Here is a 66,349-nt window from a genome sequence, read left to right on the forward strand (position 1 = left end):
TCTGCTTCTGCTTCTGCTTCTGCTTCTGCTTCTGCTTCTGCTTCTGCTTCTGCTTTCTCTTCTTCACACCTCCTTCACTCACAGAGCAGCCGCTAACGCGCGCAGATCAAATACACCGAGCTCCCCGACTTTGACGAGGTCTTCGCCGCCGGCACCGCCGCCGGCCTCGTCCCCATCCGCTCCATCACGCGCCGCATCGCCCCCTCGACCCCGGGCTCCCTGTCCGCCGCCCGCGCCGGCGCCCCGCGCCTCAGCGCCGCGGCCCCCGGCGAGGAGACGGTCACCTTCATCCCCGACGCCCAGGCCGACGCCGGCCCCGTGTGCCTGCAGCTGCTGGGCGCGCTCAAGGGCATCCAGTCCGGCAAGGCCGAGGACGCCTTTGGCTGGCGCTTCGCTGTTGCCGAGGCGGACGGGGCCAAGGTGCTGGTCGAGGCGAATGGCGCGTAGACGGGAGGGATGATTGGTATTTAAAGTGAAAGAAAGTAAAATTTGAGACAGCGTGCTAGACAAGCTTTTGTTGGAAATTCTATCTCTTGTTGATGTACCAGTTCTCCCATGTGCTTGTGGCATACGCTTGCAAACTCGAGTGTGAATCAATAGCCTGTCCCACGTCATGATCCCCGGGTTGCACGAGGGAATGCATACTTCGCGATCATGGCTCGCTTGAGAGTTCCACTCGTCCGACAGCCATGTCAAGGATGTGATACTCACTTGCGATTCCACCTGACAGCTACCCAGGGCTGGGCCGCTGCTCGTATTCACCAGTCCCTCGTACCATGGAATGCTCGGAAAGCGTCCCAAGATGCTCGATGCGAAGTCATATATGGATGTCAGTTTCTGGAGAAACCATAGCACCACCATCAAATCTCTGGCCCAAGTGTGGCAGCTACATGCAAGAGCAGCAAGTGCTCACAGCTACCTATTCGCCTGGCCCCCAGACGTGTCATTCGACCCAATCCGACCAGCAGATTCCCACCGTCAGAGACCGTTTCGAGCCCTGATCCCACGCCGCACTCTGACTTCAAAGCTCAATCAAATCCATACCCATCAAAACGCCAAGCTCCGGGACCTCCTCGACGCGCCGAGCCCACGCAGATTCTTGCAGCAGCAGTTGATGTTTTTTCTCTAGAAGAATGCGCAGGTCGTCGAGACACTCACCAAACAGCATGTCGCGGTACCACGATCTCGACGCAAGGCGGGCAAAGACGCATGCAACATCATCGGACGAACACTGTTGTCCCTGCGGTGGCGCGGGATAAGCAGACAGCCAGGCCGTAAGCCTCTCGTTGAGGAAAGCGCCCATTCCTCTTTCATATGCTTGAAGCAGTGTATCATTGAGCCAGTGGCCCAATTTGATGCAGGTTAAGCAGTCTTGCAACGTAAACCTCGGTGTAAGAGTGACGCTGGGACCGGCTTCGTCGGCGTCAGTCCGCAAGAAGGAACGGCGTCAGGGAAGTTGACTCACATTCTTGATACATAGATCTGAACATGTGATGGAGGTGTTTGATGCCAAGAGGAGCCCAGGTGTTCGGGATAACCACCACAATCGTCACCGGGGCGGTGTTGAAGCGACACAAGCCTCGAGCGTATTTGCGCTCCAACTGAAGGCACCGCACTGTTAGTTTCAGAAACAAGATGAGCAACGAGGAACCGCAAACGTACGTCCTGCTTTCCGTGGAATTTAACGGCATAGCATCTCGGGTATACGACTTCCCTGTGTAACCGCCACACGTGTAGAACACCTTTGACCAGAAAGCCGACGATCAGATCATACGGCTGGCCCTTGAAATTAAAGTTTCTACTAGGAGTCAGTGTCAAGTCATCCAAAATGTAAGGAACAGACAACTGGAGCCGCGGCTGATAGGCTCGACTGATGGCAAAGGCTGACGATACGATACACAGGAAGGAGAACGTACTCCAGAGGTGCCATGGCCATTTTGGGCCCTCCTTGTGTGCCCTGTGCAACTCGTCTCTCGATAAGATCGTGGTCGGTCTGATCGGGCCACTTGATATCGGCTGGCGTATCGTTGATGTGGCCGATGGAGGACCCGTTTGGCTGATCTCCCACTCCCGAGATGCTCGAAGGAAGGGTGGAGCCTGCGGAGGCATCCGAACCAGAGACGGCCGACATTGACTCAGATAAGATTTTCTCCGAGCCAAGGCAAGGAGAGTATAGCGAAGTTTCGGCCTGGTGCTGGTATAGGGCACCTGGGCTGTAGTTCGCAGTATCTCTGTCGTATTTGCGGCAAGTGAAAGTTAAAAAAGAAAGAACTCATATTTGAGGCCGAAAGGCTTTATGAATCATTACTCGTTCAGCATCGTCAGATGTGAGAGTGCCTGCCTTTGGCGCGTTGGACTTTGTGCCTGCCCGAGCTATCCTTCTGGCACCAGGTCCTTCCTCGTCGTCATTGTTGTCGTCCGCGTTGTCGCCCTCGCCTTCATCGCCGTCCGGCGGCTTTCTCGTGAGTACGGTGTAGTTCTTCAGGATGTCATTCTTCTGAGGCTTTCCAGAGTGGCCCCATTCATGCCATGGAACAAGAACAAAGCATGTTTTGAACTGGCATGGCACCAGATGGAATGGTTCAAGATATGTGAAAAGGGTAGTATCGAAATCTTGTCTGATAATCCAAGGTAAAGGGAGGAAAGAGCTTTCTTCTATTTGAATATGGACTCATGTTACAGTGCAGCATCCAGTGCATGAGGTGAAGAGTGTTTGATACTTCCTCGCCCCTTATTCCAGGTTTGGTTGAGGTGCTCTTGCCTCTGAGGCCTTCGGCAAGCACTGACAGTCCTCTTCATCCAGTGATGCCTGCATCAGTCCCATCATGAGATGCACGATTGTATCCGATTGTGTTTGATTGCAAGCAACAAGGCCACCTCCATGCCATGCATTGGTTAACAATCCACAAACTGGGTGCTATTTGAGCTAACATGCTGGCTGGCTGGCTGGCTGGCTGGCTACCTGTCAGAAGTACCGGGAGAGGCTGTGCACAGTGGCTTGGCAGGCTCCGTGGCTGATGATGTCTGCCTACGTCACATCCCGAATGTGAGTGGGGACCTCGAGCTGCAGCTCCGTCTTGTCTCTCATCTTGGTCACGCTTGGCTGCACCGCGTCACCTGCCACCATCAGCGCACCTACGAGTACCTACCACTGATCTCTACCTCGCGATACACCTCTCCGTCGAAAGCTCGACCTCGCCCTCTCTGCTGTTTGGCCGCAGAGAAATGCGCCGACGTCATAATGGACGACCTATTTGATTATGCGACCAAAAAGAAGACCAACGAAACTTGCAATGGTGCCGACTACCTCCGACCGCGAAACGTAGACATCACTGTCCAGTTGGGATTGTCGCTTGTGCTTGGCATTTCAGCGTTTACCACCTTTTGTGTGCGTCGAACCCTCGTCACTGTCACCTTTGCTTGCTGACCGTGTCTCCCAGATCTTGCGACCCCGATGGTCTTCCCTATATGCGGCGCGCAAACGACGCCTCGACCCTACCATCGGACTCCCTGCGTTGCCCGACACCTTCTTTGGATGGATTCCAGGGCTGTTCAGGGTCACCGAGGAGCAAGTTCTGGCCTCGGCAGGCCTTGATGCCTTTGTCGTAGGTGGCACTCCTCGGCAGTCGTGTGAGGGGTCCCTGTGCTGACTGATCTAGTTCCTGTCCTTCTTCAAGATGTCTATTCGCCTGCTTTCGATCATGGCCTTCTTTGCCTATGCCGTCCTCCTTCCGGTGAACCGACACTTTATGAGCGATTCCGGCCACCACGGCAAACACCCCAGCACTACCGTGCTTCATACCGTCTACGGCCAGGCCAACCTTGACGGCGCCTTCGAACCATCCCACGGTGTTGGCACCGTTGCAAAGAACAACGGCAAGGCCCATCTTTGGGCATGGCTCGTCTTCACCTATTTTTTCACGGCTCTCACCATTTACATTGTGAACAAGGAGACGTTCCGTGTCATTCGTGTGCGTCAGGAATACTTGGGAACGCAGTCTACCATCACCGACCGCACGTTCAGGTTGACCGGGCTTCCTTCCAACCTCAAGGACGAGCAGAAGATCAAGGAACTGATCGAGGGCCTGGAGATTGGCCAAGTCGAGACCGTCAGCCTGTGTCGCAACTGGAAGGAGCTGGACGGCCTTGTTGCGCAGCGCGAGGCCATGCTGCGCAAACTTGAGGAGGCGTGGAGTGTCTACCTGGGGAAGCAGTCTGCTCTGCCAAAGTCAATCCAACGCCTCAGGTCGAACCGGATTGAAGACGAGGAGAACCAGGGATCTGGCAGTGGCGACAGCGACGAACAGGAAGATGCGGGCGAGAATGGACGGCTTCTTAGCCACGAGGACATTCGGCCCGAACTGATCGAGAGACAGCGACCCTCGTTAACGCTGCGGTACGGCCTCTTGGGTCTCCGCACCCGCAAGACGGATGCGATTGATTACTACGAAGAGAAGCTCCGACGTCTCGACGACAGGATTATTGCCTCGCGCAAAAAGACCCCGGCTGCTGCGTCAACGGCGTTTGTCACCATGGACTCGATTGCGGCGTGTCAGATGGCGATCCAGGCCCGTATCGACCCCCGACCCGGCCAACTGCTCACAAAACCTGCGCCGTCCCCGTCAGATGTCATCTGGGCGAATACGTATACGCCTAGGGGCGTCCGCCGGCTTCGCTCCTGGGTCATTACGATTTTTGTTACACTGCTGTCTCTCGTCTGGATCGGTTCCGTTGCGTCCCTCGCGGGACTCTTGACCATCTGCAACCTCAAGAAATGGTTCCCGAACGTTGTGGCAACGCTGGATGACCTACCTGTGCTCCGGGCCCTGATAGAGACAGGTTTGCCGACACTCCTCGTCTCGTTGCTCAACGTGGCTGTCCCGTACCTGTACGACTTCTTGTCGTATCAACAAGGCATGATCTCCAAGGGCGACGTCGAGTTGTCCATCATTTCCAAGAACTTCTTCTTTTCCTTCTTCAACATTTTCATCGTGTTCGCCATTTCGAGCACCGCCATCAATATCTTCCAGGTTGTGGGAAGGGTTCAAGACGGCCTTCGCGACACGGGAGCCTTTGCGCGCTTCATTGCCGGACAGATCAACGACCTCAGCTTTTTCTACACCAACTTCATCATGCTGCAGGGTCTTGGCTTGTTCCCATTCCGCTTGCTGGAGGTCGGCAGTGTCTTGCTGTACCCGATCTACCGCATGGGCGCCAAGACGCCACGCGACTTCGCCCAGATCATGTCGCCGCCTGTTTTTAGCTACGGCTTCTACCTCCCGACGGCATTGCTCGTTTTCATCCTGTGCCTTGTGTACAGCGTCATTCAATATGGCTACCTGGTTCTGACGGTTGGACTCGTCTACTTCACATTTGGCTACTTCACCTACAAGTATCAGCTTTTGTACGCCATGGACCAGCCCCAGCATGCGACCGGTGGTGCGTGGCGCATCATCTGCAACCGCGTGGTGCTGGGTTTGTTCGTCTTCCAGGTCGTCATGATCAGCGAGATGGCCCTCGAGTCGGCCTTTATCCAGTCGGTGCTGACGTTCCCTCTCATTTTCTTGACCATTTGGTACAATTATTACTTCAGCCGGCGCTTCGTCCCACTGACGTATTTCATCGCCCTTCGCTCGATCGTGCCGGAAGCTGGCACCGGCGAGGAGGCTGTGGCTGACGACGAGGACTTTGACGGACCTAGACCGTCGCATGGCCTGTTGAGGCGCGGTAGCACAATTGATGAGGACAAGGAAAAGGGGATGAAATTTGTGAACCCGAGCCTCACCTATCGGTATGTTATGACTGTTCTTGCCTTCGTGGTCCCTAGCTAACGTGGTGCAGTCTGGAAAACCCCTGGATTTACCAGGACCCTCCCCCGACACAGCCATCCGAGGCGGAAAGCCAAGAGCAGCTGGTCGACATCCAGGCCTCCCCTGACCAAGGCCTCAATCACACCGGCACGTCAGAGAGCTCCCTGAGTCTGGGGGACGCGCATATCTGGAGGGATAACAGCGAGAACCGGGCGTGATATGATGATGCGATGGAAGTAATGCGCGGTTTGGTTATACTGTTTGGTGCCCTGGCACCTTGCGAAGCACAGCTTGGCGTTCGGATCGATTTGGGAGCGCGTCGAAGCTTGGTTCAGACAAGTCCACTAGTTTCTTTATACACGTTATGCGCGAACCTCATTCCGTTGTGATGATGATTCTCAACACAGCAAAGCCATTACGGTACTTGACTTCGTTGCCGTTGGCCACTGGCGTATGGACAGGGCTCTGTTTGTGATGATGTCTCGACATTGCTTGGGTATCCTAACTCTATGTGACCTCACTCCAACGAACAGTACTGATCTAAGGGTTGGTCTAAGGGTTGCTCACGTAGCTCCGCGCCCTCCTCAGATCGTCATCCTGCTCCTCCGTGCGCAGCGGGTCATCCTGCGCAGCACGCCGCTTCCCGGCCCCGTCGTCGGCCCCCGTCTCCTCGTCGTCGCCCGAATACGCAAAGCGGCTGCGCGCCCGGATGCGGGCGCCGTACCGCCAGAACAGGAACGGGATGCCGCAGCACAGCAGGCCGATGGCGGCCAGCAGGGTCGAGGCCCACTGGTCGCCGAGGCGGCCGTACATCTGCTCGGTGAAGAGGACGACGGCGGCGCCCCAGAAGGAGCGGATGCACGTCTTGGCGGCGAGCGCCGACGCCGCCTGGTGCTGGTAGCTGTCGACGAGGTAGTTGTTGGCGGCGTTGTAGAGGAAGATGAAGCCGAAGCCGACGGGGAAGCCGCCGAGCGCCGGGCCGATCCAGTGCACGCCGGGGTAGCTCGTCCACGCGAAGAGGAGCAGCCCCGCCGGGATGCACCAGCAGCTCGCCATCATGGGCACGAGGCGCGCCTCGGCGGGCGGCCGGCCGTGGTGCCGCGCCGCCAGCCGGAGGTAGTGCCTGTTGACGGCGGGCGCGCAGGCCGCCGAGCAGAGGACGCCGATGGCTATGGGGAGGAACATGAGCCCTGTCGAGCCGGCCGACCAGCCCTTGCCCTTCTGGTAGACGATGGGGTAGGCGACGAAGAACATGTAGAGCAGCCCGTAGAGGACCGACATGTAGACGCTGATGAGGAAGACGATGAGCTCGCCGAAGAGGAGCTGGAACGGCCGCACGAGGAAGACGCCGAGACGCGCTGTCAGCGGCCGGGGGTCAATGTCCTGTTCCGTCACGTGCGTCGGGTCTGACGTCTCGGCGCGGAGCTTGGCGGCGCGGCGCGCCAGGATGGTCGGCGTGTACGTCTCGGGGACGGTGAAGGTGATGAGGACCCAGACGACAAAGGCGAGGATCAGCTGGAGCCAGTAGAGCCAGCGCCAGCCGAGTGCATCGGAGAGGAAGCCGCCAGCGAGGGGGCCGACTGTTTTTCCCTTTGTCAGTGCGTGATTGTATCACGAGGCAGACCAAAACGTACTGGCAGGGCCGATGAATGGGGCCGCAGAAAAGGCAGCCATGGGCACGCCGCGCTCCTCATTGCTCCAGAGATCGGCAAGAGTGCCGCCGACGAGCGTCATGGGTGCCGAAAAGGCAATGCCGTCAATGGCACGACAAACAATGAGGGTGCCGATGTTGTTCGCAACGGCGCAAGGAATAATGAAAATAACAGCCAAGAGCAAGGTCGAGCCACTACAGCAGTCAGTTAACAAAAAGCCCAAAGGAAAAAGGCAATTTGTAACGTACTATATGATCCTACGGCCGAAAACCTCGGAAAGGGGTGCAAAAGCCATGGGCCCAATGCCAAAGCCGACGACAAACACCGAGACGGTCACCAGCGCCACCTCCTGGCTGACGTCAAATTCTCGCGCGACGCCCGCAATGTCGGCCGTGATGATACTCGAGCATAAAGCGACGACAAAGCACGTCAAGGCCACGACAAGCGTGCAGTACCAACGGAACACCTTGCTCCAGTTGCGGGGGTTCTCCGGATCATTGGGTCGGAAGGTGACGAGTTTGTACTGTTCCTGGACGGCGGTGCCGCCACTGCTGCTGCTGCTGCTGGCGGGGACGGGGGGCCCGGGGATTTCGCCCCTGGGATCCGTTGTCGTGTACTCGGCGAGGTTGGCGTTGGAGGTGAGAGTGCGGTAGGGCAGGGCGATGTCGAGGTCGGGATCGCGTTGCTCCTTCGTAGGTGGGTGGGCGGGAGAAGAGCCCGATGTCTCTGGGGGAACGGACTTTTCCATGATGAGGAACAATGGTCAACGAGCAAAGACAAGGTAAAAGGCAGCGGAGCGGGGAGAGGAAGCAAAGCGAAGCGTGTCACTTCAATGCTTCTAGAAACAAGCCAGGCGCAGAGCCTCTTTATACTTGGGCCGCGGCCGCCTTCACATCGGCAAGGTTCGGCCACAGCATCGCGACAAGGCCCACATGTCCTAGACGGCCGTCACGGAGGAAGCACGGCGATATGAATGAGATAGGAAGACAGGGTCTCATAATACCCACGTCAAAGCGGTAGTTCAGGGCCATCATTATGGTGTTGGCCAATGGTGACGGTCAGGGGGCCATGTGTTTGGGCGCCTTACTCCCAAAGTGGAGGCCGTCATGGAAATGAACGGGAATAAAGTACCTAAATACAGGGATGGTCGATGTTGCTGTGGGCGCGATCAGGGGATATCTCGGCATGTCGTCGTTTTTCAATAGTAACATAGTTGTGACGATTCTCTTCAAAAGGATGACCCAGACCCCTGAGGTCGCCTTAAAAGGCAGACTTGTGCAAACATAATCAAAGCGATCAAATGCCTTCTCAGTAACTTGGAACATGCTCTCTCGGTATCCGTAGTTTCGCCAAAGGACGGCCCCTCCCGGACGCCGGTTTCTCACCGGGAATTATGGGGCACCGGTCCTTACGCCCGGATCGCAAATTTTCTGAAATGGAGGGATCTCGGCGTTTGCTGGAGATTAGATCAAAATCAGGGCAATGTGTGTGCCAGAAAGACAACATGGCCCACCTGCTCCATCTGTCCTGAGCCGATGTCGCAAGTTCACGTCAAGCATGATGTCATTTGGGGCCTGGACCGCACGGCGTGCTTCGAGAAGAGACCTTGTTCATGAAGTCAATACACATCATGTTGTAATATCCTTTTCCAGGTCATTCGGCTTTTGGGGCAACAGCATCCATCGAGACAATCTCAGACAGTGCGCACCGGCAGCGAATCCCTCCTCGCCAACGGCTTCACCAGCCCCCTCTCGTCCTCCTTGACACCCTCGCGCGGCTGCACGAGCGCATTCTTGCACACACGCCCCGCCACGAGGTCCTCGAGGTTCCGCACCGTGCATTCGGAAATCTCCGTCAGGGCCTCCTCGGTGAAGAAGGCCTGGTGGCCGCAGATGACGACGTTCGGGAACGTCATGAGGCGCATCAGCTCGTCGTCGTCGATAATGTCGCCGCTGTGGTCATCGTAGAAGAGCGCACCCTCACCCTCGTACACGTCGAGCGCTAGGCCACCGAGCTTGTGCTCCTTGAGCGCCGTGATGACGGATTTCGTCTTGACGAGGCCGCCACGCGAGGTATTGATGAGCAGGGCGCCCTTCTTCATGAGGCCCAGCGTGTCGTCGTTGATAATGTGGCGCGTCTGCTCGGTAAGGGGGCAATGCAGGCTGACGACATCGCACAGCGGCAACAGCTCGTGCAGATCGACGTATTTGCCATACTGCTCGAAGGCCTCGGAAGGGTACGGGTCGTGGGCGATGACCTTGCAGCCGAAGCCCTTCATGATGCGCGCAAAGGCGACGCCAATGCGACCGGTGCCAATGAGGCCGACCGTCTTGCCGTGCAAGGTGCGACCGCACAGGCCGTTGAGGGCAAAGTTGTTCTCGCGGACGCGGTTGTAGGCGCGGTGCGTGTTGCGATTGAGAGTCTGCAGCAACGCGACGGCGAACTCGGCGACGGCCTCGGGGGAGTACGAGGGGACGTTGGCGACGGCGATGCCCAGCTTTTCGGCGTGCGGCAGGTCGACATTGTTGAAGCCAGCACAGCGTAGGAGAATGACGCGGATGCCAGCATCGTGGAGGTCGTCCAGCACAGAGGCCGGCAGGTGGTCATTGACGAAGACGCACACAGCCGTGTAGGGGTCGGCGCCAGCGTGAGGCGTCAGCAGGGAGGTTGTCTTTGGGGTCAAGGAGACATCGTGGAAGACAATGTCGAGCCCTGGGGGTTTGGCGGCCGTCAGGTACTTCTCGTCGTACGGCTTGGCGGAGAAGACGGCGATCTTCATGGTGAGTACGTGGTCGGCGGGCAGGTTTTGTTTCAATGTCAAGAGGAGCCTGGCGTTACGCAGAGCACCTGGAGAGTCGCGAGAAGGACAGCTGGGCAAGGCAAGATGACGTTACGATTAAGGCTGATGATGGAGGGGAAAAGCTGGTCGAGGTATTTAACAAGCTGCAAGCGGCCATGCTGAACACACAAAGGTACGTAGATGTATGCGCAACGGCGGTTCCTGGCGCACCGCCCTCAGCAGAGTTCTCTAGCTTTGTCTGACCAAGGCCAGAGGGGACACAAGGGCCACGCCAGATAAGCGTGGAGCTGCAGCACCTCACTGCAGAGGAGAGGTGACAGAACAGTTGAGGCAGCGGCGGCCGTGACGGAGACAATAAGTGGCTGACCGAACGCGACACGGGGCAAGAGCAATTGTGCTTGACGGAAGAAGGTGTAATGGACGGCGGGGGCGGGGTAGCAAGGCAAGGAAGGGTAGCTAGGAAGTACCATCTAGGAACGTGCCTGCCACCACCAGCCAGTCAGCCAAGCCAGCTCGGAAGCACCGCCCGCCATAGCGCCTGCCTAGCACCCAATCCGTCGCCATGTCAGCATGGCCTGACTCTGCCGCCAAGCACCAATGCCATGGCCGCCGTCACTCATCTTTTCACGTTACCTGCAGCCCTCTCGGATCACCAAGACGCCTAGAACGAAACAGAGTCATGATCGGAGCCAGGGCAAACGAGACACGGCCGGCCTGTCAATCTGCACCTCGGGTCGATCATCCTAGTCTTGATCAAGGGTCCCCTGGAGGGCTTTATTTTCGCCTCGAGCCGACTCCTCTACTCCCGCCGGTACACCCCGCGGATGGCGTAGTCCTTCTTCGGCCCTTGCACCGCATACCCGATCGACCACTCTCTCAGGTGCACCGCCGCGAACGCAAACTCGTACGCGACGTTGTAGAAGTCGTCGATGCACAGATGGCCCGCCTTGGCCCTCCAGGGCGCCCTCTCGTCTGATTCCTCCGTCGCCAGCTTCGTCTCAAACTCGACCTCGTGGAATAGATAGTCTGCCCTCTTGTCGTCGTCTGTCCGCACGAACCACACGCTGATCGTGTCGTGCTTCTCGTCGTACCGCCAGATGTACCGACGCCGCGCCTGGAACACGAGCCCGTTGCTCGCCTTGAACTCGCCCTCCTCGATGTAGAGGTACTCCTGACCGGGGTCGCCTGGGTCCGTCGCCGATGGCGCGACGCTGTCGCTCGACGATGCGCACTGCAAGCCGTCCGCCGTGGCGTCGCGGAGCAGGAACCGTGCCGTGCCGCTGAAGTGGCCGCTGGGGTGTGATGGGAGTTTGCTGTCAAGGGAGCGCTCCAGCTTCCACGTCCCGAGAAGGCTGCGGAACACGGCGTGCGCGACGAATCGGCTGCTCGTCAAGGCTGCTGTAGCGACGTCGTTGGAATACTGCAGCACTTTGGCGTTCTCTGCTTTGGCCTGCGCATCGGCCAGCGGTGAAAGGTATCGCGACGATGTGAGAATGTCCATGGGAAGGCTGTTGTGCGGCAGCGTCGGCGTCGGCGGCTCTACAGGTGGTGATATGGTCATGTCCAAAGCTGCCGCCATCTCCTGCATAATGAAGGCGTAATCACCAAACGGAAACTGCGAGCATCGTGAATCTTCTCGCAGAGCCAAAATGCGCTTTTCGCATGCCTCGCTCTGCACAGCAGCCGCCAGGCCCGCTGGGGGCTTTGCAAGGTTCTCTGGTGTCCATAGGGCGGCGAGGAAGCGTGCTTGCATCTCCATGACACCCCAGTAGGGTGAACGGTAGAACCCGACGAAGCCCAACGTCGGCAGATCGCGGTGTTGCGTGCCGTGGAACCCCAGTGCCAACGGCAGATCGCGGTGCTCAGGGCTGTGGTGGAGGGTCCTGAGGACCGAGTCGGGGAGGAAAGAGACGCAAGGCGAAGGATCAAAGCCAGTGGCAAGAACAACGGCCGCCACGTCCTCGATCTTCTCGCCTGACGGAGTGACTATGGCTGTGTTGCTCTCCATTGCTTCCAGTTTGCCCTTCGAGGCCGTGATGAGGCCGGACCGGACGAACTCTGTGTAGAATTCGCTCATGGCGAGGTAGGGTGGCTCCGAGGTCAGGTCACCCTTGACAGCGATGGACTCGGAGAATTGGGACTGATCCTGGCCCACGATATTCTGGAAGATACCGTGCACCGTCTTGGCCGTCTCGGGAGCGATGTGGCCCTGCGTGTTCGTCAGGGGCTTGGGCCTGTTGTTGAGGTTATAAGAGCCGAGATCGACCGGCAAAAAAGGGGGAGCCGACAGCTTGGGCTGGACAGGTCAGTCGCCTGGGGCTGCAAAGCGGTCTCGGGGCGAACAAACCTTGGGTGTCGTGTACAGGGGAAACACCCACGCAGGATGCTGAATCAAGTGATGGATCGTGTACCCCTCAGCACCAGCAAGCTCGCTTGTCGTCCCTGGCGCATTGACCGCAGACGAAAGATGACTCGCAATCGTGCCCGCAACCTCGACACCCGACATCTGGCCTCCCACGACCAGAATCTTGCCCCCCTTGGCCCCCTTTCCAAGCAATCCCTTGAGGCCCCGATACCGACTGCTGTGCACAACCGGCACCGTCGCCCCATCCGTGATGCCCCTCGGGAGAACAGGCTCGCCAAAGAACCCAGTAGCGACAACAAGCCGATCGAAAAGCCCAACCTCCTCCCTGCCCGACCCATCCCTCGCCGTGACCCTCCACCCGCCGCCTCCGCCATTATGCCCCTCGAGCGCCTCCGTCCGCGTGACCCTCCACCCAAGACGGACCTCGGCCCCCGGATACCGCGCGAGATACCGCTCGAGATACCGCCCGACCATCCACGCGCGCGGAAACTGCCCGTCGGCGTCCTCCCAGCCGAAATCGCTAAAGTGCATCGTGTGCCGGCTCTGGTTGGTCGTCATGAGGGGGTGCACCGTGCCGCCGTCATCGCGCGGCGACGTGGGCCACAGGCCGCCGACGCGCTTCTGGGCGTCGAACACGGTCACGTTGAAGGCGCCCTGCGGCGCGTTGTAGAGGAGCGTCTTGGCGGCCACGAGGCCGGAGGGGCCGGCGCCTTTGGGCGGTTAGTTTGGCGTGCCGAGTGGGAGTGGGGGGGGGGGGGGGCGGGGCGGAGGAAATGCTGAAAAGCAAGGTGCGGGAGGTCCGGCGACGTACCTATTATGCAGACGTTTTTCGCCATGGTGGGTTTATGAAATGCAGTGTTGGCTGACACCCGTACGATTTGCTGTAGTGAGACGATGAGGGAGAGATCCTCGTGCGTCGGGTTGAAGGTCGTCAGTGGATGCGTCAGGTTCGGTGCAGAGCGCGGGCGTCACCCCGTCCGACATGTCAGTCCGACAGCTCCTCTTCTCAGTCTCGGTACGCCCCAGCTGCAAGTGTTATCGTCCCCCACGTTTTGTGAACACGCTGGAGCCTCGACGGAACTCAGGTTGGCGCAGGCTTTGGTTGTCTGATGCGTCGTGCGCCGTATTCATACATGCGCCAGTCTCATGGGTAGAGGTCAATGGCGCTAACACGTCCCGCTCGGCCTGTGACTGCCGATGATTAGCCGTCAAGGCCTATGTGAGCAGGTGCCATACTAGGGGGGATCCGAAGTCCAACTTGACTTTCTTTGATACTTCAACGGCAGATAAAATGTTCATGAATCACTTTTTGACTGACCGCGTCCAATTTGAGGAGGTACCACATGACAAAATATCCCAGATCAAAGCATCAGCACAATGACAACATCGAGGCTTCAGCAATACTTCACACGGGCGCGAGCTCCAATACACTGTCCCGTGGCTACTTTATCAGGCACAGATTTTGATACTGTACAGATTCTACTTGGAAAGCTCATGTTGCAAACACCATGTCTTCAAGCCAGACTTTTTCTTGGCAAATAGACTTCTTCTTACGCAACGCCTGCCACCGCTGATGCGAAATGAGTCGAAACGAACACCCCAACAACGCGAACTAAAATACAACCAGCTAAAACGAGCCTCGCATGGCCCGAACATTTCCATGACCCCTCTTCGCAGGCGGCGCCAGCTCGTACTCACTGACCTGGCCGCTGCGTGGCCGCTTACCACGCTCAAGACGTGATGGGTCGAAATGGTGGTCACGGTGACCTCGAAAAATGTTCAGCCTCGCACTTCTCCCCCGGCTGTCGTCCCGGCTATCAAGCCGCCTGACCGACCTCCGATGCATCAGGCGGCGATACTCCTCCTTGACAGTGGTCCAGCTCGTCATGAAGTAAATGACAGCGTTCCAAACCCCCTGCAAGGGCAGCACAATCGCCGTGGCAACATTAAGGCCAAAGCTGACTTGGCCAGGGTTTACCAAGTCATTGACGCGGTTGATGGAGCTTGGCGTCCATGTGACAAGGATCGATATGGCAAAGATGAAACTTGTTCGCAGGTAGGCAAGCTTGACGGGATCCAGCCCTTGCAACTTGGCGTTGAACTTTTGCATGCCGCCCTTCACGTACCCCAACAAAGACCTTCGCGGTGGGGGTGGGGGTGGGTTCGAACTGATCATCGTCTCGAAACGCGTGTGGCTGATGACGGGACTCGGCACACGTTCATGACTTGAATGCCATGACTGCGCGTGTCCGGCGCTGTGGATCTGCGGCGAGTCTGTCAATGCCGCCGGTGGCACAGTTGGCATTTCGATTGTCCGATCTGGCCTCGGGGACCCGGTCGTGATTTGAACTTCAGTGACAGCGGTGACCTGCCAGTCCTCTGAACGTCCAGTGAGATTCTGCGTCAAAGTCAACCTCTGGGCTTGGGAAACAGCACGATCGCTTCTCCTGACCTTCTCTGCTGAATCTCTGTTATCCTCTGACATTGATACTTCATTCGCATCTTTTATGTGACTGAACGTAAGGTTTCGCAGCTGGTTGCGTTGGTGGAAGACGTGGTAGCCGACGGCAAAGTAAATCAGGATGGAGCAGAGGATGCAGATCCAAATCGGCAGATAGTAAGTGTAGATGCGCAGTTCACTCCAGTCGCTATTGATCCAGCACCAAAGCTATGCCTCTCGTTAGCGCTTTATGAAAGCCAACGTCGAAGACCCGTGCTGAAACGTCAGAGACCACACATACTGTCGCATTGCCATACATCATCTGCCCATTCGGGCGCGCAAGCAGAAGCACAATAGCGGGTATGAACGGCCCACCAAAGCAAATGACGCAGTACACCCAGAGATACTGTCGGAAAGAGGCTGGGCTGGCGCCGAAGAAAAAGACGAGATAGACGTTCACTGCCATGGCCAAGGACCACCAGGGGTCGGATTGCATAAACCTATTCGTATCGTTAGCCGCGTTGCGCCCGTACGTCCCGGCGGGGAAAGACAAACATCTCCAGCATGAAGGCCTGAGCCTGGCACAACGCGGAAGCCTCTCCTATGAGGATACCATCGTAGCCAATGAGGCACGCAATGCTGGCGCCGATGTTGGCGACCGAAGCAAAGACTATGAACAGATTGGGAATGGTCCTCAGTCGCTTGAATAGGTAGTACGAGACAAAGATGAGAGTGATGCCAATCGAAGAGAGTGAAGCTCCGGTGCGTTCGAGGGCGATAATGGTGGTCACTTGAGTGCCGCTCAAAGGCATCTTTTCCGGGCCTGAGTACTGTCTTGGCACAAGCTGATCGGACGGAAGAGACGACGGGTGACCGACGAGGAGCGTCGGAGGAGCACGAGCTGCCCGCCCTAACAGGGTCAGTGTCAGCAGAGGTCTGTATCGATTAGCACACATGTTTGGCGGCGTTTTTGTGATGTGAGGTGGCGTCCAACGACGAGAACTGGAGGGGAAGAGACGGAGAGGGCGAGGCATACTTTTGGGGGACGCGCAGCCGCTGCGGGAGCTGAAATGCGAGTCGGGATAGAAAGGCCTTCAGAGATAGGATTGGATCTTCTGGGCCCGAAACAACGGGCGGGGACGTCGTTTGGACTAGGGGAGAGACGTTGTACAGACAATCCCAGGTCGGACAAACGATGGAGAGTTGCCGTCGACTCGGGGATGGCGACACGAGCGCTGCGAAGGACAGAGATGGTCGGGAAGCGGCACAATAGGAGCCAGACGGGGTCGCAGAGCCAGGCGGAAGGGAGCCGAAGCAGCGAGGGTTGTTGACTGGTGTGACTGATGGTGATATGGCCCGACGAGAGCCAAAAAAACAAGAATACAAAGAAAAGAAAAAGGCCCGTTCAGCGAGGGACAGAAACGCACCAGCTTACGACTCTGGGAGCAACAAAGTACAGTGTAAGCGGGCTACCTAAGCGGCAGTTGGACTGAGATTCTGTGTATCGGTGAATGATGTTGGCGGCCGTCGCGAAGGTGGCTCGAAGCGAAGAAGGCAGGCGATGGGAATATATCAGTCCCAGACAGTCGGGGCTGACGACCGGCCAGAGCAGGGTCTTCGGGCCTGGGCCTAATCGTCAGGGGACAACTAACGAGAAGATGCCCAGCAGGGCGTCGGCGCAGGGGAAGCCAAGGGGTGAGGCCGTTACACAGACAAGGGAAGGGGAACAAGAGGTGTGAGCGGACAGCATGGCGTTGGCGTGTAGGAGGAAGAAGAATGAGACCTCGGGGATTCGAGGGCGGAGGCGTGTCATAGGTATCAACGGACGAGATGACAAGAGGGATGGTGCATGGACAGGACAGGGTATGGTAGGGTCGGCGGATGGTTCGCGAAGCGAAGTGGCCTGGTGTGTGTGAAGCCCGAGGTGGTGTGGTGTGGTGTTTGGCACTTGGCTTTGGGGAGCCTGGAGCTTGAGGGAGGCGGCGCTGAAGCACACGAGGATTGGCTGAGTTGACGATGGCGGTGGCTAGCTTGGGACCTTGAACATGAACATGGCCAGTTGTCGCTGCGGAGAAGGAGAAGCGGGATGCGTGGTTGCCAGCCGAACCCCAAGAAAAGGTACGCTAACATGGCGCCGATGCTGTACATGGTACAGGGCAGGCATGACCCCAGCCCAGCAACATGGTGATTGGCAGGTGCAAGATAGACGGACGTCGGGGCGAGGACAATGATGGGGAAGGAGTGTGGCAGCCAGATGGTAACCACGTTGGTGGCTTGGCAGTTTGAATCATTCTTTCCTTTGACTTGAAGCTCACTTCTTTGCGTGGTGCGTGAGTCTCATGCATGATTCACCTGGATATACTAGAGACAGACACTCTGCCTTCCCCTTTGATCTCGGCCGCACGATCTTAGAGCCTCTTTTGACGAGCTTTTGTTTTCGAACGACAAATTGAAAAGAATTCTGGAATGGCCTTGAACGGAATTGCAAGTCATGGCAAAGGGCTCTCGTGGTCCGAGTCAGCAAGATCGACAGCGTGGCAGCTGCCATTCGGCCAAATTGTCATGCTGCTGACCGACATGATTGACCGCCGCTTCCTCGCCGCAGGCAGCCAGCATTCGGCAAAGGGCAAAGGGCAAATGGCAGAGGGCAGAGGGCTAGGCAGACCACGAGGCAAGTCAGCTCCATGGGGCTGCTCGATTGCATGCTCATGGGTAACTGCTTTCAATATTGGACGATCGTGACCTGATCGCGAATCGCCATGGAGACTCTTCTTCCCCACTTTCTGACTTCGGGCGGCCAACTGTCTGTCTGCCGGGACAAACATGTCCTTGTGACTTGGGGTACCGAACCCTGGATGAATGCTACCCCAGATACTCGAATCGACCGAGACGGAACAAGTTTACACTGCTGGTATCCTTGGGGCTTTGGACACCTTGCCGGATCCTCCCAAAGTCGACGAAGCAACGAACAGAAAAGACACATAGCGTGCCGTACCCCGGCCCACGCACTGAGCGGCTGACTTGCTGATTGTAGCCGGAATACTGTAGGCCAAGGAGATGCAACCAGCAGCCATATTGGGCCACTGCCGGCCTCCTCCCCTGGAGAGATGCTGACTCTTTGCTCACTCACGCCCGCCACCCCATCAATCTCCGTCATGCCCCCCATGAACGTTGAAATCACGTCGCAGGTCTCGCTGCAGCCCGCCATCTCACCAACCCTGCTTGTCATACTTATATCCTTCATCAACCCAATGACGAACACGGAATATGATTTTGTGCTGCACCATGCCGACAATGTAATTTCATCGCTTTTCGCCACCCCAATCAATCTGCCCTGCGTGGTCGTGCAAACAGAGTTGCCGCGTCTACATCATCATCATCCACCCCGCTGGTGGGTGGGGGTGGGGGTCGGATGGGCGACCTCAGAGGCATGACCGATGTCAACCAAACAGCAGAAGGGATCGACCACACTCAAGTGTAGGCTCCTTTGACGGGTTGCGGGACGCAAATAGCACAAAGACTGTTGCCAGTCAGGCTCAGCGTCAGCCTCGAGAGAATGCGGTCCACTGATCGAGGCCCCCGCCTGCCAGAGTGGTCGGCGCTCCTGATTCATCCCCGCCTGCTCATTGCACTGGATCGTCTTTGCCTCCGACGCTAAGAGTCTGCTCCGATATCTTGTCAAGCTATCATATAGGCATGTAGCAAAGTAGGTAGAGCAGGCTACACACGGCTTTGAAATACGAGCATCATTTTAATGTTGATCGGACTGAAGCCTCAGCCTCAAAGCCTGTTACCTATTTTGAGAACTTGGGAATTCAAAATGCAAAGGTGTCGAGTTAGCCCGCGAGGACAATATCCGTGAAAAGCCCGGCACAGCGCCCAGGAAACCAGTCTCATTGGAAAGGCTCGCTCGGGTCTTTCCAAACGGCTTGGTAAACCTCCTTCGCACCCTGGTCACGGCCTCGAATACGGTGCATGGCAAAAGCAAAAGCTGGAAGAAGCTGGGCTTCTTGTAGTGCGATCCTTCCGACCGGAGTCGAGCCGGTGACCTTTCGATTGGAAATGATGCCAGTTACAGTCGAACGTGATGAACCAACTACACTACGGAAGGATTTGATGGACACGCCCAATTTCCGGAGCGTTCATAGAGCAGAATTTCGCGCGTGCGTAGCCCTGCCAAGTGGAGAGGAGGTGGACACGATGGGCTGCCCCTCCATGCTGCCCCTCACTTTTGGAGGTTCTGGACTTGACCCCTGGACCGCATTTCACGATCGAGACTGTTGGATCCCCACTTTCAGCCACGAAGAGGCTCCGAACGGGAGATAGTATGCTTGAAACCTCTATGGTGTCGATTTTCAGCCGGAGGCTACGACTTGCGAGCCAAAGCGATGCAGCTAAAACTGAGGTTGTGCCCGCCTCCATCCGCATTCAACTGGATGATCCTCTTGATGCCGTTGTCCAGTGCTCGTGGACTGAGGACATCCTCGTCATCAGCGAGACTGCCTCTGTCCAGAGGGCCCTTTCTCGATCCTTCTAGCTCCCAGAGCTTCCCACTCGTCTTGACAAAGCTAACAAAATGGCCTCCCTCGACCTCGCCCGTCAAATCAGCCTGGCTGTCGCCGGCCTGCTCGACCGACTTGTGAGCACGCTCAAACGGGTCGCTGTTATACAGCAAATCGGCACGGCTAGCCATGTTGAGCGGTATGGCACGGCTTCTGATGTCCGCGAGATCCGATCCAGGTTTGATGAAGTCCATGGCTGGACCGTTGATGAGGCTGTGCAGCAGGCCAATCGAGCCGCACGCATGACCGATGGTCTGCTTGAACCAGATAACCGGCTCGTCGGGGCCGGAGCCGGTGTAGTCTTCCTTGTCGGCGTCTTCGGCCTGGCGACTCTGATCCCAGGCTGGCGTCAGTGGGATGATGACCAGCAGAGCCAGCGCAGGCCGGGGAATATGAGCGAGGAGCTCAGGATCATCGAGAGAGTAGACGTCGTAGAATTCGAGATCGGACGATATACCCAGCGTTGCTGCCAGCTGGTTCATCACATCAGGGTTGTTCTCTGTCATCTCACAATTAGTTCCCGGTGGGAAAAGAGGGCTTCGTTTCTCTACCAAGCATGACCCATCCTTTTTTCTCCATTGCAGACATTGAGCAGAGGAAATGTCTTGAAAAGGTACAAGGTCTTCTGTGAGTAAAGGGGAAGATACTGTCGATCTGGAAGATGAGGTACAAAAAGGCGTGATCGAGAAAGGGGCGAGGAGGAAACAATTGACGTTCACAGCCGCAGGTAAGCGACGGGCGACAACAGACTGATAGCCGATGGTCTACCAACTGGCGACGTACGCGTGGGCAGCTGTATTGTCGTGTGCTGATGCCGTACAATGACTGAAGCGACGGGTGTGATGAAGAAAGCGTATGGGCTGATTGCGGTTCGGCCGCGGTGGCTGCTATTGGTCAAGATGTTGTTCACAACTGCTTGTCGTGTAATCGAAGTATATGAACCGTTCAAGGCGGTACTTCGTGGAGCTGGTTACGATGTCCGCACAAGATTTGAGAGGAGAAGCCCAAGATAATAAAGGGCGACATTGACTCAGGTTCGTTGCCTAGGAATCGCTTACGCGGAAGCTCCGCCTCTCATCTGACCGATGCTCTTGGAAAGTGCGGGGGCCAATCGCAAGTACTAGGCAGTGACCACCACGCGTATGCGGGGATGGCGTTAGATCTCCAACTACTTCCAACGTCAGTTGACCTCATAAGCTGATTAATGTTCATGATTTTACTCTCGAGACAGGGCATCCGGACGTCTTCTGTGAATCGTACTTTGAGATGCTTTTCAGGATGTTACCTCGTCTCTCATGGGTGCTTAAAGTCGGCTCAACAAGATGCATGACAGATAACATCGCCTGGCTCTGTAAATCATGCGATCATGGGACAGAAATGTACCATATTCGTCGTAAACTCCCACCGTCCGTCTCTGTGTCTCTATACGCATGCGAGGACGATATTTTTGGGTTTGACGTCGGGGAAGTTGGCCTCGACAGGATGTTCTTGACGACACTCTAGTAAGAAGTGTTCCCAACCTGCGCCACCTAGGTCACTCTTGGAAGAACTTGAGATATTGCCGACGAGGGACTGGTCCATCCGAAGAGCCTTCGCCTAAATCCTCCCAACTTCACAAGCAACCCATGATGCGATGGTTCCTTTCCACATACTTTCAATGTGAGTCGACATCTCAAGCAGACGGACCGCCTGGCACATGACAAAAGGGACGCGGCGCTTGAGTGCCAGGTAATACAGGGACGGTATGAGGCCCAACTCGGCGGTGAAATTGAAGGTGATTGAGCAGTGCTCTGATTTCTTGTCGACGATTATAATCTCAGCTACGACTTGTAAGATCCCTCGCAAGTTGAGACCAGGGTTGTAAAGTCATCCTGATGGATGTAGACTGTGGGCTCGCTTGGCGGCTTGAGAGACGTGGCGGCCAGTGATGGAGGCCATTGCGTGAGACACTACCAGCAGCAGGTAAGAAAATTCTTACTCAGAGCTGAGGCGCGAAATAAGACTCTGTGGTGAAGCTGGTCATCATTCATGTATTGTTTGAGACCAGTTATGTACTACAGGCTAAGTATGTACCGTTCAGAAGAATACCCGTGACAAATAACAGACAACCCCACTACGCATATGTTCCGGGCACCAGCGAGTTGACGTAGTTCTCCAGGTTTGTCCAGCCGCCAGCTCCAATGGCAAAGGCGTCCTTGGCGTCATTGGGGTTCAGCCCATTCGCCCTCTCCCACGCATCGGGAATACCGTCACCATCGGTATCCACAGGCGCCGTTCCACCGGCAACCTCTCCGACACCGCCAATCTCGGCCTCGTCGGAGATGAGCTTTCCCGACTTGCCGTAGCTGCGCAGCTCGCTAACAAGGAGCTTGTCGACGGCGTCACGGCGAAGTGACGCGCCGGCTCGGGCGGCGACGTGTTCGATAGACTCCTGTGGGGTGAGGAGCTTGGCGGGGCCAGGGTAGGGGAAGGGCGTCGGGGCGAAGACGAGGGGAGAGTAGCAGTTTGTGGTCATGCAGAGCGGAGTGCCGTCGAGGACGCCATCGCGGTCGGCGTCGTAGTAGTTGTTGAGAACGTCTGTCCGGGTCAGTATCGATCGAAAGAAGTAGAGCAGAGAAACTCACAGGCTTGGAAGTTCTCGTTGCCGCGGGTGAAGGGGCTGCGGCCGGTGCTGGGGCCCGAGACAAAGTAGTTGTTGACAATGTTGACCCAGCTAGGGCCAGCGCTGTCGCCAGCAATGTATCCGGCACCAACACCCCAATTGTAAATGACGTTGTTCTGGAAGTCGTTACGGCCCTTGACCTTAGGGTTGCGCGTGTTGTTGTCAACGTAGAGGTTGCGGAACAGGGACACGCCACCCTCGGTCTCCATCAGGCCGCCGCAAGAATGGGTCTGCAGCCCCTGGGCGATGATGGTGTCCTGCACGGTAATGTTGACAGCGCTGCCGCTGACGGAGAAGTTTTCGTCACGGCCCCAGGAGACGGACACGTGGTCGAAGATCATGTTCCGGCCTTCGGCGATGGTGACGGCGTCCTTGCCGCTGTCGCCGCCGCGGCCCATGCGGATGCGGATGTACCTGGTGATGGCATTGTGTGCGTTTGACCAGGAGAAGCCGTTGCCGTAGACGGTGATACCCTTTGTCATAGTCAATTACCCAGTTGAAAGCTCGAGGCTCAGAACAGACTCACGTCACCTGGTGCGGTCTGGCCAGCGATGTAGACGTTGGCGGACACAACAATGCGCGCGTCGATGTCGATGACGCCACCCACATCGAAAACAACGATGCGGTTGGGCTTTGAGACGGCATCACGAAGGGATCCGGCACCCGAGTCACTAACGTATGGTTAGATTCATAGCACAAGACTAGGTACGCTAAGGGCGCAGCTCACTTCAGGTTGGTCACCTTGTAGACGCTACCAGTGCGACCACCGGTAGCGAATCGGCCGAAACCCTCGGCTCCAGGGAAGGCGAGCTGCTGGGCATCAGCAGCAGAGGCCAGCAGGGCTGAGGCGCCGAGGAGAGACTGGATGGAGAACTTCATGGCGTGTTTCCTTGAGAGAATCCGGGGTGCATGAACAATGAGCGGGAGAGGGCTTGGTATCGTGGGCCCGCGCAAGACTGGACCTCTTCTGTTATTTGTACCCCAGATTTATGTACCCCATCCTTCTGCAAGGCCGGGCCAGCTGGAGCGCGCTGTCGTGCTCATGGTCCTTGCAGGGAAGCACCTTAAGTGACGCGAGCTTGCTTCGACTCTACATATCAGGGGCAATTGTGGGGTCGTGGCAACGGCAGTCGGGGCTGCTTTGGGTCAACAGCGCGGCGCCAAAGTCAAGTGAAATGCTGGGGAAGTGTGCCTGCAATCACGGAGCTCGGAGCATTCGACAGATTCCAGAAACATCAGTGTGGCAACCAAGGGGTCTTTCTTGTATTCGCTGCTCGCTGCATCTCGGTACGATTGGTGGAATGACCGAGCCTCACAGGGCACGCCGCTGATCATCTGCTGGAGTGGTGGCTAGAGGATGCTGTATCATGGACACACTTTGCGCGGCAGAGCAGGGCCTCGGGGTCGAGAGGACGGGCTTCGGAGGGTTCCCAATTCGGGTCACTGCAAGGCTGTACTGATCTGGTTAGTGATCCTCGCATTTGGTTGCGCTTTTTGGGCGCAACGCAGTAGCTGTTGCGGCTACATGGTTACTGCCCCTCTTTGCAATACTTAACGTCGCACTTCGCTTCAATCAAGACATGAAAATTTACTTCTAAATCCGACTTTCATGGCTGAGCTTGCGACGGATGATGCGACGTATAGTTCGCTCTTGGGTCATGTGAACGACATGTCCGATGTAGGTTTGAAGTTTGATTGCCGAAAGAGTTCCGTGCAAGCAGCGCAAGTGGCAAGTCACAAGCAGACTGCTACTGCATCGTTGCGAAACGTTGCAAATCGAACTTTTGCTGAGATGAAGCGCGATAGCAATGCCGTGTGCCATCTGGAAGCTCAGAAATTGTACCGTGGCATGACCTCCGGTAGGGCCAGTTGACCAAACCCATGGTCTATTGTGGTAGTGTCAGCTATTCAGCTATTGGCAGGTAACCTTGGTGAACTAAAGCTTGAAACGTGGGTTCGGCTCGCTGCTGGTTGTGGAGACACAAGTGAGCAAGTCGTGATAATGGCCTGGTACAGCAACATCGAATGAACATCCACAGCATCCTGTTGAAAGTGAGCTGCTTCTGGTACCGTGAGCACCTCTACCTGTCGTATCGAATCTGAGATGAGCCCATGATACTGCTCAATCGCGGGCCTAGCTCATCCAGGCATCGGTCAAACATTTGACATGTATGACGAACCGACTGAGGAGAAGTTCGCTCGGAATACGGGGCAGCAGGTGTGGTATAAGTCAGTTGATTGTGCACCCCCAAAAACATGGCGCTGGGTGTCATGCTTTATCCCGAACGGGCTATGCAGGTATTGGCATTTCAGTGGATGCCCAGGATGGGGTGTCCTTCCCTTCCAGCAATAGGTGCCAGTGCAGAGAAGCACCTACCTGGTAGAGACCGCTGAGGTGCGTGGCATCAAGGAGCAAGAAACTAAGGTTCCCGACGGACAGGGAAGAAAAGGCACAGGTGGTCCGCAACGGACCGAGCCGGATGGGTAGAGAGGGCAGAATAAGCGGACAACCGGCTGCAGCTGGATCCGGTTCTCCAGTGTTCCGGCCATGAGATCGGGGAAAGGAAACCAGATCCCGAGGAGACTGCGATGTCGGGGGTCCAAGCACGTGTAGCATTTGCGGGAGAGGCCCATGTCCATAGGTCTGTGGGTATGGCTTCGCCAATGTGGACAAATCCATGACAGGCTGCTTTGGCCTTGCTCGGTCGGGGGCGAATGCAGATGACTGGAAATTGCGTTGGTTGGTTTGGTATTAAATTCGAATATCGAAGATCGGAGACTGAGGAAATTGGTCAACCGTAATAAAGCTGTGTTCTGGTGAGCCCCTCGACCGTGTGATGGTCGTGATGGAGACACAAGCATTGGCGGACCACTTGGTCAGTGGAGGAAAGCCCATACGCTGGGTTATGTAATCCAGCTCACAGCAAGTGGGTCACATGACCGTTTTGTGTGGTGCATTTGCAGGCGGAAGGCGCAGGCTCAGGGTCGATGCCGCCATCGGGTCTCCGTGTGGTGTGGGTGTGGTTGAGTCAGCCCTTGATCTGGCAATACCATTGGTCCGATCGAGGTGGTCTTTCCTTCCCAGGCACCCCTCCCTCCCAAGCAATACCCAGGCTGGGCAAGCACGACACTAAAACACCGCAGGCAGCCAGTGTAGTGTCGAGTGCTACTGCCGCAGGCGTCAGTGTTTCGCCGGTCTGGGCTCGACTCAACGGCAGGTCCATTCCATCTTTCTCTCTGGCTTACCTGAGTCTTATTAGTCCATTTGCTCTTTCGGCTGGGGACTTTTCATCGCTTCGCCTTGACTCTTCTTGCTTTCTTCTTGTTACTCATCTTCTTCAGCAACTCGTCTCAGACACACACATCATCAGCCCCCCCGTCAATCCCGCTGTCCATCCTTATCCCAGCGATTGCGCTCGATTCTCGATTGGCCTCCCACTCCTGGTACGTCCAACTCTTACCCCTCCATCATCGCATTTTCCTGCCCGTGTCGCACATGACGTCGCCAAGATAGCCCCGTCAACCCGGCCGATTCAATCAAGTTCCCTCAAGACAACCGCCCGCTGACTCTTCCGCCGCGACCGGCGATTTCCTCTCCCAGGACTCTACTCAACAACTTCACACACGCTCCCCTCGCGGGGGCTATTATTCTCGTCTGTTGACCAGTTCTCAACCCGCCTCTCTTCTGCTTGTCGTCGAGACCGACAGCCGCTTCGTACGCCGACCATCTCCCCGTCGGCCATCTCCACGCATACCCCTCGTCAAAAGCTGCCAACCCCTCTCTCCCACTTCCGCCATCTTCGCCATGGCCACCTCCCCCGACAGCCTCCTGGCCATGACGCCACCAGGATACACCTTTCCAGACTCTCGTTTGCGACGCGAACTCGACAATCCCGAACGCGACCCTCTCATTCTCGTTGCCTGCGGCTCATTCAGCCCCGTGCACTATGTGCACTTGCGTGAGTCCTCCCAACTCGTTCCGCCACGACTTGTTCTGTGTAACCTTCCGCCTCGTTCTTGTTCTTGCCGCGGTTGTCCGTCGGCACGAGCTGGACCGCGGCGTACCACGTTGACCTGCATGTCATGTCATGCAGCATGCCGCCATCCCCTTTCCTGCAGATCCAGTTGCTGATTGGCTGTAGAAATGTTCGCCATGGCGGCCGACTACGCCCGCACCGAGACCAACTACGAGGTCATCGGTGCCTATCTTAGCCCTGTATCCGATGCGTACAAGAAGAAGGGCCTTGCGAGGGCACACGATCGGTATGCGTTTCCTCTATGCAGACTCCACGACACGACGCTAACCCAGTCCTAGTGTCGAGATGTGCCAGCTAGCCGTCAAGGCCGCCCGACAACCCCTCATGGTCGATTCCTGGGAGGCGCAGCAGGCCTCGTACGTGCCCACGGCTATCGTCCTCGATCACTTTAATTACGAGATCAATGAGTTACGCGGCGGCTGCGGAGGGAAGAAGGTTCGCATTGCCCTTCTCGCTGGGGCTGATCTTGTCGAGACCATGGGTCAACCCAACATCTGGTCGGCCCGCGATTTGCAGCACATTCTCGGCGACTTTGGCGCCTTTGTCGTCGAGCGCGCTAGCAGCAACTTCGACCAGGCCCTTTCAAATCTCCAGGAGTACAAGGACAACATCCATTACATCCCCGCCATCATTTCAAACCCCATGTCTAGCACCATGTTGCGCCTCCTGCTCAAGGGAAATATGAGCATCGAATATGTAGGTCCTCGAGCCCGATCCTGTCGTCTGCCCCGTTCGTCCGGCCCTAGAGGCACTAGATTGATAACCTTCCCTGGACGATCCTCAGCTAACATGCACACAGCACGTGCCCCGCGAGGTCATGGACTACATCGAAGCCAACGGCCTGTACAAGGACGAATTCGTGTCGGCTGGCAAGGGAAAGGCAGTCACCGGCACATCATGAGAGGACTGGAGTGCGCAGGTCAATCCCAATTCACGAGTAGCCCATAGAGGGTGGCTGTGTTCATCCTTCAATCCGGATGCAACCCAACAAGACGAGCACGAAGCGAAAACAGCAGAGAAATCCCGGCGCATTTGGGTAGACGGACTTTTTGTTTTAATTTTCATTTTTCTTTTGTCAAGGCGGCCAGTTTTTGCATTTTACAGCTACAAGAGACAGATCGGCAGGACGCCGCCGTCGCCACAGAGAAGGAGAGAAATGAGATACCTCAGGATAAGTGACGGTAAAACGTCATGTTGGAATATTATTATTTCGTCGGGGTATTGTTGATCATCACGAAATGCTATGGTATCAGGTACAGACAGGTATTTGGCCTCGCTATCTCTTGATGATGGCTGCGTCTGCAGGCTTCCTTTCGCCTTGCCCTTTATCCTGGGGCTTCTCGTCGGCTTTTGTTTTTTCTGCCGGCTCCTTCACCTCGACCTCGGGCTTAACAGCATTCGCCCCTTTTTTGGGCCCAAGGTCCTCAGGTCCCCTGTCGTCATCAAAAATGATATCCCACCAAGGCCTCTCGCCCTGCTTTCGACACAGGGTATGCCACTCGGCCTCGCCGAGCCCCTGGCTCAACGTCTTACGATCGAAGATGCGAGGGCGCCTCCTCTCGGCGTCGGTGGCAGGAGGCCAGTACACCACGTCCCGTGCCCATGAGCTTGTCGCCTTGATAACCGCCAGAGGGGCGAGCTTTATGGGGCGGACTTCGCGCGCGGCGACGATGTCACGCAGGAAAGGATGAAACCAGTTCTTGTCCCACCACATCTTCAACCGCGGGCCCTTCATTCCATCGCGATGCGCGTTGTGGTGGACACCGACGGGCATGCGGCCGGTATAATAGTCGGTATAGAGGGGCACGGCGTCCCAGTGTGCAGCCTCATCCTTGTGCTGCTCCTCCAACTCGACGCTGGCGTGCACGAGGGGCGGCGCAAGGTTGTCAACGTCAGACGGCAGGCCCGTAATGCGCGCTGGCGAAAGGCCACGCTCCTCGCTCGAGACGTTGATGCGCGCCGCATCGTTGACGGCCATGTACTCGCCGTCATCCTCCTCGAAGACAGTCGGCACGAAGAGTTCCTGCAGATAGTCGAGACCGAGGCCATACTCCCACGTCTCAGCGCCACCTCCAGCGGCCGCCACATCAGGCGGGTACGCCGTCTCGTTGAAGGGCTCCCCCGCGAGGGCGAGAGCCTGACGCTCGCGCTGCATCGTGCGCCACACCTCCTGTTGGCCGAGAATCTCGCCGAGAATGCCCTGGTCGCTGAAGAGGTTCTTGCCGGCGTCCTGCCCCTCGCGCACCTTGGCGTAGGCCCTACGAAACGTGCGCAGCACGTCATCGGCACGGCCGAGCACGGCGCCGCTGTTGATGTATCGTGGCCGTGTGCGGTGCAGGGCGTGCCCGTCGCGGTCGGGGTCGCCCTTGTCCGTCTTCGGTCCGTAGAGGTCGGCCCGGGCCGTGCTCTCGGGCAGCACATCGCAGTGCGTCTCGTGACCGTCACGGGGCCGGGGCCAGCATTTTTTCTGGGTGCTCACGATGACGCGCTGGGTCGGGGCGGCGACGGCGTCAGGGGCGTCGGGCGACCAGCCGGCGAGGACGCGGGCGTCGGCGGCGGCGTTCTGGGCGAGGAAGCGCTCGATGAGGACGCGCGGTGGCAGCTGAAACCAGACGTCGTAGGCGTCGACGACGAGGACGAGATCGTCGGGCCGCAGCCGCTCCGCGGGCGGGGCCTCCTCGTCCGAGGCGAGGGCCTCGAGGGCGTCGAGCGTGCCGTCGATCTTGCCGAGGTGCGAGCCGCCGAACCAGCCGCCCTGCTTGTGGAAGTCGCGGCCCCAGTTGATGATGAGCGGTGCCGGATAGCCGTTGGCGACGGTTGACAGGAGCATCTTACAGAGGTTGGCGCCCGGCTCGTCGGCCGGCACGATGATGCGCAGTCGGCGGTTGTGCGGGTCGGTGTCATCGGCGGCTGGGGGTGTCGGCACCACGGGTCGGCTCTGCTTGCTGTTAGTGCATGTCTCTTACTGTCATGTTTTACCGCCAGGGCGAGATGGCGGGGATACGCCAGTGCGACTTACGCCGGCGACGGCGAGGAGCGTGAGGATGACGAGACTGCCCACCGTGGCGATGACCGTCTTGAGCGACCACCGACCGAGACCGCATGGCAGGCAGCGTCCGAGACTTCGTGATAATGGAACTTGTCGGCCGCTGTAGTCTGATTCGTTGAAGGCCTCCCAGTCGATTTTGTGATACCTTGGACCCTTCTTTGCAGTAAAAGCACCGGCTAACAAGCCGCCGGCGTCACGGAGACTGCTTCTCATGGTGTATATGAAACGTCGTGCAACAGCAGCAAGAATGAAGCAAATACGTGTTCGTCAGCCGTAACGTTCCCCAAGGGCCGCGCCGCCCTGATGGCGAAGAAAAGACTGCCGACGTCTCGGCAAGAGACGATGAAAGGACAGAATAGCAGAGCTGATGAAGCGGAGGGGGATGCGCCTATGCCTTCGAAGCGTTCTCGATGAACACGCCGCGGCCGTATACACCTTGCGGTTGATGTTGGTCGCCTCCTTGAACTAATCGCACAGGCCTGAGACAGGAGGGTCTCTGGCGCCGGAACTGAACTCACAGGCCGCTATCGGTCTCAAGCAGAAGTCATCAAGAAAAGGAGAGAGATGTTACAAAAGGAACGGGGGTGGGGAGGAAAGTCAGGAGACACGCAAGCCACGCGAGAATAGCGGGAGGACAGAAGCAGGATGTGTAAGATGCATGACTGTCGAGGAGGAGGCAGCTTTTCCAGAGCTGCCGACCAGCGAATGTAAAGTCTCCATACCAAGGCGGCGGCAGCAGAAGCAGCAGCAACGACGGCGAGTGGGCTCTCTTTGTCGAATCGCCGCTTCACTTGACCAAGGACGAGTGATCGCCAGCAGCCCTCGGCAGCTTCGGCGGGGGGTGGCAGACGAGTTCCTACCGCCGGCATGTCAAAGCACCACCATAGACATGGAGAGAACAGTTGCTGGGCGCAGCGCCAGGCGCCGTGTCAGCCGCTTCCATCGTCAGCCCAGCAAAGCAGTCGGCCAGGGGTTGAACTTGGCAAGACGAGGGGGGGTGAAACCGAGTCGTGGGTGGGAGAAATGCGAGTGTGGCATCAGCGATATGGTAGGCGTCGACGATGCAGGGGAGGCTTGGATTTCTCGGTGGGCAGAAAAAGAGACCCCCTGCTACTTCTTGGGCCGCTACCCAAGCACCTGTTGGTCGTGTTGGAGGCAGGTTCGGCGAGAATCCCATGTCTCATCTCGCCATGGGATAGGCAAATTTGTGCTGAGATTCGCTGCTGATGTCGCGGCTATGGCTGCATGGCGTTTTTCTATTCGGGCAGCACTTCAACTCGGGGATTAGGTTTGCGGCTGACGACTCATGAAGAGTATTTGTATTTCCTGCAATGTCGAAATCTTCTGACACACAGATCAACAGATCAATAGCAAACTACATCCTACTTCATGGACCCCCTCGGATGGTGTTGCCGTGGGTTGGGGTTGCCAAGCTGCCGGAACCTGGTAAAAGAGAGGAGACATTTGCAGGCTCGTTCGTCCGCTGGAGCCATGGTCTCCAGTATTTGCTCGCTGTGGAGAAAGGGGCATCGAAAGAGGAGACGAGGGCAGAGAAGAACAGAGCAGCGTTTGCAGGCTTGCAGCGATCAACAGTCGAAGATTTGATTTGGTTCCTGGATCTGGGTTCTACCGCCCATTCTGTCGCCCATGGCGTGAACTTAGCGCAGCCCATTTTGTGGCTTTGCTGTTCCAACGGTCGTAAGCTGAAAACCCATGAAGCCATGGCACAGGACGTGTCTACTGCCTGAACCGGCGGTTGATGCATGTCATCGTCGTAGTCATCTCAGAAATGCCGAAACGATCGATGGCGAGTCAACAAAGAATCGAATGACGTCGCCGTTTCTCGGTCCTCGTGCGCCCAGTCTTGGATGCAGTCAGAATAGTTGACCCCCTCACCCCATTCCTCCCATCCTCAAGCGAGGCATTGTGGCATCGAACCAGCCGTCGGAGACCAGGACTGCACGTGGGGGTCGAAGCCCAGCGGCTGCTCTGTTGCAGGCTTCGGACCGCCAAGGAATCCCCCCTTGTCCTGGTCGTTCAATAGACTTCCGGCACGTCCTGTTGCACCCCCCAGGGCGTCAGGAGACTGGCGTGCTCCATGGAAGTGCTAAACCAGTTGTAATCTCCATGGTAAAATAGCGGTGCTCCGCACACAAGGACCCTGATCTACCAGCATGGGTAGTTTGCTCACAGTCTCCATCCAATTCTCCTCTCACGAGATTTCTTGGAGATGCCGTAAGGGATCAAGGTGCACTGCAAAAGGGTGGTTCATGTTGTCATTGAGATTAACAGACGCCTGATCGAAAGTGACACAACGATTTCTTCTCTCGTCGTCGACCCTTTTATCTCTAGTCTGTCTACCTTCGCGTGGCCCACCTCAAACCCATGTGCTTTTTCCCACGCCACGAAGCCAGCCATGACCTGCTCGGCTGCCGCGAGAGGCACGCCATATCTCCGGGGGAAATGGTCTTCTCAAACGAGTCGAGAAATAGTGCTGAGCGGAAATCATGTCCAATGTATTGGGCCGTAGCGCCGTCGATCGCCATGGTCCCCCCATGCCGCACGCAAGCAGGCTCGTGGGGGGTGCTCGATTCAGGGTCTGATCTCTGTATCTCGTTCTTCCTTTTTCAGCCCGTGGGATCTGTCTTGCTGAGCGACAGCTGTGATAACGGAGCGAGCGCCCCCAGATGAACATCATGTCCGTTCATGGCTGGACTGAACACCACAGCGCAAGCCACAGCCAGGTTTCCAGGAACATGCCCCAGGCGGCCCGCCCACCCTCAAATGAGATGAGATACCTAGAGCTTCTCCTTCGCCTTCTCCTTCCCAGCCATGGCGACCCAGAGCGACTCGCACGTCGCCACGACATTGCCCTCGGCGTCCCGGATCTCGCCGCGCAGCAGCATCTTGCGCCCGGTGATGGACCCGATGGTGCCGACGCCCAGCACGACGCTCGGCGTCGCGATTGGCCGCAGGTACCGCACGTCCATGGTCGCCGTCGCGGGCTTCATCGTGAAGATGGCGTCGCCGCGCCCGAGGTCCCGGTTGCGCTCACCCAGCATACCGAGCAGCTCGTCGAAGAGCAGCGCCGTCACGCCGCCGTGCAGCACGGCCGGGTAGCCTGCCATGCCGGGGCCGAGGGCGAAGAGGACCGAGACCTGCGGGATCGCGGGGCTGCGGGCGCTGCCGTCTGCTGCTGTTGCTGCTGGTGCCGGTGCTGGTGCCGGTGGAGGTGCCGCTTCGGTGGGTGTTGTGTAGAAGGCCAGACAGGCGGGGATGCGCTCGGCGTGGTCGAGCGTCTTGCCGAAGAAGCGGTCGTGGCGGTTGGGTTTGCCTTCTTCCAGGGGATCGCGGCTCGGTGGCACGTAGACTGTCGTATTAGGCGCTGTCAGGAGGGCGTTGCACCAAGGAATCTTGTGAAAGTCAACGCCATTCTGCGACAGCGTCGCACCCTGCGCGGGTTCTTTGCGGGATGCCATGATCAGGAGAAGCGCTGGTAGATGATATCCTGGTTGCAATGTCGAGTCTGTCCTGAGCTAGATGAAGCACGGAGACTGCAGGCCCTTGGTCAAGGCAGCACGTTCAGTCACTGAAGGAGTGGCTTTGAATTGAGGGCATCGCCTCTGCACGTGTCCTCGGTATATGATGTTCGCAGCCGCTTGATAGATGTGTTGTTGACATGGCCGCGAGCCGTAGTGCTGGTCAAGTGAGCTGGGCCTCGGCACGTAACCCCGCGGCGGTAGTGGAGCCGGCACCAGAGTCACCAGCTGGTAACTCTTGTCCATGTCTTTCAGGCCAGGCCTTGCTTTTCCTGCGCGTCAGTCAAGTCTGAGGGCCTATGCCTGGCTATGCTTCGTGATGCTCTGGTATCTGTGTTCGTGTTACAACTATTGTCTTGCCACGCCAGCTATGTGTAAGGATTTTCGTGACACAGGTTGATAGGCTCTGTCAGATGGGTGGGTATAACACCATTCACATATTCTCCATGCCGGCGATTCGCCATTATCCCTTTCCGCGTTTTGGAGACGCCATCTGCGAAATATGCAAGGAACTCTGAATAAGGAGATTTACTCAGATGTCTACATAAGGATACGTGAGCAAATGACTGTCACAGCGAACGAGTGATTACGGGCCCGGCGCAAGATTTCGATGAACCGTTGACAGCTGCTCGGACACCGCGGGGTCCGGCGATGCGCTACTGGGTGCCGTTCATGATGACCTGTCAAGTAGCCATGCCCTGGAGTGCATTAGTATGTTAGCTGCTCCATTGCTCTGTGCTCCATATGGCTGACCTTTCGAGATGACCTGTCGGATTTCAGACGTGCGATGGGCGTTTTCAATTCGAGCACGGCATGTACCTTTTTGCAGTCATTGCTCTATTCCGATGTGTCTCATCGCATCCCGGTGGTAGACATACTGACATATGTTTTGAAGCCATCAACCGCAACAGTACCGGCGACAGTCAATCATCGACACGAGCGCTAACAGTGGCGCCAAGGTGGGCGATGAACCACCGCGCCACACACGCCTTCCGACGGCCGGGACTAAATGCTGGGTTTATTCTGAGCGCCGCCGGCCAAAATTGGTCGATACGAGTTTTCAAGACCATAGTGACAGGATGCCCACTCTATAAGCTAAATTCAGCACATGGCAAGGCTGTGTCTTGATGAGGCGTACAAAGCTGGTCGTAATGACCAGGAGCCAGAATTCCAACCTTACTAAATCGATCCGCCTCTTCTCTTGAAATGACGCTGCACAAGGTGCCTGGACTATCTTATTAGATCGAAGACAACCCACTGATGAGTCCTCAATCATTTGTCTCACTTAATGACCTGGACTTTCACTAGATGGTTCATCGCAAAGCCTGAAAATTAAACCTTCCTCCCCTTCATTCAACCATTTGTGCCGAGCAGTCATGAGTTCGGAGCAACAACCACCCATCGTCGAGGCGGACCCGCGCGGTGACCTCACGCTCAACGTGGGCAACCCGAGCGATGATCCATCTTCGTCACGATGCTTCCTGGTTTGCTCCCGAACCCTCGCCAGGATCTCACCCGTCTTCGACCGCATGCTCTACGGCGCCTTTGCCGAGTCCAAGGGCAAGCACACTGCTGAGGCAGCTTGGACCATAGATCTCCCCGAAGACCCCCCCTTTGCATTCAACATTTTCGTCACGATATCCCACGGCTTTGTTCACAAAGTCCCCCGTTCTCTATCCCTCGACGAGCTCTACGACCTCACTGTGTTGACACACTACTACGATATGACGCACATCCTCGCCCCTTGGGCCTCCAGATGGATCGCCTCCCTTCACGAACCCAACCCGGGCTCTCCTATCCTTCTCGCAAAGCTTCTATGGATCAGCTGGGAGCTCGGCCGCGGTCCCCTCTTTGAGTCTACCGCACGGCGAATCCTCACAGAAGCCCCCGGCTCTCTCCTGGACCCTGATTCCCCTTTACACACTCTTCGAATGCCTCCTGACATTTTCGGTAAGCTCGAACGCGCTGCGTCATTGTTGAAAAGCGCCCAGCCCGTCGTAACACTCCCGCTTCTTCTGTAGAGGCTCCAGCTGACATGCCTTTTCCCTCGTCGCTCGACACAGAACGCATAACAGCCATCCGCAAGCAGACCATCCAGGCCATGCTCGACGTCTTCTACGACCTGGCCGAGCATCTCGTGACGGTCGACGAGAAGCCGCGGCTGTGTCGCCACGCGTCGTACATGGGGCCCCATCGATGCGAGTCCATGATCCTCGGGTCTCTGACGTTCTGTCTCACGCGCGCCGGGCTCTGGCCGCTGCCGGAGGCCACGGAGGTGGACCACAGCATCTCCGCGCTCTATGAGATCATGGCCAACCTCGTCATCCACGATATCGGCCAGCCGACTAGGGGAGATGCGGACCACAGTAGCTGCAACCCGAGGACGGACATTATGAAGAGGATCAAGGGCATTTTGAGGGAGATGCCGAATCCGGTATTGGACTCCCACGTGAAGGAGCTGGATAAAAAGATGACCATAATTAGTCTTTGAGAAGGTCATTCGGCATCCCGAGAGCACTCTGCTTGCATGCCTGGTCTTCGTGAATGATCCTCAGCCGCGCGGCGACATTTGGCAAAAGAGTCTTTGTGCGTTGGGTCGGTCTAATTTTTGCTATTGCGGCACGAACTTCAAGTGAGCCTCACCCAGATATCCGTATCATTACTGGAGGTGTTGTTCCGGCGATGCCATGCGCAGTAAACAGGCATCGGAGTAACTACTTACCACTACATTGTCGCAAAAACAAAACCACATAAAGAGCCCGCATTTGTCTTCAATCAAATTTCTATTCCTCGACATACGGCTCCTTTCATCTGCCCCCGCGTTAATTAAGGTGAGTGTCCAATCTGTCTGCACCTCATATGTTAAGCCTTCCTATTTGAGAAGCCCGAATAGTGGAAGAGAGATGACCTCTGTTGATGGAGACGCCCATCCCTTGTGGATCAAATATGGGAGTCCTTGGCACTTGAGAGATTGCCGCGTCACAAGAAGTCAGAGAATCCGAACACACGCCTTCCGTGCGGACAATGGGATATCCCTACTAACCCCCAAATGCGAAAATGCCAGCCAGAGTGTTACTTAGACTCGAGATCTTCAGCCTGAAATACCTGGATGGCATGGGTGTCTACCTATTAGAAGGGAACCTACATTCATTTGTGTTCGCAACAGTCACTGCCAGCCACCCTCCAATTCGAAGCCCAGGGTATTGAGACTTAAAGAGTATAGATACTGCTCCAAGAGTGTGGCCAAATCACTCCATGTCTCCTCCAGGGAGTCTACCCAAAGCCTATCAGCTGTTGTAGGTGACCTAGGTCCTCTTTGTACCGTACCCAGACCTGGGCTATGACGTGGTAGGCCGTTATTCGCTAAGGTCTAGTCTTCCAGGTAGATCCAGGTAGACAACCGGTCTATGTCGCTATGTAAAGTTTGCCTATATTGCATAGAGCGGCAGGGAAGCCTCCAAAGGCATGCCAGTTGGGCTAGCAGGTTCATGGCCATGTGGTGCCCTTGTGCCTTTTTTCGCATGAACCATACGAGGCCTCAGCCCGAGCTTCACATGAAGAGCCTTCATTTTGTGATATGTGGCACGCTATTCTTCGAAGCTCATAGTAGCCTCAGGTACAGATCTATTTGCAGACGGCTGCGTCCGGCCTTGAAAGTCATCATTTTGATAACGCCAGCCTCGCGTCAGTTCTGGCACGCATACGATTGGGTAGCCTGGGCACTGACAGATCTATAAACAAGCCACTACCGTACTTGAGGGCCTTCTGCGCACAGTACCTCTCGTTCACGAAGAACGATACAATGGCTGCCAAACGCCGTGCCTTTCTGATCGCCTCCACGTCAACGTCTGAGTCAGAGGCGCCTACAAAGATCAAGAGGCGGCCATAGTCGGGCAATTCCCTGTCACCGGCCATATCTCTCTCAAGCCATTCTTGGCTTCAACGTTATGCAGCCGATGACAGGAACGCCCACGGCTTGTCGCGCCACAGAGCACCATGGCACAACCTAGGGCTTTCAACACTTCGTCGGCGCGCTGGAACAAGTCTTGGCCCCGACTGCAAGATGCACAGCAGACAGAACGTTAGCGTCAAAAGGTTCGCCACCTGCAGAGTCGAATGAACACTTCCCCCCCAAGGTCACAAAAGAGTCTCCCGCAAGGCTAAAAACGGAGTGTTGTAGGCCAAAAAGGTAATACAGTGATGAGGACGAGACTCGAACTCGCGCGGGTTGCCCCACCAGGAAATCTGTTAAGGAGACCTTAACCTGGCGCCATAACCAACTCGGCCACCTCACCGGTGATTGATGAGGGCCGGTTCGGGAGTAGGGATGAAGATGGGCAGGAGAGTGGAGGAGAAGGAGAAAAAAATCGAATCGCGCGGTTGTGGGCGGCGTGTGAGAATATCGCGCAGGTATGGGGCAAGTAGGTGGTGCGGAGACGGACGCCATCCGGACGTGGAGAGTTTTCAAGCTCCAACTCAGGCGTCAGGGGTTGGCCCAGTACAACACTTTTGCAACGCATTGGACCATTGATTGGCAGAGGGTGACAATCAGAATTAGGGGTATCAAGACCACGCGGTCGTTCATCGTACTAGGTATCTAATCATGTCTCGCGAGAAGAGGTCGTAAACTCGTAGCGTATGCCGCGGCAGCAGCGAGGTATCCAAGAAAGAAAAACGGGATGACAACAGGGTAAAAGGTGAGGGAGCGTTGAAAAAATAAAGAAAGAAAAAGGCCGTACATCTATAGGGCTTCACGACCCAGTGGCATCAGCATGTCCACCACTAAGCACGGCCTTGACCCGTCTCGGATCCTCAACAAACTCGAGCGCCTGTTCCCTCTTGGTCTTCTGCGCCCGTCCCGCGTAGTCGGAGCGATCAAGATCGTCAAGGTCACTGCCAACCGAGCTCAGCGAGCTCATGGAGCTCGAGCTCGGGCTCCGGTTCATGACCATGTTGACCCGCTGTCCGGCGGCCTTCTTGTACTCGACCTGCTGCTTCTTCATGGAGACGAGGCGCTCGTCGGCGCAGTGCATCGCGACGACGCCGAGGCCGGGAAAATTATGTTCAAGAAAGTCGCGCAGCAGCGGCAGCACCGACTCGTCAGGCCGGTACGTGCCCGAGTCGTTGTCGATGATGAGTTGGTAGTATGCCGGGTCGTCAGGCGGGGGCTCGGTCGGTGGACCCCCGGGTATGTCTTTCGCTGGGTGCGTGTTTTCCGCGGGCTCGAGATCCGACGAAGCCGATGGTCGGTCGAGGCGACGGATGAAGAATTCGCCCGAGCAGGCAATGTAGGTCGCGACATCGCTGTGCATTGTGTGCTTGCTCAGCATGTCGATGCTGAATTCGCTGCCCGTCTCGGTGAAGCGGAACATGCCGTCGAGGGTCAACACATATGTGAAGATGCGACCGCCCTCGTCAAAGTGAGCGAGGCGGAGGAACTGCTGCGAGGCTTCCTCGGAGCAGGGGGCAAAGGTCCCAGCCTCGGTCGTCGGACTGAAGTTGTAGACGCGGCGGTGCTGTTTATGGAGCGCCTTGTTGAGGATGCGGCCGCGGAGGCCCTTGCCAGCGAACATGAGAGCGATCGAGGGGCGAAACTCGACGTAGCGGTGGTACAACTCGGAGGGGACGGGGCCTGAGAGATGCATCTCGTTGGATTGAAAGCTGGGTTTTGTTAGTGGGTGTCGAGAGGGAAGTCTGACAGGGTGATGATGCTCACTCGTATTTCTGCATCTTCTTGGGGTCGGGTTCCTCTTCCGAGTGCTCCTGTCTGAGGTCGTCCTGGTTGTCCTTGTTGACTTTGGTCCCTGTGAGGCGTCCGATGGTCGGGCTGAAATGCTTAAAGTAGATAGAGGGCCCGATGGTGTACATCTGGGCGTGAGGCGGGTTAGACCGACCGATCACCTGCATGCTGACCCAGAGACTCGGCGTCATGTCGACGTGGGGATCGAAACGGCTCGTGATGGCCTTGAAAAAGTAGGCTCGCTTGCTGCCCATGCGCTTCTTGGCCTTGAACTCACGCCCTGGCGGCGGGATCCCAGCCCAGTCTTCGCTGACATGGTTGACCTTGATCGTCACGTTACCGAGACGGTCGTCCGAGTCGGGGTAGTCCTCGTCATAGATGCGGCACTTGAGGGTGAAGCCGGCGGCTGGGATGTTGGCAACGACCCATTCCTCATCCCAGACGGGCTCGGTCGTGCGGCGCATGGTCCGGGTGCGGCGATACAGGTCGGGGTCCTCGCTGTGTCGTTTCGGCACAGGTGCCTTGAGGGTGGCATGGACAAAGGGGTCGGATGATTGCGTCTTGAGATCGGCAGCAGGCAGGTTGGATGCACGGTGGAAGATGAAGCGAACGGTGAAGCCCGGAGGAGCATCGGGCAGAGGCGTCGGGTCGAAGCCGCCGGGCGGGGCATCCTTCAAGTTCTCCTTCAATTTCTTCTTGTGCTCCGCCAGGGCCACTTTGAGGTCGCCAGAATGGTGATGTGGCTTTTGCTGAGGGGCCTTGTGGCCGGTCGCCTGGGGATTGGCTTTGCTCTGGACGTGGTCTTCGAGGGCGCCGCTCGGGGCCGGCCCATGGGGCGTGCCGTCTCCATGTGGTATGCGATGAACGTTATCAGCACGGCCGTCTTTTGTTTCGGAAGCGATGCGTGATGATGGTGCCTGATTCTCGGTGTCTTGGTTCGTCACGTTGTCTGAGGAATGCGGTGTTCGTGTTTCCTCTCCATTCGTCGTTGCTTCCTCGACGACAGCGACGGGGTGGGGACCGTCGGGCCCGTTCGCTCGTGTCTCGCCGGCCATTCTCCTCCACTATTTCCTTCCGATCCGTTCGGCGTCGGGACCCTGCCTGCAGGCGCCAGATGACGAACGAGGTCTCCGCGGAGCAGATTGACCGGGCCGTGGGCGGGGTTGTCGTAGAGGGAACGCGGCGGCGATGCGCGGTCGCACAAAGCACGAACTCTAGCGTAGAAGTGGGACGAGATGGGCTCTTGGCTTGGGGGGTGCTTGGGACTTAGGTAAGCAGGTCCAAGTCAGTCATCAGAGCAAGTTGGGGTATCAAGATGGGGCAATGAGCCTCTGCGAACGCTCCAAGGAGAAGAGCAAGACGGTTCCATATGAATGCTTCGCCATGACCGAAAAATAAAATAAAAGAGGTCGATTCTCTGCACGCCGCCTGCTAGCCACGCAGTCTCGACCATGTGCCCTGCGACCTTGGAGGGGTGCCGCGCTGCCGAAGTGGAGCAAAGGCGTCGCAATCCCCCCAAGCCGCTTGCCGAGAATCTGACGTCATTTGCATTGGCGTCTGGTGACAGCTCCCGCCATGGGCGTATATGTATCTTCGGGCAGTGGACTCAGTGGGTGTTGTCAGAAGCTGTCCACTGGTCTCAGAGCCCCCTGGTCTCAGAGCCCCCTGGTCGAAACATCTTGCCCTGTGATGCCCCGTGGCTTCGCTTCAGGAAGCTCTCCACGGCAAACCTCATCTGCACCGCGTCCACATCGACCTACCTCCCTCGTCAGCCCTGCCAGCCACTCGGCTACATCGAGTCACGTTGGTGCGTCGCCCTGCCGCCAGAGCCGTTCATCGCTACCCTTGTCTTTCGGGAATAATCACCACTAGCTTCTCAACCGCTGCATGGGATCTGTCGATCGGTACGCCTGCCGCCATAGCGAACAGCCTGCCTTGTACCCCAGCCGTCAACTGTCAGGTGCAAAAAAAAGCACGTTCCAGTGGCTGGCCTTGGGATCCTTGGAACAAGCCTCGCTGCCGGGCTGGGCCCTCGTACTCACCCGTTCATCCCTCACCCAGCGTCACTGCGGTCCACACCTTCCCCACGATGCCACGCGTACTCAATACAGCAGGCGAGCATAGCTTTCCAGTCTGAGTTGCGTGAAGCTGACACGGGCAGCACAGCATGGTATGCACGCCTGAATACTGTCTCACCTGCTTCCTCCAATACCCTGCCATGGCCGACGCTTGCTGATCCGTCTTGCCCAGCAATACTTGTCGATCTCGCAAGGTCAAATGTCAGTCGATCCCCAGGAGCCTCCGGCTGCGAGAGCCGAACCGCTGATCCTTGGACCCAGGCGATGAACGACAACCCATCTGCCAGCGATGCTCTATCGCCGGCCGCTACTGCGAGCGAACTGCACGCCCAACTCGCCAGTCTCTTCCCGAAAGGAGAGACCGTGGGCATAGGGACGCAGTCGCGAGTAGGTTTTCGAGTTGGAGAACCCGTCTTGCATCTAGAATCTAACCACGGCCAGGCCCCGGCCCGAAATGGCCATCACCGGACAATCCTCGCAAGGCGCTCGCGTCGCCAGACATCGCCCGTATCTTCCACCACTACATCATCGAGATAGCCCCGTGGTATGACCTCAGCGATCCGGCATCCAGCTTTGCTACGAGACTTCCTCGGCTCGCATTGGAGATGCCCCTGCCATTCAGCGCCATCATCGCCCAGGCGGCCATGCAGATCTGCCAAACCACGGTGCCGAGCCAACGACCAGTTGCTGAATTCTACCACGGCCATTGCGTTCGGCTCCTCATCGAGTTGCGTGACGACTGTGGCTCGGTCGAGTCCGAAGCTGCCCTGGCCGCTGTGTGTCTCCTGCGGTCGTACGAGATTCTCGACGGTACGTGCTGGACGTTGCCTGTCAAGCTGGGTATGGTGGCTGAATGGCAACAGAGGAGATCGATCCAAACAGACACCTGCACGGGGCCTACTCGCTAGCCTCACGCCAAAAGCTGCTGCTAGATAACGGCTTTCGCACGTTGTCGAGTGCGGGATTCTGGAACTATCTTCGCGAGGACATTACCTACAGCTTGTTCGAGGAGCAGCCCCTGAAGATGGATCTCGAGAACATTCCCATGCCGACGCTGCAGCTGGAGGATCATGACCATCTCAACGCCATATCCCTCGTCCTCGGCCGCATCCTCAACGCCCACTTCAACGACGGCTCTCCCGGCCGGGATCAGCCTGCCTCTGTCTCTGCCATGTTGCCCGTGCTGCAATCCTGGCAAAAGGCCCTGCCTCGACATTTTGAGCCGCTGTGTAGGGACAACAGTCGCCCGAGCGGTGCCCTACCTTTGGTTTGGATGCTTGGGGACTGCCATGGTGGGTGGCCCTGCAACTTTGCCAAGATCCGGTCTAACATTGTGTAGCTGCTGCACGACAATACTTCCTGGTATCCATCATGGTGCTCTGCATGGTCATGCCACTCGAAACGTTGACCGAGATCCTGCAACTTGTTGAGACCGACCTTCCCTCAAGTCCGTCTCGAGAAGTTATTTTGGAAACCCACGCTCTCGAGGTGTGCGGCTTGGCCTTCACGGCAAAGTCAAATCCTGTTCTGGTCAATGCCTTCGGGCCCATATCATACTGTGAGCTTGCGTTAGCTCATCAGGGTGCCAAGAGAAAGTACTGACGCTGGTGAAAGGTGCAAGACACATACGCCCAGAAGCGTCTCGACAGGAACTCCTGCGTTGCCTGGCCCCTTGCAAGAAGACAGTCGGGTGGCCTGTTCAACGACTGATGGACGACTTGCAGAGTCGGTGGCGCGTGTCCCCGGCTTGAAGATTTTTGGAGAAACTTGCTTCGGGTCAAAGGCTCGTGGTTGTAGGGTATGAATTTCGCGGCGAAATCAAGTCCGGGTCCTGTTAAGATCACGAATGGTGGCGTCGAGTCAACCCCTAGTTTGGGCTTGGTCTTGCAGGGTTTCCTAGGCGTCTCGTTTCACACGACAGGCGACGACGACATAAGGAGTTCACGAAGATCCTATTGTCAAATATTCGAGATTCTCAAGTATCATAGTGTTGCCGAACTTCGTTGGTTCTGGGGCTTTGTTTCATCGATTGATCATGTTTCGACGCCCAGGGTATCGAGAAGCAGGCTGGCTGGTCAAGGATTTTGAAAAGCCATGGCTACCGTTGTGGGCCATTCACCTCGATTGGCCATCCCATCGGTAACGCAAAGAGAGAAAGAGACGCTGGATTCCCGCACCATGGAGCTGGCTGTGTGTTACATCCACCAAGAGGGTCTGGTATTTATCGAAGATGTTGTGTCGCAAATGTCATCGACGGTTTGAGCGCCCAGATGACGTACGACGCTCGCATCCGGCAAGCCCATGGTGAAGATGGTCCATTCGACTACAGCCTGGCCAGCCTCCATCAGGACCCGCCATCTGTAGCCGAACACACCTTTCCCAGGTCCCTCTCAGCGCCGACGAGGTCACTTTGACGCTGGCTTTGCTCACCCCTCACCTGTGTACTCCCGTCGTCGGCATGACTCCCGCCAGTGACTCGACGCAGATCTGGCTCGGCACCAATAACGACGAGACTTCCGCCCAGAAAGGTGCCGACGGCGACCGCGAGAGTGATTGCATCAAGCAGGACCTTTTCGAGAAGAATCAAGCTACCCATGAACTCTGCCAGTCAGTTGTCAAGTAGGGTGTATGAAATTGACGCCTCTGGGGCGCAGTGGTGCCCAATCTGAACCCGGACGTCAGGGTCGTGCTGACTATGATACACTTTGCACCTTGATATCGCAACCACATGAGGCTGCAGTTCGCTAAGAATATGCATCCGATACTTGAGGGACGAACTCGGGCGCTCAACGTTCCGGTGGGCTGGGGACGGCTGGACGATATGCCGCCTGACCCTTTTGGTGAGGGTTTGGGAACAGCAATGACTTTGACTAGGTGCTGCGAGAGAGGCGCCATGGGAGAATATCGTCAAACGGTCACATAGAGCATGAATGAAACTACCACATTCATGAGGCTCGAAGCCTGGTGTCTTTTGCGACCAGTGAAGGCTAAGTTGGACTGCTTGGTCGCAACCCCTGCGGATACCTTTCACGAGGGGAGTTTGGGCGTGCCAGCAAGGCCATCAATGACTGACCTTCAAAGTCTGCAGACACAACTTTTTTTGCCATCGTAACCTTTAAGACCGTCCTGTCGGAGAAACAGGAAGGGCATAAATTTATAAAGAGGCCGACGGCCTATCACCTCGACGAACTTCTTCCTCCATCCCTCAATCACTACCATCGAAACTTGAGTAACCTACTCCCTTCCCACGCAAAAGCAATCCCACCACATCGGCTATCGATACAAAATCAACACCATGAAGGCCAACACCCTCGTCATCGTGGCCGCCTGCGCCCTCGCTCAGACCGTCGCCGGCGGACCCATCACCCCTCTCTCCAGGGCCGCCAGCGCCACCAACACCACCATCGCCGCCAACACCACGAACACCACCGCCAACACCACAAACACCACCGCCCCTACCACCCTCGACAAGAGCAAGGAGCTCCCCTTCCTCACGACCCTCAAGAGCAGCAAGAAGCTGCAGGACTCGATCCTGCCCAAGATTGGCAGCAACATCGACCTCGACAAGGCCAACACAATGCAGGACCTGATCGGCGAGCTCTCGGACGCCGAGCTCGCCCGCCTCACGTCCGTCTTCGACGAGCAGGACATGGCCCGCCTCACCACCAGCGGCTTCGACGAGGCCGACCTCGCCAAGCTCGCCAGCCTGCCGGCTCTCGCGCCCGCCCCGGCCCCCGCGCCTGCCACCTTTCTTTCGGCTCCCGCGTCCGACAAGGAGAAGTTCGTCAAGGACAGCAGAGACTTCAGCCACGCCCTCGCCGGGATATTCGAGGAAGCCAGCAACGACAAGGAGGAGCAGATCATCTTCGACAACGTCCTCAGCTTCCTCGGCCTCGAGGTCGGCGACGTCTTCGACCTGGCCAAGGTGGAAGACGCCCTGCTGGAAAAGATGTCGGAGGACGTCGTCGAAGACGTCCCCGGCTATGAAAACGGTCGCGAGGCTGCTGTCGTCAAGAGGGGCGAGCCGAAGGCGAAAAAGGGCGAGGGGAGTAGGTGGACGAGGAAGGGCAAGAACATCTGCCCCTATGACCGTGAGGACTTGACTGGCTGCCAGCGGCCTTCGGCGCACGACGACCACCAGCAGCTCTACGACAACGCTGTAAGGTTCATTGCGCAGTGGGAAAAGGATTACAAGGAGCAGGAGGAAATTACGCAGAGGCTGTTTGAGAAGGAGCAGCGCGAGGAGCGCGAGGCCATGGAGAAGGCCAAGAAGAAGACGGCTTAAACGCCTAGTCCGACTGAGTCAAGCGCGAGTGGCAGCTATCAGGAGGATGCTTGTTTTTGTTTAGGCGGAGCCATCATCCCTGAAGCCTCCGACTGGTGTTCGTAGGAAAAGACGTAGATTTAGTTTTTATCAGTCATAACAGATCATCAAATGAGTACTGCTCCAGTGAAGTGGAGATGAAGTGTGGTTTCATTACTATCAACATTCAAACATTTCGTCATTTATTTCTTGGAGGCGTTTACAGGCGGCTCGACGTCTTGACGGCAGGCGCCTTCTTGACATCGAAGCGGTCGAGGTTCGAGACCTTGGTCCATGCCGCGACAAAGTCGTTGACAAACTTCTTCTCGCCGTCGGCGCTGCCGTACACTTCGGCAAGGGCGCGCAGCTCGGCGTGGGATCCGAAAACGAGATCCGCACGCGTGGCAGTCCACCTCTTGTCGCCAGTCTTGCGGTCGCTACCCTCGAAAAGCTCGTCGTCGCTGCCGGTAGCCTTCCATGCCGTGCTCATGTCGAGCAGATTGACAAAGAAGTCGTTGGACAGCTGGCCGGGGCGCTTGGTCAGGACGCCATGCTGGGATCCGTCGTAGTTGGTGTTCAGAACGCGGAGGCCACCAACAAGGGCGGTCAGCTCAGGCGCCGACAGCGTCAGGAGGTGAGCACGGTCAACAAGGAACTGCTCAGTCTTGACGCGGTCGGTCGAGTGGCCGTAGTTGCGGAAGCCGTCGGCAAAGGGCTCGAGGTGGCTGACGGACTCAATGTCGGTCTGCTCCTGCGTGGCGTCGCCACGGCCAGGAGTGAAGGGGACGGTGACGCTGTGGCCGGCGGCCGAGGCGGCCTTCTCAACAGCGGCGTTACCGGCCAGGACGATCAAGTCGGCGAGAGAGACCTTCTTTCCACCCTGCTGAGCGTCATTGAAGCTCTTCTGCACACCCTCAAGGGCCTGCAGAACCTTGGCCAGCTGGGCGGGGTTGTTGACCTCCCAGTCCTTCTGAGGGGCGAGGCGGATACGAGCGCCGTTGGCACCACCGCGCTTGTCGCTGCCGCGGAAGGAAGAAGAAGCTCCCCAGGCAACGGAGATGAACTGCGAGGGCTCAGGTCCGGAGGAGAGGATCTCCTTCTTGAGAGCCGCAATATCGCTCTCGTCGATCAGAGGGTGGTCAACAGCGGGGATGGGGTCCTGCCACAGGAGGTCTTCGGCAGGGATTTCAGGGCCGAGGTAGCGAGCCTTGGGGCCAAGGTCACGGTGAAGGAGCTTGAACCAGGCGCGAGCGAAAGCATCGGCAAACTGGTCTGGGTTCTCGAGGAAACGGCGAGAGATCTTCTCGTACTCGGGATCGAAGCGCATGGACAGATCGGTGGTGAGCATGGTAGGGCGGTGCTTCTTGGACGAGTCGTAGGCATCGGGAATGATCTCGTCATCCGTCTTGGCCACCCACTGGTTGGCGCCAGCAGGGCTCTTGGTGAGCTCCCACTCGTACTTAAAGAGGTACTCGAAGTACTTGTTGCTCCACTTGGTCGGGGTCGCGGTCCAGGTGACCTCGAGACCGCTGGTGATGGTGTCGGGACCCTTGCCAGACTTGTATCCGTTCTGCCAGCCGAAACCCTGAGCCTCAAGAGAGGCACCTTCGGGCTCGGCACCAATCTTGTCGTTGGGGCCGGCGCCGTGGGTCTTGCCGAAGGAGTGACCACCAGCAATGAGAGCGACGGTCTCCTCGTCGTTCATGGCCATGCGGCCGAAGGTGGTGCGGATGTCGTGGGCAGCCGCAACAGGGTCGGGGTTACCATCGGGGCCCTCGGGGTTGACGTAGATCAGACCCATGTGGGCAGCACCGAGAGGCTTCTGCAAGTCACGGGTGTGGGTGCCCTTGTCATGGCCCTCGTCGGTGACGAGGCTGCCCGGACCCTTGTCGCCCTTGTTGCCACCAGAGTAGCGGACGTCGTTGCCAAGCCAAGTGGTCTCGCCACCCCAGTAGACCGACTCGTCGGCCTCCCAGACGTCGGCACGGCCACCAGCGAAGCCGAATGTCTTGAAGTCCATCGACTCAAGGGCGACATTGCCGGTGAGAAGCAGCAGATCAGCCCAAGAGATCTTGTTGCCGTACTTCTGCTTGATGGGCCACAACAGGCGACGAGCCTTGTCGAGCGAGACGTTGTCGGGCCAGCTGTTGAGGGGAGCAAAACGCTGCTGGCCCTGGCCACCACCACCGCGGCCGTCGAAGACGCGGTAGGTACCGGCGCTGTGCCACGCCATGCGAACGAAGAGACCTCCGTAGTGACCAAAGTCGGCGGGCCACCAGTCCTGAGAGTCGGTCATGAGGTCCTTGAGATCCTTCTTGACGGCATTGTAGTCGAGGCTGTTGAAGGCAGCAGCATAGTCAAAATCGCTGCCGAGGGGGTTCGTGACATCTGTGTGCTGACGGAGGATGTTGAGCTTCAGAGCATTGGGCCACCAGTCACGGTTGCGGGTGCCGCCGCCGCCGACATTGTTGAGTTGGTGGACGGGGCACTTGCTCTCCGACTCGGCCATATTGGGTGAGTCGGTGTGGTTGTGTCTGCGGTTTATAAAGTGTGATTGGAGGGGTACTCGATGATACCTGGTCGACGTGGCAGGACGAGGTATTGCGAGGAATCTGGAGGAGGAGGAGGAAAGACGCAGGGAAGGAAGGAGAGGAGGGGTACGGAGAAGGGGCATGAAGAAGATCTGTCAGGGGGGGCAAAATGGCGGAAGCAGGGTCCTTTATGAGGGCAGCACGTCAGGCAAGGGAGAAGGAGGGAGGAGAGGGGGGGGGGGCAAGAGAAACGGGGTGGTGCCTTCGAACTGAACAGAAAGAAGGCATGCATGCACTTGTTATCAGACGTGGTAGCTGCGACCCCGCATTGCGAGGTCGGTCGTGGCCATCGGCGCGCACACGCACCCGTTTGGGCAATTTTCAGTGAGGAGCATGACGAATCCCTTGCTCCCCGTTGGCTGGCGCTGTGGCCGAAAACATAAATTTGTCATTTGTCAGGGAAGGTCCGACATACATCGCGGCTTCCCAGCAGACCCAGGTGTCGGGCTAGTTGGCAGAGGAGGGGCAACCTGATGCATGATGCAATGACTGGCTGGGTCCCCCGTCTGGACCTGCCGTGCGGGGGAAAGCTAAGAATAGGCCCCGCAGCGGCGGTGTGAGGGTGGGCTGTCGCCATCAAGGTCCGCCATGGCGTAGGAAGGCGGGCGGGCATAAAAGTCGGGGGTGGGCACCCGGGGTATAAAGGACCCAGCTCGCGTACGAATTGCTTCGAGAACGGGAACTTGAGTATTGGGCAAGTTGCTTGTCGTCGATTGGGATTGTCTGGGGAAGTGGGAGCTTGGGGACCTCGAAAACGCACCTCGGCCGACGCATCGATTTCTCGTCTGTGTCGCCTCGCAGTGGCAGGTGTTGTCGTGGTGGGGCACGCATGGTGAGGGGCAAATTCTGGCCATTCACAGGAGCCCGGTCATCGAGCCGTCAGCTGCCGAACGCCATCAGAGTTCGTGCTATCCCTGTTGCGACGTCCCAAGAAACGTGGGAAACACCGAGAGAATACCGAGGAGGGGCTGCGGAACGACCTCGGAACCTCCAAGGCTACTCTTTCCTCTTCGTGTCTGGATGCTGAATCAACCTAAATCAACCACAGCCGGCCATCTCGGACCTTCGCAGTAGTGGTCAGACTGTGGCAATGCACCACCATCCTACTCGCTGCGAGGTCAGTCGGTCATCAAAGGGTGCTCGTCGCGGCCAATCGATCGTGGACTGCTCACCACCCTTTCATGCTCCGAACTTTCCTCCACCCGGGCCCGGTCTTTGGGACTCGAAAAATACATATGATGGGACCCATTGCCCTGCACTGCGCACTCTGTTTTATCAGATCTTATCAGACTTGCTTCCTGGCACATCTTTTCTCATCTTGAGACCCCGTTATTGCATCATAGACGGTCTCCATCGTTGACAAGAACGCCGGGCCAAATCCTCTTTTTCAGGCACAGGCTTCACATCTGGCTCGACTCGTGTTCGTATTGGTTCAGTGCTGACCGCAAACTGAGTCACAAAGATGCAAAGCGACCCTCTGAGTGTGATATTTTTACACGTCACGTACGCAGCTGAGGAGCCTAGTGGCCTACTGATCATGGTCAGCCGATCAAAGTTTGACAAAACGTTGAGGTAGCACCATCTTGACCCACGCGCGATTTACCGCGCGTCCCCCTGCAAGCTGGGTTGAGCGAGAAGCGAAACCATCGCGCAGTCACGTGTGATGGTGTCTACAGCTAGACCAAGACCAACAGCCGTTTCAATTGAGGAAACAAGCCTGGCAAGAGTGGGGGCGCCAATGTGAAGTATCGGATCAGCAGACACCTATCTCGCTCATATTCCTAGGACACTCTAAAGCCACGGCCGAGCCGAGCGTGTCGGACATCATGTTCACCGGACGGCGTTGGGCCGTCCAGCAGCGCCCTCTGCGTCTACAGGCTGGTTTCTTACGCCATAACCTGCCCCAAATGACTTCAGAATAGTGAAGGCTCGAGAGTTGCCTGCAATTTCCCACCGAGCATCCGAAAGTGTTGACCGCCTGACCTTGACTGTTGTGTTATCCGGGGCACTGTGACATCGTCCATAACGATGTTATCGAATACTGTATTGGCTCCCCAAGCCAGGCAGCATCGCTAAGCTTTTCTTGCCATCTGCCAAGTTGGCTTCATCATGAGACAGCCGTCCGCGCCTGGTACGCTAGCCGCGTTTCTCACATCGGAGGATGATTTAATTCAGACATTGGACGTGGACGCTGCTATCGTTCACATGGATCAGTGAATATCGGTCGTCGATGGGCTCGTTCGACGTCCCTAGGCCTCGGCCTTCGACTAGCTACGCTGCCTTCCTGTACCCTCCATCACATCATTCCATGAATGTTGTGGCAGCCCGACGAGTCCTCCCACGAAGGTCTCATGGCGCATCGGGAATTTCAAGTGGACCGGCATTCGGAGGGACTCGACTACCGGACGTTTGACGGCGTTACCTCGTACCGGTATTAGAGGATCCGCCTTTGGCAAAGGCTTATGCCCCGAGGTCCTCATAGCCTTTGAGATGAACCATCAGCCTCTTGGAAGGGACAAAGGCGGACCCGCACGGCTTGTGGTGCCGGGTTGATTCGCCCGGGCGCAGTAGTTTAGGACCCCGAAGTGGCTGTCGGCGGCCGAGCTCGGTGCCGCGAGCCTGTCGCCCAGGCTATGGTAAAATCGGACGCGGAACCCGAATGGCTTGAGGCAATAGCTACAGAGAGAGACGATTCCAGCTGGCAGAAGTGGCCAGTTTTGGTAAAGCTTACGACTGATGAACCCAAGCTGATGGCCCGCGCTGTCTCTGCCTCTGATCAGGAGCGGCTGCTCATGGCGCGGCGTAAACATGTGCACTTGATCTCTATGAGCGTGTCGGCCTCAAATGATATTTCGAATGCATCAATATTATACTACGCCTGTGTAAATCTTGCAAGCGAACATCGTCATTCGCGCATGAGATGATATAATGAAGACAACGCCAATACTATACGACGGTCCTCGAGCAAGCTGGCGACTGCCCCGAAATAACATGAACCAGCGCTGGAGTGATAAGGGTGCCAACGTTGTAGTCTATTCAGTGGCTTTGTCGTAGCAATCTTAATCTGAAGTGACTCACGCGCAATAACTGAAGACAAGGCCCCCTTCGAGTGTACAGTTCTCAAATTTATATATGCTCATGGGAATGAAACTTCCGCCTGACGCGCCGCAGCCGAGACAGCAAAGACTGTCTTCAATATTGGCTTTCCAGAAATGTGTGCCACAGCAGCGGTACGCTTTGTTTGTCCATCATCGAGATCAGTCACGACAAAGTCTCCTTGATCCGCCCGCTGTCAGCAGCGCATTGGCTTGAATGAAAGCCCTCAAGCATTCTCTGCCTGGGAATCCCAGTGATGGTGTCATTGAGCCTCTCATGAATGGTGCGCCGCATCTCAGAGGCTTCTGGAGCAGGCTCTTCGTGTAGTTAGATGTCCTTCGATCTCGGAGGAGAGTCCTTTTCTTCATGGGTGAAAAGGTAGAGACGGGTATCTATGTGCGGACATGGTCCTAAATGACTCGGTCAAAGGAAAGCAGCACCATAATCTGGACCTGGATGGATAAGTGATCCGTTGACATGGGATTATCCTGGGACAATGGAGTTAAGTGGTCGCAAAACTTTGGGGAGTCTCATGACTACCGCATGGTAACTACCATCCGTTCCTCCTGTAATTAGAAACAGAAGAATTCCAAACTTCAACGATATGTGACAAAGATCCAGCACTGAAGGCTATGATTCTTCAACAGCAACCTGCCAGCAGATTGAAAGATAAGACGCAGGCCAAGGGTCTATGAAAACCTAGGTGTCCCTATTGAAAACACGATCTCAACACGGGCATGAATTGACCCAGCGGACTCCAGCAAGATAACCCCTGCTTAGCTGCCACTTGCCACATGGTGAGTTACAATTCTTGGTCATCTCGACGTCGCAAGGCCGTCCAGGAGAAATTGTCTTAGCTCGATCGATGAATCTTTTGCAACTTATCTAGTGAGGTTGTCTCACGTCTCTCAGCCTCCCTAGCACGTGTTGAATGGTTTCCACTACATGCAAATCAATGCGGATGTTGTTCGAGGCAAAGCTTCATTTAAGTGAGATCCAGGGTGATTTGCGGTGCTGTGGTTCTATGAGCTCCTCCTGATCATTCGATCGACTTGAACCTTAATACCCATCACGTATCACGTTGATAACAATGACTCGGTGAAGGCGTCAGCTCCAGCGTTTCTTGCACCAACACGAGAACCACGAAACCCGATCGAATAGAACGACACGTTCTGGACGCATCTGGGCCCAGCAGTCGTCACCATCCATGTCGAACTCCTGGCCTTGACAGCAAACCTCCGGAAGGGTGGAACGACAACCTTTATCTTGCCCCTGTCCCCGGACCAAACCTAGGGGAACCCCCTGGTAAGGATGTGGCGAACCCTTGAACCGCGGTATCCGACCTGCCAGGGCCCCCGCCAAGATGTGCACGATGAGCAGGGGACGTGTTAGACCCACGACGGCGACATGAACCGGGGTCGGCGGGGGCCGACGGCGACTCTACTACGACTAGGTCGCCCGGCGATGTGCGACGGGGTAACCATGCGCTCGCCGCAGCTGCAAAAAGGGTGCTGTGAATCGTGTCAATGTCAATCACAGACTACACAAGTCATGACAAGTGATTTATTCTTGTTTCGTGGAGGTTGCAAACACCCGCGTGTTCCGAAGCCACCTGTAAGCACCATCGCATTCATTGAGCATCACATGTCAGACACCCTCGGTCTTTTTGACGGCAAATAGGTATCATTTGGTTATCCTAGCAAATTAACATCCCCCCCTGCTATTCATAACTCACGCCCTGCACATACGGCCATCGGCAGCGACAGACCACCTCTCACTGCCAACGCCCTTGAGCACGTACAGCCTACCCTCGGGGTCCCACTTATTCTTGATCTTTAGTAGCTCGGCGTAGTTGCCGCCAAAGAAGGCCTTCTGCCAGTTGGGCTGCCTGAAGTCGGCCTCGTTCATGTACGAGCCGCTACCGGGGGTGACGGCCTCGATCTGGGGCATGAACTGCTCAGTCATGCGGCGCTGGGCCTCGAGCATGTTGTCCCAGGGCGCCTTGCTGTCCCAATCGGTGATGAGCTGCATCTGGACGAGGGTGTCGCGCCAGGCGGGGAAGACGGAGTTGTCGGCGGCGCCGGCGGGCTTCTTGTAGGTGCCGGCGGATCCGACGGCGAGGACGCCGTTGGCGGTCAGGTTGCCAATGACGGCCTTGAGGGCCGGGCGGTTGGCGTCCGAGAAAGCGGAGCGGGGGATGAGACGGCCGCCGAACTGGTAGCGGGCCACCTCGAGACTGCCCTTGGGCAGCGGGCCCATGTAGCGGTCGTAGTGGTCGCGGTAGGACAGGGTGCTGTATGCGACGGGCAGGTTGATGCCGATCTCGGTTAGAGCCGTGGTGAAGGGCTTCAGGACGACGTCGCGAACGTGTTCGGCAGACGAGTTCCACAGTGTCAGAGGCTTGACAACAAGCATCATGCTGTTCATGTAGTAGACGACCATGGCGCCGTGGTCGATCATACCGGGGAGCGCATCCTGGAAAGCGTCGATGGCGGCGGCGAACTTCTCGGGCGTCGTCGTGGGCTTGAGGAGCTGGAACAATGCACCACCGACGGGGGCAGCTGGATAGGCGCGAACGGTCATGCCGACGACGACGCCAAAGGTGCCGCCGCCGCCTCCGCTGAGGGCCCAGTAAAGGTCAGGGTTGACCTTGGGCGAGGCCGTCACGGTGCGTCCGTCGGCGGTGATGACGTGGAAGGACAGGGTCTGGTCAGCTGCCAGACCAAACTGTGTGCTCAGGGCAGAGTGGCCGCCACCCTGGGTGAAGCCGCCGGCGAGACCGACAGTGGCACACTCGCCAGTAACGACAGAGAGGCCTTTGGCGTTGGCAGCCTCAAGGATTTCATAGCCCTGAACACCAGCGCCCACGGAGACAGCAGGACCGGTGTAGTATTCATCATCCCAGTCTACAAAGTCGATCGACTTGAGGTGGTTGGTCCAGATGGCAAGGGCACCAGCACCAGTGGATCGGCCAAGGAAGCTGAGCTCAGTCAGTACATGTGTGAAGTCATAAAAGGTTCATTGACCTGGGTAGAGACATACTCATGACCGGTGTTGCGGACGACAACACGAAGGTTGTTGGCCTTGGCGAACTTCAAAGCCCTCGCCACATCAGACGAGCATTCGACATCAACAGCGTAGCTGACGTAGTTGCCGAGGGTGCAGGGCTTCGCACGGTCTGTGAAGGGGTCACAGCTCTGGTTGGCGAAGTAGGTCTGCATGACTGAAGAGGAAGACGGGATGCTTGGACGGGTGTTAGCGATCCGTGGCACCGCAGGAAAGCTAGTCCCACTGGCTCAGGTCGGACTTACTGGGTCAAGGGGTTCGTCCACTGCGACTGCAGCTGGGCACATGCAGCAGCGTCGTAGGTGGGATCATGGCACGGCGAGCCGATGGGCACAGTAGCCACGAGGCGGCCGCCAACGGTAGAGTTGAACCGAGACCAAGCACTCTCCTTGGGCCAGAACGCATCGCCAGGCAGGCAATAGCATGAGCTGGCTGCAGGAGCGGCAGCAGCGCCCTGGAAAGCAGCCAGGGCAGCGGCCTGGAGAGCGAGAGAGAACTTCATCTTGAACGGCTTGAGTTGGACAAGCGTGTAGAAGCTCAAGATACCTTTTACGGCAACGAAGGAAAGATGGAACAAAAGGAGGCGTCAGGGCCAAGGCGCTACGGCTTAGCTCGACTCGACTCAACTTTTGGTGGGAGAAGATACGGCGGACAGACAGAAGCAACAAGCGAATGTGGTGTGCTTGACGGACTTGACTTGAAGCTTGCAGACGACCTCGACGGGGTTTTATTGCTTGACACAGCGGAGAGGTTTGGACGAACCATTGATTCTTAGACCCCTGGAATCGATGGCGGCAGGGCAGTGTACCGCCTCGGCCCGGAGATGACAGTCAAGTCCGTCCTATGCATTGGTGGTGTTCGTGTCGTTGGTCGTTGGCCGATGGACACCCGTGCCGTCGAGTGGCCTCGTCGCGCACCCCTTCCAGAGCTCTCGGCCGAGGGACGTTATGTGCCAATGCTGGGTGGCCAATCGCTCCGGAGACGATGCCCCAATTCGGAATCGTCTATGGTGCATGCAACATGAGCGGAGGTCTGGGCAATGCCATGCGGGGCGGTCCCTAGCCGACACCTTGCATCTGCCTGCATTACTCCGGCTACTAAGCCTACCTACACGACAGGGATTTCATCCTCCAGCCTCCCACCATCATCGGATGCTTGAGCGACAGTGAGGCAGAGAAAAACACAGTCTCCAGCCGAAGGCAAACCCTGAGAGATGCCCCAGAGAACAAAATCGAATCGATGGAAAGCCAGGCAGCTCGTGATCCACCCGGAATGGAGGTTAAGATTGTCGAAAGTATAACTCACCTTAGCACAATGAATGGGCCTTGCCTTACCATATCAAAGCGCTCAGCGGGGCAGCGGGAGCGAGGATGCGAGGTACCGGGGCAGACGGCTCATGGAAGCCCCTGACTCCGATCGTGCCAACCCGGCGTTAATCCCGATCCATATTGCGTGCCTGCGGGGGGATGGATCTCCCTGAAGACAAGAGAATATTATTTCGCCATCTTCAGTGAGTAAAAGTAGGCGAACCATCGAAATGGCCGGCCACGTATCCGGGGCAGCATTGGCCATTCGCAATTCGCAATCTCATTCGATGAGGGTACGTCCATAGATTCGACAGATTGAACACGACCTGCTTCGGAAAACTCATTCAACAGACAAATGGGCAGATACTTCGTAATGATTTGCTGACTTCTCGGCCATTTCTCCCCTCAGTGGCAGTCAGTAGGAGGCCGCATACCAACCCTAGACTGAATTTGCAGGTGATGGTTCATCCCCTAATGCCGCCCTAGTGTACCATGGATGCAGGGGGTTCCATCAGCCGACCGACCAGGTTCGTCTTCTCCTGCGTGCGAAGATGAAGCACACCGAGTACGATTGCCGGCGAAAGATCCCGATGAAGAAGCCAAGTAGCGGCCGGTCCTATGTATGCGGACCAAGTCCAAGATAGGCATGAGCAAGCTGGACAGCAATCAGTTGCTTCTGTCTGCCCAGGCCTGCCCCAACTGCGCTAGAAGACACACTAAGACAGGCGGCGCGCAATTCGAAGACACAGGCTCTACGCCACCGTGGAACCTTTAATTCTGCTGAGAGATGATGCGAATGGCTGTACCAAACTTCGACCACCTCGAAATGCTCCACCCTGCAGGCTATGGGCCCAGACGGTGGGGACCCAGCGGGAAGAGGTGTGGGAATGCTATACACCATTACCCCTGAAGCAGAAACCTCGGATGTTGAGAACCAGAGGGTGTGGCGAAGCTGTCCAAGCTGGCGAGGCTATTGGCTTGTGTGCTGAAGACTCGAGGTTCCTGCACACCATGCAGTCCATCGAACATGGAATGACTCTCGTGGTGTTTCGTCCGAGCGGCCCGACCTCATTCGGCTTAGCAACGCGCCCTCTTCTCCTTGAGACGTTCGATAGCTGGCATCCCCATCCCGGGAGGCACCCGTCAGGGCTCACCTGTAGTGGAGGCGGCTTGGCAGCTAGGAGGCATGGTGGTTCTGCGCCTTCTGGATTCCGTCTCGTTCCCAGCGCTGTGGTCACTCGTCCTCGTGTCTTCGAACCTCCCACTCGACCGGGGTGTCTTGGATATTGTTCTCGACGAAGAACTGCTCTGCCGATCACATACATTAAAAGGATCGTACCCTGAATTCCGCCCTCGTCGGACACCCACGTCGCCACGTGCGAGTCCTGGATTTTCGGGAAGGAGTGTGCCCCAGGCATAGTTGTGCCCTTCCAACCAACTGCATAACGCTCTCTCTCCCACCAAGATTTTTGTTCACTCCCAAGCACCATCATGTTCTCTCTTCACCGGTTGAGTTCGGCGAGCCGCGCCTTGTTGGCGACGTGCTTACTCCTTGTGCTTCTGCCAGCCGTCTTGGCACAGGCAACATCAAATCCCTTCCCTGCTTGCGCGGTATGTCTCGTTTCTCGTCTCTCAAAAGCCATCGTGGTACTAATACGCCGACGTGAAGACGCGCTGCATTGGCAATGCCTTCCAAGAGGGCCTGTGTGCACCCACAAACCAGACATGCATCTGTACCAACCAGCAGTTCCAGGGCACCGTTGCTCTCTGTGTCCAGCAGAGCTGCACCATTCCTGAGTCTCTAGGTGCGTTGTTGGTGCAAAGATGCTTGAATTATCTTGCAAGATGCCATACTGACCCTGCACCAGCTACTCGCAATGCGAGCTTGACAAATTGCGGCGCCCCTGTCCGCGACCGGTCGGGCAAGTATGTCGTCCTCTCCAATACCATGGCCATCATTGCTGCCATCTTCGTCGTCCTCCGATTCGGCCTTAAGCTTTTCATCGCCCCGAGTCCTCTTGGCCTTGACGACTGGTTCATCCTTTTGACGCTCCTCGTCGCTACACCCTCGGCCGTCATCACCGTCTATGGAACCACGGCCAACGGTCTTGGGAAGGATATTTGGACGCTCGATGGTCACATGATCACAGCGGTCGGCCGCTACTTTTATATCATGGCCTCGCTCTACTTTACGCAGCTTACCTTGCTCAAGCTCTCCATTATCTTCTTTTACACCCGCATCTTCCCGGCCCGCGAGGTACAACGCCTCCTCTGGGGCACCGCCATCTTCACCGTTTGCTATGGCGTCGCCTTTGTCATCACGGCAATCTTTCAGTGCCAGCCCATCCACTACTTCTGGACCAAGTGGGACGGCATGCACGAAGGGAAGTGCCACAACGCCAACACGATCAGCTGGACCAACGCCGCCATCAGTATTGCCCTGGACTTATGGATGCTTGCCATCCCGCTCTGGCAGCTCCGCAGCCTCAAGCTCCACTGGAAGAAGAAGGTCGGCGTTGCCATGATGTTTTGTGTCGGCACTTTCGTCACGGTCGTCAGCATCTTGCGTCTGCAATCGCTCGTTCATTTCGCCTCCACGAATAACACGACTTGGGAATTCTACGACGTGTCGGTCTGGTCGACCATTGAGATCACCGTCGGTATCATGTGTGCCTGCATGCCCGCTGTTCGTCTTCTCCTGGTGCGCTTCTTCCCCGCTCTTGCAGGCTCCTCAGCACGCAGCCGCGGAGCCATGTACTACGAGTATGGCAGCGGACCTCGCTCGAAGACAGCGGGCACACGCAATGGCACCCGCACGGGAACGACCGTCGGTGTGTCTACGTCTGGCGGGCACTCTCCCGACCTCAAGCTCGGAAGCGGCGGCGGCATCGTCACGCAAAAGTCATACGATGTGCAGTACAGTGATAATGACGAGGCGAGTTTGGTCCACATGAGCGATCTACCGCCAGTGGCCAAGAGGCCTTGATTTTGACGGGCTTGATATCTGGGTAGCTAGGCGTTCTGCGTTTGTGTTTTTTTTTTGTCTTCTCTGTTCACGATGAGAGCCGAGCGATAGACTCTCCTGACCAGCAAACAACAATTGTACCACCATAGTAGTCAGGTAGCAGAAACTTGCTCCATCCATCCGCACCAACAGTCCCACCTGAAGATCGTCACTTCGTGTTATGGGGCCATGCCAATCATTGCTCCAATATTATGTTGCTTCGTGCGTCACACCGTTGCTCTCAACCACGACTACCGACCTCTAGTCAAATCAGACGTCATGCCCGACTCTCCGAGACCCAATCCCGAAGTCCTTCCATGCCTATGGATGGCTGGTCGCGATCAGACCCCTTTTCTTTGAAATGACAGCCATCACTGTGGACCTTTCCCTTCCCGCCTGACCAGCCGACTCTCCTCAACCCCAGGTATCCGACTAGCTCGGTGACGGTGAGCGCCATTCCGCCTCCGTCGACGGCCTGGCGCCGCCTTACTACCAATAGCGCGCACTTCGACCCTCACGCAACGGCCCTACGGGTTTAGGACGCTGTCGAAAAGGGGTGGATGCTACTCCCGTCACTTTGCAGTGTACGTTGGATCGACAGCGCTTGGCGTTCATGGTGCCGAGTCTCGGGAGTGCAGGAGTCCGTGGGTTCAGATTTCGTCGCACGCTCCGCAGCAACGCCAGCGCACAATCACGGTTAGGGCGCCGTCCTGCTCCGCTGCCCTCCAAGCAACGTCAGCGACTGTTCGCTTGTTCGCTGGCACTGCGAACGCGCTGTGCCGGGGCAGCGGAAGAGATTGTGCGTTCCAAGAGTGGGATTCGCCGATGTTGCAACTACAGAACGTGGTCCAGTTGCCGTTTCCGGTTCTTTGGAAATGCCTCTGCCCCGTGTCCCGTAGGATTGCGACCAGGGGCCCTGCAGCAAGGGACAAGCCACCTGACGTTCCAGACTCCTGTTTTCTTCCAGGGTCCTCAACAAACCCATGTGTTTTACCCATGTTTTGCACACACGCAGATCTAAGGCGTGCCGAACGGGCTGGGGGATCTTATTTACATCATACCCATCACACCACATCGTATCGGTTCGACAGCCACTGGAAAGCCATTCGTGTTTCATCAGCTGCCGGCCTACCGAGCAGGATCAGTGCATGCTGCAGGAAGATGAACTGTCTCTCATTTTCCTCGCGCAGCCTCGTCTACACAATCGCTTCTCCCCGCGCCCCAGACTCACGGGCCCTCCCTCAAGCGCCCACGTTCTCCTGGACAAGCACATTCGTTGCTGACACGGTCGGGACGAGTCAGCTCCCGTCTGACCCCACTACATCATCGTCTTCTGGAAATGACAGTTTGTGACCTTCACTTCCCCGGTGAACTAATCACGTCTTCCAGAGCGCCAGCATGAATCGCGCTGGCTGTACTGTACCACACTACCACTTTCCCATGAGTGGCGAGGGTGGTTGCATACTCTAATTAAGTTAAGACTGAGGAACAACGACTCGAGATACTCAGACGCCTAGTTTGATAAGCTTCTGCTTGTCGTCAGGGGCAGTCTGTCGGGAATCTGCTTAGGCTGAACCTTAACATCTGCCGAAGCGTGCTTGTCTCAACCACACGCCGCATGGCTGACTCGATCAGGTAAGTCTTGCTGCCACGCTGCCAGATCGAGTGGCCTTGGCAAGCTTAGTGAAGACACTTGTCTCTCAAAAGACCAATAGTCACGGAGCTCTAGCATCTCTTCAGATGAGGCCGTGGTCATGCGCAGCAGCTGCACGTCGTCTCCCACGAGGGTCCGCCGTTCATGACTAGCTAAAAGGTCTCACCATGGCCGTTCAGATTTCAAATAAGTCCGATGCATTTTTAGTTCGGCGTATAGATTCACGGAGTTTATGGAGCTGAAGCCTGTGCCTTTTCAGCGTCAACTAAGATTCCGCAGGTCTCTCGAAGATGGCCCTCTCGCTCGCATCCTCAGCCGGGACTTGGGAGTTGGCCGCATATTCATACCATGAGCAAGTCTCGCATCTACGACTTATACAGTAAGGTCGTTTTTGTGTCTTTCGGGTACTGTTTTCTTTTTCGCGTCTGCCGTCCAGCAGAGCGCCTATCGTTCGCTCGCGGACGCCAGTCTCAACTGAGTCACAATTTGAATCTGTGTGCTTTGAAGCACTTCCGGCTCTGGATTGTCACCTTGCTCTCTTAGTCGGTAGCCATTCGTCCAAAGAAGTTGTTTTGCTTTTAATACCACCGTAGGAGTCAAGTATCACTCATCTCGGAACTTTTCGATATAAATCCATGGCATAGGAATCCTTGAGCCGGCAGTCTGATAGTAGGAGGCGGAATATACCCGGACAAAGGGCTTAGGTGACTCGGCCCAGATCTCCGGCCACTGATGCCGGCCGAACGCCTCTTACTTAGCGGCAGGAGGAGTATGACTTTGTAACAGTGCTGCAAACCATCGGACCGTCACCATAGAGGAGGCTCTTGAATTGCGATTATAATTTGCGCCTGGTCGGTGTTCGGCGACAATTTGACACCAATGATTTTTGCTAGGTTCGTCATCATCTCGAAGTGATCTGCAGTATATGGTGCTTTAGCCAAATTTCATGGCGTTTGGGTCATGAGACATGACGGCGATATTTCGTACTTAGCAATGCTAATGGTAAGCTACAAAACATCAGAAGTGGTAGCCACGCACGTTCAAGGTGGTGTGGCGAGATAGCTTTGGCATGTGTAAATCTCTTGAAATTCAGTCCGTCGAAAGTTTTGACAGGCCTGTAGGTGGTATTTGGGCTTAAATCCTTCAATATAGGTCTATTCAAGGAGCCACCCAACTTGGCCAAAGATATAACGAACAATTTATCATCACCTAGAAGCAGCGCTTGACATTAGTGCAAGGCAATCACTCGCTATAACTCCTAAATAATACACACGCCGATTTACTTGTCATGTCGGGCCTTGCTGCTTCGAAAATGCATCCTCCTCCCCGAGGTGTCTTTTATGTCATGACTTAGTGACATAACGCAGGGAAACGTGGCGGCGAGACCTTGGTATTCTGTTTTCCTCTTCTATATTACATGCTTTATGTATCAAGCTTAAAAAACTCTGTGACGGAGCGAGAGAAATCTACAACTTGCTCACAATGCCGTAACAATTCGTCATTCCATCGTCACTAGGGCTGCTGAAAACTGAAGAGGTTATAAATTCTTACTCCTGGAGGTCCGTGTGGAGAACGCACATGACCATTGAAACCGAGTGAAGGAGTCTAATGAAGTGGCGTGACAATATCTCAGAAGAAAGCAATGCGTCTGGCTTCATCGCAGCACATGTGTCAGGAGATCCCGGCAGAGCCACGGCACAGGGGTTAGCGTCAGTGCTTGATTTGGGTCAGGGTGAAGAGGTCGTCTACACGTAGTCCGCAGGCAATAGAATATAGGTAAGGGGTTCGAATACATCTGAATTCTGGCCCTCCGCAGCCTATATATACGTTCTCTCGTAGCCCTTAGCCCCCTGACCGGCTCCTTTGCTTGGCGGCCGCTGGCGGCTCCGTAGGGTGGCCTGACAGGAAGACAGGGCGGTATGCTAGGTGCATTACTTCAAAGAGAAGTTTCAATCGACTATTGACGACATATCGTCAAAACGTAACTTATTTCAACGACCTTCGAGTCAATTCAATGCGTCAGAGCGTGGTTTGGGCAAAGCAAGAGGTCTTCTACACATGGTCCACAGGCAACAGACAATAGGTATGGGGTTGTCATACATCTGAATTCTGGCCCTCCGCAGTCCTAATATACACGTTCCAAAAGTTCTGAGCCCCGGGCCAGCCGCCTGTTCCGTGACTACATAGGGCCACCCGACACAGTGGCTCAAGAACAAGGGGTGTATATGCGGCGAGGGCATCTTTCAATGGACACGTGCTTTAGTCTAAGCTCGAATGGTTTCAACAACATCTTGTCAAATTTTGACTGTAAATACTCATCGATGTTTCGTGTGCCGAGATTCATAAAAGGCTGGCTTACTTGGAGATCATGATATTGATGAGAAGTTCTTCTATGAGATTTCTGGATGTTACCACATGTGCTTGGCATGAGAAAGAGGCTAGGACGTATTAGGGGTTTAATCATGATACCTTCAGTCATGAGTAAAACTCATCCTTCTGCTTACCCCTGAATAACATTCTTGATTGCTTGAGCTTACCTTGTGCATCGTGATTTAGCAATTGACATTCACTGCCTATCTATTTATTTACTGAATGGGACCAAATGTCAGTATCCGCAACTGGCAGGCCCTGACGCAGATCCTTTGTAAAATGCATTGCATTTAGCCTATGCGGTTTTCGTAAGCCTGCTGTTCGATGTCGGTCGCATGCAAGGACATGCAGTATGACGAAGTGAGATGCGTGGCTCGTATTGGTGCCCGATCTACCTATACGCCCAAAGCTCATCTCTCGTCTATTAAATTCGCCTTGAATCGCCGACCCCGAGTTGAAAAGTTCAGCAATTCCTCAACCATTCTGGTTACTAGACCTCAATCAACAGTGCCAGACATGGCCGCCATGAACTCGACGGTAAAGACTACCGACGTTCCCATGATAACAGTTTGGAGCACAGTCAGCTCTCTTCGCGACTCGCCCACGTACGGACTCAGCATTCTTTTAGTCGCACCAGCTGTCGGATTCTTCATCTGGTTTCTTGTCTCCTACCAATTATCGCCATTGAGGAGATATCCTGGGCCGCTCCTTGCAGGTATTGTTCTCCGACATGGAACATCCTCTTTCCAATTCTTCGCGATTCTGCGATTAAAAAATAGATAGATGAATGCTGCATATGTATATTACAGGACTGACATGGCTTAGGTGTGACAAATTTATGGCGCTTCTGCCAGGCGATATCAGCCGACTATGCACCGCGGATCAAAAGGCTTCACGAAAGATACGGTCCCGTCGTCCGAATAGGTCCAAACCTACTGGACCTTGACATCCCTGAGCTTTCGAGAACGATCTACAGTACCGACGGAAAGTGGAAGAAGGTAAGTACACGTAACACCGAGCCAGATGACGTTGTAAATCGGCTCATTTTGCATTGGGAGTTAGACCGACTTGTATAAAATCAGCAGCTCCGTTGTCGATGGGAAGATCACGTACCACATGTTCAGTGAAGTAGACAACATTTTGCATGCCCGCCTGAAGCGCCCAGTTGTGCGCCATTATTCCGTCCCGAGCGTGCTGACCATGGAACCACACATGAACGAGGTTGTCGAAACATTCTGCGACCACCTTCAGGAGCGCTTTGTCAACCCCGGAATACTATGCGACTTTGGGGACTGGCTGGCATACTGTTAGATGAGCCTGGTGATTCCCCATCAATCGCGTTGGCCATACTGACGAGTCGGCAGTTGCCTGGGATCTTCTAGGAACCGTAACATTTAGCAAGAAGTTCGGTTACATGGAGGAGGGTCGCGACTTCGACGGAACTCTTGCGATCGCTGACCAGTCTATTGATTGTCTTGGGATTTGTGGTCAGATGCCCTGGCTCGATCATTGGCTCGACAAGAATCCCATCTACGCATTGGGGCCGCCCAACATTTCTAACGTGACAAGAATCGCCATTGAGGCTTTGACGGCCCGGCTCGCAGGAGAGAATGCAGCGTGCACCAATGAAAACCCGGACTTTCTCCATTACTTCATCGAATCCAAGACATCACATCCTGAGATTGTAGACGAATCTACAATCATTGGGTACCTCCTGCTGAACCGTCAGTCACCCACGCCGATGGTGAGACATGCATGAGCTTATGCTGACACCGCGCGACAAGTGATCGCCGGAGCCGACACGACAGCTATTACCATGAAGGCATTGTTCTACTACTGCCTCAAAGACCCGCGTGTATGGAAGCGGCTAGAGTCCGAAGTCCGGGAGCATGTCTCTCCAAACACACCGTGCTCCCATGCAACGGCCCGCGCCCTCCCTTACCTCGAGGCCACAATTCGCGAGACACTCCGCTATCATCCTGCCGTGTCAATGGGTCTGGAGAGAATTGTTCCTGAGGGCGGTCTGGCCCTTCCAGACGGCACCGTCGTTCCAGCAGGAACTTTTGTCGGCATGAATCCATACATTGTGGGACGCAATAAGGGAATGTTTGGTGCCGACGCTGATGAATTCCGCCCAGATCGATGGCTTCAGGGCGAAAACGAGAGCGGAGAGGCTTACAAGGAAAGGATGCGACTCTGGAACGCGGCGAACTTGGCCTTTGGTGGGGGCTCACGTATCTGCCTGGGACGACATCTTAGCCTCATGGAGGTGTACAAAGTCGTGCCCTCTGTCATTTCGAGGTTTGATGTTGATCTTGCTGATCCGAATGAGCAGTGGTGGACGTGCTCAAGGTGGTTCTACCGCACCAAAGGCATCGTGTGCAAGCTCAAGGCAAGGAGAAACAGCAGGGCGAGTAATTCCCCTCCCGCGCTACGAGAGAATGAATGACATCATGTCCCCTGCGTGGATGAGACGGGGCGCGATGACTCCGTGCAAGTGTGCAATGGGATGCCTCTAAGCTGGCCTTGTTCCTTCTCCTCAGGCCAAATGCCGGCGCCCCTATGGTGCAAAATGAAGGATGAGGATTGCTTCATCGGGACATTCCGTGGCCATGCTGCTTTGAGGTCCTCATGGTGAAGTTTTCGGAGTTTACGTCCCATCGCGATCGTGGAGCTGAATTGACAAAGTTGACGGCGCGGGCCAAACAAGGTTATTGCTGTCACGATTGCGCGAATTAATCGTCACCAGATGCCTCGCGCCATCTAGACCAAGGTTCAAGGGCTCCGAACGAGCTGTTTGCGTCTCAGAAGCTACGCCGTTTGGTTGCTTCTCCTCAGGGGCAATATGCAACGGGGCGAAAAAGAAGCTTTATTATGGTGCTATGGGGGCAACTGTCGAGCCTCAATCCGCATCATCTCCCGTGGAGTGGATTCCAAGGTTTTTTATTCGCGCGGGGGTCAAGAAGAAATGAGAAGGCTGCCATGGCGCTGCGTCCGTTTGCATTTGTTTGCTGCAGAGGCTTAATCTCTGACATCGGAGACTCGGGCACAAGCGCGGGCACTGCAGGTAGCCGCCCGGTGGCTTGCGCAAAACGGCGCCATCTGAATCAAGTCACCGTCGTAGCGATGACAGAACTATACCTAGCGTGCGGTGTTTTCTCCCTCTTTTCACCGTGTCTGCGGTGAAGGGTGCTGAGTCGTTCGGCCGTTTGCGACGACGAGGCTCGACGGAAAGGCGTCATGATGTGGTACGGGCCGTCGCAAACGGCCAAGAAGTCTGGACCAGCCACAAGAGCTGAAGTGCCTGAGGTAGGGTAGGGTAAGGTAATGCACCCCTAGGGAGGCATTCCTAAACTGCCGCCCAGCTCTAGCTCGCGAATCGCGCCCTCCTGCATTTCCCCTGCAATTTGGCGCCACGCTCCTTGCCGCCCCCCTTACATTCCATCCGTCATCGTGAGAAATGTCCGTCAAGAGAGAGCATGGCCTCGACTCACGGCTCAAAATCTGGCAGGAGTATTTAGGCTTGCCTGTCCCGCTCACCATGTGGCTATGGAAATTCCCCGATATCGACAACCTGGGGTTGACTTTGCAGATCACTTTCTACATTCAGATCACTTTGACGCACATTACCCGCGCCTAAGCTCAAATAAGCTCTTAGCACGGATTACCTCAGCTCGAGCTACTGGTAGCTCTCAGATCCCCCACGATGTGGACGCGTACTCTTTCTCCCCTCAAGCCCTGCGCTCTGCTTGCCTTGGCAGCTTCCCTCATCATGTCTACCGAAGCCTTCCCCGTCGAAGAGCGAGCAGTCGTCGCGAAGAAGCCTTGGGTGCCGGCCATCGGCACGACGTGGCAGATTGTGCTCAACGCGCCGCTCAAGATTGATCCCAAGAAGCCTGTCGTCACACCCGACGTTGCCGTCTACGACATTGACCTGTTCGACAACACGGCCGAGACCATCGCGGCGCTGCACAAGCTCAACAAGAAAGTCATCTGCTACTTCAGCGCCGGAACCTACGAGGAATGGCGGCCAGACGCCAAAAAGTTCGCCAAGGCCGACTTTGGCAAACCCATGGACGACTGGCCAGGTGAGCGCTGGCTCCAGATCAAGAACCCCAATGTCCGGAACATTATGGCCCAGAGGATCAAGCTCGCCGCCGACAAGGGCTGCGACGCCATCGACCCCGACAACGTAGACGGTTATGTGAGTCTTTCCCACTCTAG

At 56.4% G+C, this 66,349-nt stretch overlaps 21 protein-coding genes and 2 non-coding genes across 23 annotated transcripts in view; 9 read left to right on the plus strand and 14 right to left on the minus strand.

The window, feature by feature from the left end:
• Window positions 1-105: 105 nt before the first annotated feature.
• Window positions 106-447, plus strand: D7B24_000584 (uncharacterized protein; the record flags this gene model as incomplete). The annotated part of the gene is made up of 1 exon (XM_028634839.1): window positions 106-447. A coding segment is annotated over one exon (342 nt), but the record flags the coding sequence as incomplete, so codon positions are not given.
• Window positions 448-1,021: 574 nt separating this feature from the next.
• On the minus strand, window positions 1,022-2,131 carry D7B24_000585 (uncharacterized protein; the record flags this gene model as incomplete). The annotated part of the gene is made up of 4 exons (XM_028634840.1): window positions 1,022-1,413; window positions 1,466-1,601; window positions 1,663-1,798; window positions 1,917-2,131. 4 exons carry the CDS (start codon window positions 2,129-2,131, stop codon window positions 1,022-1,024), a joined length of 879 nt encoding a protein of 292 aa, XP_028492453.1.
• A 1,110-nt stretch (window positions 2,132-3,241) lies between these two features.
• Window positions 3,242-6,028, plus strand: D7B24_000586 (uncharacterized protein; the record flags this gene model as incomplete). Its single annotated transcript, XM_028634841.1, has 4 exons — window positions 3,242-3,388; window positions 3,441-3,605; window positions 3,660-5,791; window positions 5,842-6,028. 4 exons carry the CDS (start codon window positions 3,242-3,244, stop codon window positions 6,026-6,028), a joined length of 2,631 nt encoding a protein of 876 aa, XP_028492454.1.
• Window positions 6,029-6,362: 334 nt separating this feature from the next.
• NAG4 (Synaptic vesicle transporter SVOP) lies at window positions 6,363-8,210 on the minus strand (the record flags this gene model as incomplete). Its single annotated transcript, XM_028634842.1, has 3 exons — window positions 6,363-7,390; window positions 7,445-7,656; window positions 7,711-8,210. 3 exons carry the CDS (start codon window positions 8,208-8,210, stop codon window positions 6,363-6,365), a joined length of 1,740 nt encoding a protein of 579 aa, XP_028492455.1.
• Window positions 8,211-9,155: 945 nt separating this feature from the next.
• On the minus strand, window positions 9,156-10,241 carry D7B24_000588 (uncharacterized protein; the record flags this gene model as incomplete). Its single annotated transcript, XM_028634843.1, has 1 exon — window positions 9,156-10,241. The coding sequence occupies one exon, from the start codon at window positions 10,239-10,241 to the stop codon at window positions 9,156-9,158; it is 1,086 nt and encodes a 361-aa protein (XP_028492456.1).
• An 820-nt stretch (window positions 10,242-11,061) lies between these two features.
• On the minus strand, window positions 11,062-13,463 carry D7B24_000589 (uncharacterized protein; the record flags this gene model as incomplete). Its single annotated transcript, XM_028634844.1, has 3 exons — window positions 11,062-12,558; window positions 12,610-13,337; window positions 13,439-13,463. 3 exons carry the CDS (start codon window positions 13,461-13,463, stop codon window positions 11,062-11,064), a joined length of 2,250 nt encoding a protein of 749 aa, XP_028492457.1.
• Window positions 13,464-14,254: 791 nt separating this feature from the next.
• On the minus strand, window positions 14,255-16,023 carry D7B24_000590 (uncharacterized protein; the record flags this gene model as incomplete). Its single annotated transcript, XM_028634845.1, has 3 exons — window positions 14,255-15,295; window positions 15,369-15,567; window positions 15,623-16,023. The coding sequence occupies 3 exons, from the start codon at window positions 16,021-16,023 to the stop codon at window positions 14,255-14,257; spliced, it is 1,641 nt and encodes a 546-aa protein (XP_028492458.1).
• Window positions 16,024-19,088: 3,065 nt separating this feature from the next.
• D7B24_000591 lies at window positions 19,089-19,178 on the minus strand. The gene has a single exon. It is a non-coding gene; the product is annotated as a tRNA-Tyr (tRNA).
• A 255-nt stretch (window positions 19,179-19,433) lies between these two features.
• On the minus strand, window positions 19,434-20,135 carry D7B24_000592 (uncharacterized protein; the record flags this gene model as incomplete). Its single annotated transcript, XM_028634846.1, has 1 exon — window positions 19,434-20,135. One exon carries the CDS (start codon window positions 20,133-20,135, stop codon window positions 19,434-19,436), a length of 702 nt encoding a protein of 233 aa, XP_028492459.1.
• Window positions 20,136-21,742: 1,607 nt separating this feature from the next.
• On the minus strand, window positions 21,743-23,170 carry D7B24_000593 (uncharacterized protein; the record flags this gene model as incomplete). Its single annotated transcript, XM_028634847.1, has 4 exons — window positions 21,743-22,206; window positions 22,254-22,764; window positions 22,818-22,962; window positions 23,019-23,170. The coding sequence occupies 4 exons, from the start codon at window positions 23,168-23,170 to the stop codon at window positions 21,743-21,745; spliced, it is 1,272 nt and encodes a 423-aa protein (XP_028492460.1).
• Window positions 23,171-26,096: 2,926 nt separating this feature from the next.
• On the plus strand, window positions 26,097-27,229 carry D7B24_000594 (uncharacterized protein; the record flags this gene model as incomplete). Its single annotated transcript, XM_028634848.1, has 4 exons — window positions 26,097-26,250; window positions 26,434-26,554; window positions 26,601-27,024; window positions 27,128-27,229. 4 exons carry the CDS (start codon window positions 26,097-26,099, stop codon window positions 27,227-27,229), a joined length of 801 nt encoding a protein of 266 aa, XP_028492461.1.
• A 375-nt stretch (window positions 27,230-27,604) lies between these two features.
• D7B24_000595 (uncharacterized protein) lies at window positions 27,605-29,590 on the minus strand (the record flags this gene model as incomplete). Its single annotated transcript, XM_028634849.1, has 2 exons — window positions 27,605-29,266; window positions 29,348-29,590. The coding sequence occupies 2 exons, from the start codon at window positions 29,588-29,590 to the stop codon at window positions 27,605-27,607; spliced, it is 1,905 nt and encodes a 634-aa protein (XP_028492462.1).
• Window positions 29,591-32,175: 2,585 nt separating this feature from the next.
• Window positions 32,176-32,856, minus strand: D7B24_000596 (uncharacterized protein; the record flags this gene model as incomplete). The annotated part of the gene is made up of 1 exon (XM_028634850.1): window positions 32,176-32,856. One exon carries the CDS (start codon window positions 32,854-32,856, stop codon window positions 32,176-32,178), a length of 681 nt encoding a protein of 226 aa, XP_028492463.1.
• Window positions 32,857-34,292: 1,436 nt separating this feature from the next.
• On the plus strand, window positions 34,293-35,407 carry D7B24_000597 (uncharacterized protein; the record flags this gene model as incomplete). The annotated part of the gene is made up of 2 exons (XM_028634851.1): window positions 34,293-34,866; window positions 34,992-35,407. 2 exons carry the CDS (start codon window positions 34,293-34,295, stop codon window positions 35,405-35,407), a joined length of 990 nt encoding a protein of 329 aa, XP_028492464.1.
• A 1,707-nt stretch (window positions 35,408-37,114) lies between these two features.
• D7B24_000598 lies at window positions 37,115-37,211 on the minus strand. Its single transcript has one exon. It is a non-coding gene; the product is annotated as a tRNA-Leu (tRNA).
• Window positions 37,212-37,667: 456 nt separating this feature from the next.
• On the minus strand, window positions 37,668-39,711 carry D7B24_000599 (uncharacterized protein; the record flags this gene model as incomplete). Its single annotated transcript, XM_028634852.1, has 2 exons — window positions 37,668-38,577; window positions 38,633-39,711. 2 exons carry the CDS (start codon window positions 39,709-39,711, stop codon window positions 37,668-37,670), a joined length of 1,989 nt encoding a protein of 662 aa, XP_028492465.1.
• An 832-nt stretch (window positions 39,712-40,543) lies between these two features.
• On the plus strand, window positions 40,544-43,357 carry D7B24_000600 (uncharacterized protein; the record flags this gene model as incomplete). The annotated part of the gene is made up of 9 exons (XM_028634853.1): window positions 40,544-40,560; window positions 40,818-40,826; window positions 40,907-40,935; window positions 40,996-41,121; window positions 41,176-41,544; window positions 41,598-41,963; window positions 42,074-42,302; window positions 42,349-42,532; window positions 43,118-43,357. The coding sequence occupies 9 exons, from the start codon at window positions 40,544-40,546 to the stop codon at window positions 43,355-43,357; spliced, it is 1,569 nt and encodes a 522-aa protein (XP_028492466.1).
• A 672-nt stretch (window positions 43,358-44,029) lies between these two features.
• D7B24_000601 (uncharacterized protein) lies at window positions 44,030-45,019 on the plus strand (the record flags this gene model as incomplete). Its single annotated transcript, XM_028634854.1, has 1 exon — window positions 44,030-45,019. One exon carries the CDS (start codon window positions 44,030-44,032, stop codon window positions 45,017-45,019), a length of 990 nt encoding a protein of 329 aa, XP_028492467.1.
• Window positions 45,020-45,257: 238 nt separating this feature from the next.
• On the minus strand, window positions 45,258-47,546 carry D7B24_000602 (uncharacterized protein; the record flags this gene model as incomplete). The annotated part of the gene is made up of 1 exon (XM_028634855.1): window positions 45,258-47,546. The coding sequence occupies one exon, from the start codon at window positions 47,544-47,546 to the stop codon at window positions 45,258-45,260; it is 2,289 nt and encodes a 762-aa protein (XP_028492468.1).
• A 4,909-nt stretch (window positions 47,547-52,455) lies between these two features.
• On the minus strand, window positions 52,456-54,292 carry D7B24_000603 (uncharacterized protein; the record flags this gene model as incomplete). The annotated part of the gene is made up of 3 exons (XM_028634856.1): window positions 52,456-53,704; window positions 53,767-53,967; window positions 54,036-54,292. The coding sequence occupies 3 exons, from the start codon at window positions 54,290-54,292 to the stop codon at window positions 52,456-52,458; spliced, it is 1,707 nt and encodes a 568-aa protein (XP_028492469.1).
• Window positions 54,293-56,588: 2,296 nt separating this feature from the next.
• Window positions 56,589-58,083, plus strand: D7B24_000604 (uncharacterized protein; the record flags this gene model as incomplete). Its single annotated transcript, XM_028634857.1, has 3 exons — window positions 56,589-56,708; window positions 56,767-56,902; window positions 56,966-58,083. 3 exons carry the CDS (start codon window positions 56,589-56,591, stop codon window positions 58,081-58,083), a joined length of 1,374 nt encoding a protein of 457 aa, XP_028492470.1.
• A 5,242-nt stretch (window positions 58,084-63,325) lies between these two features.
• Window positions 63,326-64,574, plus strand: D7B24_000605 (uncharacterized protein; the record flags this gene model as incomplete). The annotated part of the gene is made up of 3 exons (XM_028634858.1): window positions 63,326-63,431; window positions 63,490-63,849; window positions 63,910-64,574. 3 exons carry the CDS (start codon window positions 63,326-63,328, stop codon window positions 64,572-64,574), a joined length of 1,131 nt encoding a protein of 376 aa, XP_028492471.1.
• Window positions 64,575-65,831: 1,257 nt separating this feature from the next.
• D7B24_000606 (uncharacterized protein) overlaps window positions 65,832-66,349 on the plus strand; it is a gene marked incomplete at both ends in the record, with an annotated part of 955 nt that continues 437 nt past the window's right edge. Inside the window, one exon of the mRNA XM_028634859.1 lies at window positions 65,832-66,329. Within this exon, the coding sequence (XP_028492472.1) occupies window positions 65,832-66,329 (498 nt within the window). The remainder of the gene's footprint in view (window positions 66,330-66,349) is intronic.

This window comes from Verticillium nonalfalfae, assembly GCF_003724135.2.
Source record: "Verticillium nonalfalfae strain VnAa140/NRRL 66861 chromosome Unknown scaffold_109, whole genome shotgun sequence".
Lineage (NCBI taxonomy): Eukaryota > Fungi > Ascomycota > Sordariomycetes > Glomerellales > Plectosphaerellaceae > Verticillium > Verticillium nonalfalfae.